Genomic DNA, 72089 nt, shown 5'->3' with positions numbered 1-72089 from the left:
ATCGCTGCTACAGCAATGCTTCTACGCGGTGTTCCTGAGCCCGTTGACCCTCAGGAGCGGGCAGTCTACCGGAACCTCCGGGTTTTAGTAGAAGCCACCGCCATCCAACAAGCGGAAAGCTCCACGTCGCGACCCCGACACGCGCCCTCACTCCCCACCAGGGGAACGGGGACACGCCAGACGGATCGCTCCATTCGCTCGCCGCTACGGCCGCTAGGACCGGCTCAGAGTGCGGTAGTCGCACCACGGTCCGACCGGGCGCCTGCTTCGCACCAACCACCGGTACACGAGCGGCCCGATCCGCACCCGGATGCTCGTAGCACCATTGGCGACCAGTATCGGCACCAACAAAATAACACTATCAACCATACGGTGACAAGCGCCGTGGATCCTGGTCAAACCATCGAGGGAAGCGGTGAAACGCGCCCCAGGCGCGGTCGCCGGCTAGACGACCGAAGCCCCAGCCCTAAGGGACCAGGGCCACAGGCCTTCAGTCGGTCTATCCGGAGAGCACCGTTCCCATAGCATTTTTGGTCGCCCACCAACATCACCAAATACACTGGGGAGACAAACCCAAGCATTTGGCTTGAAGACTTTCGGCTCGCCTGTCGGGTCGGAGGAGTGGATGATGACTATTTCATCATTCAGTATCTTCACATCTGCGTGGGGAAACATGTTCGGGCATGGCTCGAATTCCTTCCACACGACAGCGTCCGCAACAGGGCAAACCTCAAGAGGGTCTTCGTTGGGAATTTCCAAGGGACGTATGTCTGCCCTGGAAACTCCTGGGACCTCAAGAGCTGTCAGCAAGAGCCCAACGAGTCCCTGCGGGATTACATCTGTAGGTTCTCCCAACACTACAACTCCCTCCCTGATGTCGTCGACACAGACATCATTAGCACGTTCCTCTCTGGAATAAACTATGAGTCCCTGATCCACAAGCTTGGCTGCCTGAAACCTCATACCAACCACGACATGCTCGACGTCGCCACCAACCATGCCTCTAGCGAGGAGGCAGTCAGAGTGGTCTTCAGTGGAGGCCGGGACAAGGTCAAAGCCAAACTCATGGACCTAGATGAGGGCCCCTCCATGCAGAGGGGCAAGAAAAACAAAAAAGATCGACGCCGGTCGTACAGCGCCCCACTGGTCGCCGTGACTGATCGCACCGCCAAGCAGCCCAATCAGGGACTGCCTGACCACTTCAACAAACTCATGGATGGTCCATGCACCAACCATGCCTACCCTGTCAAACACCTCTACAAGGAGTGTGAGCTCCTCAAACATTTCCTCCAACAGGCCAGTGGGCCAAAGGAGGGAAACGGCAAAGAGGCAGCACCCAAGAAGGGAGGTACGATAGGCAAAGACAAGGACTACTTCCCCGACGCTGATGAATGTATCATGATCTTTGGTGGATCCAATGCTGTCTGGACCAAGCGCCAGCATAAGGTTCGCTATCGAGAGGCATGCGCCGCCGAGTCGGCCATCCCCTCCTTCCTCAGTTGGTCGAAGTCTACGATCACCTACGATCAGAGGGACCATCCCTCCCACGTCGTAAGACCAGGACGCTACCCGCTCATCGTCGACCCCATCGTCCACAAGAAGCGCCTCACCAAAGTGCTGATGGACGGGCGAAGCGGCCTCAACATCCTATATGTCGACACCCTAGAGGCCATGCGCATCCTCCGATCGAAACTCCGCCCAGCGGGCTCCCCCTTCCATGGGGTAATCCCAGGAGCGCAGGCATACCCACTCGGGCAGATCGATCTGCCTGTCATATTCGGCAGCCGAGCCAACTTTCGCTCGGAGGTCCTCACCTTCAAGGTGGTGGACTTTCCAGGGTCCTACCATGCCATCTTGGGGCGGCCATGCTACGCGAGATTCATGGCAATACCCAACTACACCTACCTCAAGCTGAAGATGTCGGGACCAAACGGTGTCATCACTGTGAGAAGCATGTTTTCGCACGCCTTCACGTGCGACCGTGAACACTACGAGCTCGCCACTGCGGTCGTCAACTCGTCCGAGCTCTCACGGCTCGGGGAGTCATCGGTCTTGGTAGCCCCAGACTGTAACCAACTAACTTACTCAACGGCCTTTTGCCCGCTCGAAGAAACCAAGACGGTGGGAATCGACCCCATCGACCCAACCAAGACAGTTCGGATCGGGACCCAGCTCCCGGCCAAATAGGAATGCGAGCTCGTCGACTTCCTACGCGACAATGGCGATGTCTTCGCATGGCAGCCCTCTGACATTCTGGGGATACCCTGGGAGGTCGCCGAGCACGCACTATGCCTTACCCCAGGCTCTAAGCCCACCAAACAACGCCTGCGTCGCTTTGACGATAAGAGGCATAGGGCCATAGGCGAGGAAATTGCCAAACTCCTGGCAGCCGGGTTCATCAGGGTGGTTTTCCACTCTGACTGGCTCGCCAATCCCGTCTTGGTCAAGAAGAAGACCAGGAAGTGGAGAATGTGTGTCGATTATACTAGACTCAACAAAGCGTGCCTAAAGGATCATTTCCCATTACCACGCATAGACCAGATAGTTGACTCCACCTCAGGTTGTGAAATCCTCACCTTTCTGGATGCCTACTCAGGCTATCACCAGATCGCGATGAAAGAGTCCGATCAGCTAGCAACCTTATTCATCACCCCATATGGTTCATACTGCTATGTGACCATGCCTTTCGGCCTGAAGAACGCTGGTGCCACCTACCAAAGGTGCATGCAGCAATGCTTCGCCGACCAAATCGACCCGCTCGACCAGCCCGATCAGGCCGAGCGGCCGAAACCAACAATCACCGTCTATGTTGATGACATAGTGGTCAAAATGGCTCAAGCTTGTGACCTGATCGCAAGCTTGGCCGCAACATTCACGAACCTCCAAAGGTTCAACATCAAGCTGAATCCCGAAAAGTGTGTTTTCGGGGTTCCAAAGGGGAAACTGCTTGGATACATCGTATCCGAGCGTGGCATCAAAGCCAACCTCGAAAAGATCATGGCCATCTCCAACATGGGCCCCACACGCAATGTTAAGGGCATACAAAGGCTCACAAGCTATCTGGCTGCCCTAAGCTGGTTCATCTCCTGGCTTGGCGAACGGGGGATGCCACTCTACAAACTCCTTAAAAAGACAGATGCCTTCGTCTAGACTAAGGAGGCCTAGTAGGCCCTCGAAAGCCTCAAAACGTCCCTAACGTCAGCCCCAATCCTTATCGCTCCCGAGCGAGGAGAACCCCTCCTCTTTTACGTCGTGGCAAGCAACCATGTGGTGAGCGCCGCCCTGATCGTCGAAAGGGGGGAGCCGGGACACCAACTCAAAATATAGCGACCCGTATACTTCATCGGGGAGGTACTTACCGACCCCAAGGTCCGGTACCCCCAGGTGTAGAAACTCCTATACGTCATGCTGATGGCTACCAGGAAGCTCCTACACTACTTCACCGATCACGAAGTTACGGTCGTCACTTTATACCCACTCGGAGCCATCATCCGCAATCGCAACACCGTGGGACGAATCTCCAAATGGGCACTCGAACTCATGGGCCACGACATTAGATATGCCCCCGCACCACTATTAAATCCCAAGCTCTCATGGATTTTGTCGCCGAATGGACGGAAGTCTAGCTCCCGACTCCGAACGTCACCCATGAGTACTGGACGATGTACTTCGACAGGTCCATAATGGCACCTAGATCAGGGGATGGGGTGGTTCTGATCTCCCTAGATGGGAGTAGGCTCCGCTACGCCATCCGCCTCCACTTTTCAGCTTCAAATAACGCCGCGGAATACGAGGCCCTTATCAATGGACTATGCATCGCCATTGAGCTCGGTGCTATGCGACTCTACGTACATGGTGACTCGGAGCTGGTCGTTGATTAGGTCATGAAGGAGTCCTCCTGCAAAAGCGCCCTCATGACAGCATACTGCCAAGAGGTGCGCAAGCTCGAGTGCAAATTCTAGGGGATCAAATTGCACCACGTCCCTCGAAGGGACAACGATGCTGTCGATTTCCTTGCAAAACTGGCTGCTAGGTGGGACCCCTCCCCAAGCGGAGTCTTTATCAACGATGTCTACGAGTCATCCGCTCGTATCCTGGAAAGTCTGATCCAGACACACCCCGACGCCCAGCCGGCGCTCGGGGACTCTGACCCTAGCGCACGGCCGACGCTCAGGGGCTCCGATCCTAGTGCCTCTATGATGACGTCGTCCACAAACATCGCCATACTAGCACTTGATCAAACTAACTGGCGAGTGTCGCTACTCGCCTACCTCCTCAAAGAGGTCCTCCCACTCAAAAGGACTAAAGCCCGACGAATCGCTCGACGTGCCAAGACCTTCGTCATGCTCGGTAATAACAAACTCTAAAACGGAGTCCGTTAGGGGTACTCATGAAGTGCATCCCCTCTAATCGAGGGAAGTAGCTCCTCCTCGAGGTCCACGCAGGGATCTATGAACACCACGCGGCCCCAAGGTCGTTGGTCGAAAAAGCCTTTCGCCAAGGTTTTTACTGGCCCACCGCGCTACGAGATGCTGAGGAGGTCGTCCGCAGGTGCGAAGGATGCTAGTTCTACGCTCGGCAGACCCATTTGCCAGCATAAGAGCTCCAAACCATCCGAATCACCTGGCCATTCATGGTCTAGGGCCTCGACATGGTAGGACCCCTCAAGAAGGGACCAGGCGGTTTCACTCACCTTCTCATAGCAGTCGATAAATTCACCAAATGGATAGAGGCCAAGCCTATCACCAACCTCCATTCGGAAGAGGCGGTCAAATTCTTCCTCGATATCATCTACTGGTTTGGCGTTCCCAACTGCATCATCACTGACCACGGGACTAACTTCACAGGAAAAAAGTTCCTAGACTTTAGTGATGGATACGGCATTAGGATCAACTGGGCCTCAGTCGGACACCCATGTACCAATGGTCAGGTTGAGCGCACCAATGGCATGGTCCTCCAAGGACTCAAGTCACGCATCTTCAACTGACTCAACAAGTACACCGGGCGATGGGTTGCAGAGGTCCCAGCGATCCTCTGGAGCCTAAGAATGACCTCAAAACGATCCATAGGGTTCACACCTTTCTTCTTGGCCTACGGGGCCAAGGCAGTACTTCCCTCTGACCTCAACCACGACGCACCAAGAGTAAAGGCCTTCGACTACGACCGAGCCATGGAGGCTCAACAAGATGTAGTCGACTTGCTCGAAGAGGCCCATGAAACAACCATCATCTGCTCCGCCCGCTACCAGCAAAATCTCCACAGGTACCACGAGAGAAAGATCAGAGGAAGGACACTCGAAGTCGGTGACCTCGTTCTCCGGAGGACCCAATCAACCAAGGAAAAACACAAGCTCTCTCCACCATGGGAAGGACCCTACATGGTAACAAAAGTAATCCGACCGGGCACATACCGACTGGAGGACAACAACGGCAACGTTCTCATCAACACTTGGAACATCGAACAGCTACGTCGTTTTTCCCCCTAAAAATAGTCTTACAGCTCTTTTTAGTTAAACACTTGCCCCGATAAGAGCACCCCGACCCAAAACACTTTTTTGGCCCGGGGTGCTCAGGGGCTCCACTAGGGGGCACTATTACCTTTTTGTTTTGTTGATAAATCATATGACAGAAATTCCTTCCTACCCAATCGAAGGGTAGTTCGCTCCTTTAACTTGCCTTACATAGTTTTGCTTCAATTCCAACCGATCACACCCTGCCTTTTCCTACGGTTACAAGCAACTGAGCCTCGCGGGCCATGCCCCGGGCTCCCAAGGTTGCGACCTACAAATGGGCAGGTGCGAGATAGAAAGAATAGAGAACAAAATTATGCTAAGGAAAAGCTAAGGAACAAAGGGGACAGCTTCCACGAACGGAGTGACTCCATCACATAAAACAAAACCAACAGTAGTCTTTAGATATACAAAACTGTTCACACAAGGGCTAACCCACGATTGACAAGCACAGGTCCTGATCGGACATTTCCGACTGAAGTTATCTGAACCCCATCTCTCAGGTCATCAAGGTGAGCATGTGTCCATTAATACAAAATTGTTCACATAAGGGCTAACCCACAATTGACAAGCGCAGGTCCCAATCGGACATCTCCAATTGGAGCTCTCCGAACCCTATCACTCCAGTCGTCAAGACCTAGAGAGACCCAACAGCGAGATCTTCGCTGAGAGAGATCAGCCAACCTCCTGAGTCGATTGATTCACTTAGGATAAGCACCGAGACACAGGTAGGAAGTGAAGGGATGCCCCATGTGGGCCACGCCGACTCCGTCATGAACGGCGAGCTCGGGTCCTGGTCGGACATTTACGACTGAAGCCCTCCGAGCCCTATCACTCCAAACTATCAAATGTAAACACTATAAAACCCCCTCTATTTCTTTATAATCATTTCATACATCCATACGCACATTTCATACCATACGCCTGAACCCCCCGGACGGTTAGGGCATGAACTACCCGGGGGCTCGAGAACTAAGCATTGCACATGCAGCGAAATGCATCAAAACATTCCGTGATTGTGTCATGAAGCGGCGGTTGCCTCATTCGATATGAGCAACCAAAATAGAGCTAGGGGAGAAAACCGTAGATGAGCCCCGTGCGGCCCTCGCTCGGTCTGGTAGACTGTGTCATCTCAACCTTCTCGTTCGATCCTGAACCTTTTGCCAGGCCTGCAGGATCTCCATCGAATGGGAGGCCATTAGGCCACCCGGGTCGGTCTCCAGAACGACCTTAGCATCTATTGGGTTGTAGGTAAGGGAGTAGTGGAATGTCACAAGAGGGCTATGCCGACCCTGTCACGAATGACGGACCCAGATTTCACTTTATCACACCCGTTAACAACTCACCGAGCTAGTCTTCGAGCTCGAGCAATCGGGACAAGCGATGAAACTCAGCCCCTCTGGTTGTACGGAACCAGGATGGGGTAAACGCACATAAACTCACATTGACCCCCACGAAGGTTCAATAGGGCTCAGGGGCTCAAGAAAAAACACCAAGGACGGTGACCTCGAACTCGCTAGATCCACGACTCTGACTCGCCCGGTCCCACGGCGTGCACTGACGCCAGGATCCGCGAGCATCGCCTCATCCGATCTTTAACCAAACTAACTACGCTACGGCTTCATATGGCTTCTGGGACCACGACTCCTAAACTCGCGTAATGGCTTCATACGGCTTCTGGGACCGCGACTCCTAAACTCGTGTAACGGCTTCATACGGCTTCTGGGACCGTGACTCCTAAACTCGCATAACGGCTTCATACGGCTTCTAGGACTACGACTCCTAAACTCACATAACGGCTTCTAGGACCGTGACTCCTAAACTCACGTAATGGCTTCATACGGCTTCTGGGACCGCGACTCCTAAACTCGCATAATGGCTTCAGACGGCTTCACTGCGCTCCAATAAAACCTAGGACCGCAACTCCTAAACTCGCATAACGGCTTCAGACGGCTTCACTACGCTCCAATAAAACCTGGGACCGTGACTCCTAAACTCGTGTAATGGCTTCACTTCCGACTGCACTCCCAGGATCCACGAGCTCCGGTTCGTATGATTCCTGAACTAACTAAACTAACTCTCGATCCACGGTGTGCACCGACGCCTAGGTCCATTCATGGCTCCGCCTCGCCCGATCCCATAGCGCGCATTGATGCCAAAGATCAGTGAGCTCTGTCGCATCCGAACTAACCATCTCGATCCACGGCACGCACCGACGCCTAGATCCCTTCGTGACTATGCCTCAACCGATCCTGCGGCGCGCATCGACGCCTGGCTCAATGAGTTCTTCCTCAAAAAACTCATTCCCCCGTACCTCACCGCCTCGGCTATGCAACGAAGCCTTGGTTAAAAAACATGCAAACACGCCCGCTGAGACAACACCCCCAGCCGGTTTGGCCTGAACCGCCTGGGGCTCGGGGGCTACACCCGCGGGTGCGCTCGCGCGCACCCACCGACAAAATAGAAAAACATCCCCCACTAATAAACTCAGAAACACCCCCCAGCCGGTTCGGCCTGAACCACCCGAGGGCTCGGGGGTACACCCGCGGGTGCGCTCGCGCACACCCGCCAGCAAGACAAAAATCCCCCGGACAATTCTGCTCGAATCGCCTAGGGGCTCGGGGGCTCCTGTCGGGTTCATAAACCCGGGGTCCCTCGGGGACCGGCTTCCACACCAGGGCTCGGCCCAGGAGGATGGCCTTTTTTTCTTCTGGACCGGCCTGAGAGTCTAAATTCAATAGACCGGAGCGCTCGCTTCAGGCCCTGGCCGCCTTTGGCCCATCTTTCCGACCGGAGCACTAGCTTAGGCTCAGGCCAACTCCGAACAGCCTCTCCGATCGGAGCGCTAGCATTAGGACCCAGCCGCTTCCGCATGGCCTGTGCTCGGAAAGCCTGACCCAAGGACCGCCTCCAACTCCGACCCCGTGTCTCCGACCGGGGTTCGTAGAAAACCCTACCCATCGCTATTCTCCAACTGACGCACCAAAACTGACTGGGGCCATCTGACTGGGGACGCCCGCTCGGAAAGAACCAAAAGGCGTACGAAGGAAGGCAAGACAGGGCTCACAAGTCAAACCATGGCACCAGGGACCATACCCTACGGAACAGTATTGTAGGCGCCAACATTTGCCTCTACGGTATTGTAGGCGCCAGTCAAAACACCCATACGATAAGACCCCCCATTTGCCTCTAGGCATCAATAGTGTTGTGGGCGCCAGAATTCACCGTACCAGGTGAACGTGGTAAAACCATGCCTCCAGTCGGCGAGACAGCATTTTGCAGGTACCAATGTCCTCTAGTCTTGAAGAACGCAGCTCAACCTCCCACATGCACCTAACATTTTACAGTGACATCAATAGTATTGTGGGCGCCCACCATTATCTCATCCCCATCGGCGTGGGCAACAAGGCTTAGAAACGTCCGTACTCTCTCCCTCTCACTTGTAAAGCCATCCCCTTCTTCTATAAAAGGGGATGCGCTCCCTCCAAACATAGACAGGTGAACCCAAGTCGACTTCTTCAAGTTCAGGTTCATTAGATTGATAGCTCGCAATCCCTCAAGCACATGCTTGAACATCTAGCTCGTAGCAAAGTTCCTATCGCGCTCGGCCCTTCCGGTCGGACCCGACCGGGCCTCTCATACACCCCATCTTCCACCTTCTTGTTTGTAACCCCACTATAGACTTTGAGTACCTGGGCTCAGGAATAAAGTCACCGACCGACCCACACTGGACGTAGGGTGCGTTGCCTGAACCAGCATAAATCCTATGTCATTGAGTGCTAGGCCACCTCCGATCACAATGTACAGCAAAACTACAAATATTTACTAGTTGGTCACTTTCTGTACCGACACGATGCTTAGCCATGCTTAGCTACTAGATGTCGGATGATGAGTTCATCATTCGAGCCAATACTCTTTCTCAGAAATAAATGAATAGAATATGAGACATGGTTAATATGAGACCGGGCGGGTTAGCTTGCATAGAGAGTGGAGTCTCAATGTAGTGCTCCACCTGTGTCGATTGAGGACCGTTCGTTGTAAAACTGTATGATCAAGATTGAAAGTACTTAACTGCATGCCATCGGTAAGCCTAAGTACCTTGGCTATTCCATTATGGGAAAGGACAACCACGCACTGGGAGTGGAGAGATGGCGGGAGTAGCGTGTACCCACCCTACAATACCGTCCGGGATGGCGTAGGGCGGTGGAGTACTGTGCTATCGGGTAGCATGAACCCATTCATGTTTTGGAGGATCCGAGAGAATGGTTGGTATATGTAGGTACAGGAACTGCATATGTCATGCTGGTTAAGGTTTACTCCTGCTAGATGTACATCGATTCGAATTGCCATCTCTCCCGGATAGTGAGAAACTTGATCACTGTTCTGCATCGTAGATAATCAATGGAACATGGTTATTTATGGTAATGATATTAGATGTTAAATGAAGTGATTGATTCAGATTTGGTACAAATTGGATACTATCAATGATTTAATGTCAATTTAAAATATTGAAAGTAAGGATCCATATCTAGTAAGCTTTTATGCAAAAGCAAATTTTGATTCTTGCTAAACCCTTTTTGTATCCCTTAAGCCTGCATACCTTTGGAGTCTTTTCTTTTTGTCGGGTAAGTCTTGTTGAGTACCCTCAAGTACTCAGGGTTGGTTAACCCTGTTGCAGGTGAACAGTAGCAGCCGATAGAATTTTATCCATGTTGTATGTTGGTTCAGGAGGATGATAGCCAGCAGTAGATGTGTTGTATTCTCATCCTTGGGCAGGATGATATCTTTATATTGAATAAGATTATGTTAGTCCTACTATCTTACTTAGTATGGAAAGGCAAAACTTATGGTTTGTAATAACTGAATAAATGGTTTGTAATACTTCCGCTATTTAACTCTGATGTAATATTTTTGTATCAACTGTTGTAATACTACAATGTCTTATGTAATGATCCTGATCGGATGAGAAAAGTGGATGATTTGGAGTTCCCCGAGGACACGTGATAGACTACCGAAATTATCTGGTTCCTGTGCATAACAGTCAAAGGTCTTTAAGACAATGACAGGTGTATGTGGGCCCGTGTAATTTGGTGGTCTATTACAGCCGGCCTATAAATAGGCCCGGCTGGTGACGCTCTGGTCGCACCACCACCATTACTAGCTCCGCCATAAGCTAGAACACACTGCCTCCCCCTCCATTCCTCCTCTCCACCTCTCGGTAGCACGCTAGGGTAATTCTCCCCAAATCAGGCACCGCCGTCGCCATTGGAGCCAACTTCCCCTTCCTCCTTCTCTACTGGGTCTTGGGTCGATTGGAGTGGCCGAAGACGGTGAGTACCAGGAAAGTGAAGATTTGGACTACGTAGAGGATCTGGAAGGAGACAACAATGACGGCAAGTCCTAACTCCCCTTCCACCACCATCACACCTTACTACTACCACCATAAATCCTCCGCCTTCCACTCCTCTGATTAATTAACTAAACTTATATTATTCTCTCATTATGAATTATGGATTACTATGAATTATGAGCTTGATTTTTGAGATATGAATAATGATGATATGATAAGACGTATTATGACGCCTTATGAGCCTGAGAATAATTGTGAATTATAACTTGGTAAACCTAAACTTGATATCGACAGGGGGGCGAGTGAGGGGTAATTCATGTGGTATGGATTACCTTGGCAGGATTGCCTAGTCAGGGTTCCTGTTGGAAGATACTCACCTCGGTCACATAAGGACCGGTTCATAGGCCATCTCGCCTAGCTAGATATTACGTATAGCCACATGTCTATATGGGTAGACTTGATCTCACACCCCGTTAGATAGAAGTATAATTTCTACTAGGAGGCCAGTGTTGGCAGCGGAATATCAGGAGAAGACCCAGTTGCTGAGTGATCTTCTGTGGTCCGGTTGGCGTGGTTGCTAAGTGATCCTCCACGTTAAGCCCCTTGAATTGGCCAAGTTCGAGCAACTTTTATTGATCGGATGATGTGGTATCATCCGGGTTCTTGAAATGGATGATGTGGTATCATCCGAATTAATGATATGGATGATGTGGTATCATCCAAAGTTTTCCAACCCCTGAGAAGCCGTGGTAGAATTATATGGACATCTAAGGTCGCATACTTTCGGGTACGGGGACTCATTAGGCCTATTCCGTCCACTGATCATGGAAGGGACCGCGCCTATCATGTGGGGAAATTTGTACACCTCTGCAGAGTGTATTGAATCTATTCGAATAGCTACATCCTTGGAATGGGCAATCGCTGGGATGAGGTCATTTATGATTAGATTTACTTTTATGTATAATGAAATGGAATTAATGAGATTTATGAATCTTTAACACTAACCCGGGAACTGGTGAGAATGGTAATACTCTACCAGGGCCCAAACCTTTAATTATGACTACATCACCTTACCACTTCCACCTCCACTATCACTCTCCACCTCCACCAAACAGCCTCCTTCATCCACCACCACCAAACAACCTCCATCATCCACCTCCACCAACAAGCCTACACCACCCACCATACCCTATGGTTAGGGCTTACTGAGTAGTATGTACTCACCCATTGTTAACTTTCAGATATTGACCTCGAGGAAGACTTCAACATCGACGAAGAGGCGAACCACAAGGATTAGGAACCATGCGAGGAGTTGCGAACCATTGGAAAGAGTCTTAGGATCTAGGGTTCCGACCATGCTCAAGCATGCCTGTGGAATAGTGTGTCACTATGCTAATAAATACCGCTTAGTAGTTACCACCCCGCTGTGATAAAATGCCGTCTCACGGCAATTAGAACTTGTTAGGCTTGTGAAAGACTAAGGCTATGCCCTTTGAGACACTTTTGTAAGACCTTATTTCTAGATATCAATAAAGTTTGGTATTTTATATCGATCTGTGTGCCATTTCTGTTATTGGGTGCGTACTTGTGCATGATCCTAGCGCAAGTACAGATGCACTTTTGGACTCTCAAATGAGGGGCCGATAGTCGTGCTCACGGTCATGAGCGGCCTGGACTCCTTATGGAATAATGATATATGATCGACGATGTTTTTAAATGCTATCTCATTCATTCTTGTAATTTTGTTGCTACTGATTAATTGGGACACTGCTATTTTGATGATACTAATGCTAAAATTTGACTCATTAAAATGCTTAACGCTGTAAAACTATGTCCCAGCCTCATAAAATAGGTATGGATACAAAATTTGATTCTATCTTTAATGCTATTGGATGGAATACCTTTTGGGATGTCTCTTATGATCTAGGTAGCAAAACCCTCACTTTAGAAGTTTTAAGCACTTTACAAGCTTCCAATGATGGAGTTTATTTCTGAATGTTTCATCATGATTACAACTTCACATGAGATAATTTTAGTGTTGCTTTAGGTTTTGCTCACACTTGTGATGTAGATATTGAAAATGCGACTTGTGACTTTAATAAACTTGAATTTTGGTATGATATAACCGAATATAATGAATGTGACAAACCACGAACTAACCATATTCATAACCCAACTTTATGTTTCATGCATCATTGGATAGGCATAACTCTTTTTCCTCGCAATGATGTTAGGATTGTTAGAAATGATGATTTAAGAATAATGTATGCCATGGTTCGTAAAATTCATGTTTCTCTTGTAAAAGCTATGGTTGCTCATTGGCTAAGTGTGTTGGAAAGAAAAGGATCAATTAAATTCACTTCTTTGATTTCTCGAATTGCTGATGTGATAGGTGTGTTGACAAATAATTCTGTACAATTTATTAAGCTTAATCACTATTGAATATTTTAAGGTCACATATTAATAAAGGGTTCCAATAATTCTGTGAAAATGATTTATCGTGGCCATACGACCGTAATCTTACTTTCATGTGAGGATCTTTGATTGTATAGGATCAACCAACTAACAATCAATTTGGACCAAGGAGAACTGCAAGGAAATTTTGCAGGTCCTAGCATAGGTAGACGAGTAACACGTAGCATGATGAACACCGCACAAGGTGGCTCATCCTGAGCTCTAGGATTTTATGTTGTTGATGAAGAGGAGATATCAAATTCCAGGCACAGCACAAGCTCAAGCGGTACACGTCCACCATGCCCTTCATGCACGAGACGTGCGTGTGCATCTTGCTCAAGCACACAAGAGGTGGATTATCCTGGTTTGAGGCGAGACATGAATCAACTCACCAAAAAATGGGTGAGATATGTGTTGATGTTGCCCAAACTCGTCAAATACTTTTGACCATGCAACAAGAACAAGCACAGCAATGGGCAGCATGGAGGGCATACCATGGGATTGATCCACCACAACCATGAAGTAAGAGACAAGTTTGGGGGAGATTTCCTTCTCCCGCTAAGATAAGTATTTATTTTTCTACATATTGCATTTTATTGTTTCCTTTATTGCATTACATTATAAATAACTGAATATGATAAAAATGCTAAAAAATATTTTCCTTTAATTATTTATCTTTCATGCATGTTTATCTTTCTTTTGAAAATGATGAATAGTTGCTCTGTTAATATTTCCCTAGTACCTAGTTTACAACTTAATATTTCTTTAAATATGGATTACTTGGCCTATATGAAACTATCATGAACCTAAAATTTTGTGGGTTGCAAATGTTGTAACTAAGTCTAAGTTGTTGTGAGATATGATACAGTGAGACAAGAGTTGCTATAATATTGTTCCAAACATGTATGATTATTGGAGTTTTATTTCTTGAAAATAATGAAAAACCTTAATTATTCCTCAATGGTAATAAATTCCTACCAAAACCATATATAGGATAGAAACTTTCTACATAGGCTGCTTGCTTTGTATTGAGTTTTGTCACGTCTTGTTGACCCTTATTGAGAGATTTATCATGCTCCCAAGATCAAAATCATGTACACACCACCAAAATATGCACTACTCTTACACTGAGAGTAGGCGCAAAAACATGCATTTCATTTAGATCCACCTAAAAATGCTTTACTCCTACACTAGGAGTAGGCAAAAACATAACTATTAGGATTTCATTCAAAATAAATGCTCCAAGTTCTTGATAAATATTTCTCTCAAAATTATGTCGTAAAATGAGACATGGGGCTATGCAAAAGTATGATAAAAAAGGAGACAAAGAGGTCTGAAGTATTAAAAAAAGAAAGAAAAGAAAAAAATATATGAATAAAAGATAGCCCATGTTCTCACAAAAATATTTCAAGTTCTAATAAAGAGAGATATATGTTTCAAGGAGTATAGTAGAATTAGGTGTGATAGAACTGCCCAATTTATACAAGATCAAGCATGACTGCCCCTGTTAAGAATGTTGGCATGCGCATACTATCACTTATATAAACCCGGTAGTTCGTCAAGTGTCACGAAGGACCTCAAAAAGCCACATCACAACCAATATCGTACTTGATTAAGAAAATACATATCACATACTCAAAGTTCGCAGCAGAAATGATATTACAATTTGGGTTCATAATTAAATAATACAAAGCCAAGTTTCAAATATGATAAGTTAAAACAACATAAGTTTGAAAGGATTACCAAACCATAAGTTCGAAACATATTGCTAGCTCAGTTGACACCCTCCAACAAAAGCATAGATGAGAACCATATACAAATCAGCCGAGCCCACCGGCACTTAATCATTACCTTTAGCATGCCGAGAACTTCACTTGTAATAGGGTGGGATAAAACCCAGAGTACTCAATTGTACTCAGCGAGACTTAGCCGATAGAGGAGAAAATAAAAGACTCTCAAGGATATGCAAGGCTCCTTTGGTGGGGCTGATTGGATAGCATAACTTTGCAAAAGAGCTTTACTAACATAAGTCCTTACTTTCAATATTTTTATCAATATTTTAGAATCAAGTTCAGTAAAGCTAATTAAAGCTAAGTTTACATCTATCCTATAACAATCATTTGATTAATAAGCATCACAGTAGTAACCATATTCAATTATCATAACCAACATAACCATCATGTTTCATCAGTTACTACGATGCTAGATAGTGACCAAGTTTCTCACTATTCGGGAGAGATGGTGATTTGAATCGATTTCATCCAGCTAGGTAAAGCCCGTATCACACACCCCCACGAGCGAACAATGCTCGCGTGAGTCACCGTTCACTCCATTCAGCGATGAGTCTGGACCGTTTCGCAAAACTCATGATCCTGCATCCTCACATGAATTGCCCATAGCCCATAGCAAACATGGTCTTGGACCAGTCCCCTTCCTTCAATACTCTCCTCCCAGCAATGCTAATGGTCCAATAACTCATCCCAAATGAGCTAATCGGTTTCACAGTCAGAACGAGTTATCCGGCCGTTATGTGAAGGTACGTTCAATCTCAACCAAGGTTTAGACAACGGTGTGGTCCTTAACCGACACAGGCATGATTAAACATGCACACAAGACCTCCATGTCATGTTGCCTCTCAAATCACCAGATCTCACCCGGTCTCGATTTATTAACATCAACATGATTCAGGATAGCATATATATATCCAGTAGGTATAAGTAGTCACCCTATATCTCGCGGATGATAGGAATCACTCGACTTCTACCGATATAAGCATGGCTAAGCATAAAATGACCTAATCATACTAGTAAGGGTACATGTATAAATATATTGTGGACAAGGTAGCTCATGCAACAACGGTTTCATCCAACTCCTACCAACCTAATGCACAATACAAGAATATATATACTCAAGTGTATTTTAAAAGAGAGGGTAGGAGGCTTAGAATGCTCTGGGGCTTGCCTGGGTTTGAAGCATAATGTTAATTAGTTAGCTTCATCTTCAGGACATGATCAACTATCATCTTTATCTGCTGGACTTGGTTACCATTACACCATCTTTTGGTTGGCTCCAATACCACGTCCTTCATTTCTTTGTGTCATTTATCTAACGTACCTAGATGATATGCAACAATGCAATGCATGCATATAAGAGCAAAACCAAAACATCATGCAATTGCAACCAGGACAAAAATAAGGTCACAACAGAATTGACCTAGGCACATGGATGGATAGTGTCAACTAGACATCACACAAACTTGTCATGCCAAGATAGTAGTAAGACTAACACCGTCACATTTATCCACCAAGAACAACTTAATCTTAGCATTATACAAGAAGCATTAGGGCTGATGTGGGTAACACCAAACCTAGCCAAAACAACCATAATCAAGGTTCTACTACTAAACATACAACATAGAAATGGCAAGATAGTAATCAACTTTTAATTCTTTTTACCGAGTAGGGGCATATCTCTTCTCCGATAGAGAAGGCAAAGATTTCAAATAACCTAAACATACTAGTTCCAGGCATGTTTAGCACATCACAAGATTCCATAAGACACCTTGGCATGATCAAACAACCATTCTCTACAAAAGGTTAAAAGCTAGACAAGCAACACATAGCAAGTATGAAAAATTGAGAAACTGCATCAAATGGAGTTTTTCATACTTACAAAAATTACCGCAACTAAGGTGCATCCTAAACATGATGGAATACATAAACATGATGCATAACAAGAGGCATATAAGTTCATAGATGAGCTCAGTCAAGATTAAAAACTTGAGTACAACTTTCCTTCGCGATAAGAACAAGGGTTTATATTACCAAAAAGCATTTCATTTATTAACCATAAGTTAATTACAAGTTCATTAACAAAGGATTTAAACTATCATGGAACAACAAGTATTTAACATTCCACGTATCACATTCATCTCATAGAAGTCACAAAAACTAAACAAACAATTATTTAAATCATCCTATTATTTATAAGCATATAAAAGGCATAAACATACTTAAATTAATTAAGCAAGTTAACTAATTCTAAACATTATCAAATTTTTATGAAGACATATACAGGCATAGATAACACTCACAACAAGTTTCATTATTTTAGGATTTATATTTTGAGCTACAGAAAATAAAAGCAGATATTAACCAAAGAACATTTATGCATTTTTCATCACATGAAAAGTACTGTTTCATGCCAACAAGTATTTTTATCACCTAGAGCACATCATAACAAAATAAACAAAACAAGTTTCACATTTTTAGCATTTTTCTACAATTAGTTATGCATTTTACAAGAATCAGCACTTAATAAACATTTTCTAAAAACATTAAACCGCTGAAAACCATTTTCCTCACCAACCCACAGCCAGCCATAGCGGCTGACAAGCGGGGCCCGGGGTCAACCCGACCCAGCTCGGCCTTGACCGAGCGGTAGCCGGTGGGTAAGCCGCCAATCTCGTCGCCAGCGACGCGGACAACACCTACAGACTCGTGAGAACCTCACGCATCGATATATGGTGACGGTTGAACGATTTAGGGTTTCGCTTGAGCCCGCCCGCGGCCATGGCGGCTCGGCGGCGCAGAGCACGGCGGCCCGGCGGCTATAGGTTCGGACCGGCGAAGCTAGGGCTCAGGGAAGGTCTAGGGTTCTCACCGAGACTTGGTCGCACTCGCGGTCGAAGTCGAGACGGCGCGGATGCGGCTGCCGGCATAGATGGCGAGGGCAGCGGAGTGAAACGGCGGCAAGGGCGGCGTTCCGGCGGCTCTGGTGCACGTCTGGCAAAACAGAGAGGCCGATGAGCATCACGGAGGCACAAGGAACACAGTACAAGGGAAAGGAGGGAGAGAGAGCAACCGGAGCAAGTTGGCCACGGTGAGGAGGTCACGGCGGCCATGTCGGACCGCGGCGGTGGCGAACCGGCGTGCGGCCGATTCTAATGGCGAGGGCCCAAAAAACCGGGCCAGGGAGGAGCACAAGGAGGAGGCGGAGCTGTCTGCAGAAGTAATTTGACAGCGGTAAACTGGTGGCGACGAATTGCTGCTGGCAAACCGAAGACGGCCAGCGGCGGGGCAGAGAGAAAAAAAGAGAGACGATGCCGGCGCGGCGTTTTTAAAAGTGCAGCGACGACGAAGCGAACTCCAGTTTCGCTAGCTGCAGCGTGAACTTGGCCACACACAGCTAGCAACGTGCCCGGCGCGAGAAGCAGCGAGAAGGGACGGTGGCCGCGGTGAAGCAAGCAGCAGAGCAGCTGGCCTGCGTTACTGTAGCAACTGACAGCGCCACTCCCTCTCTTATTTACTCTAGATTTTGCAAAACAACTAGATAAACTCCTTTAAGTAAACTTGTTCCTTGAACTGTGGTCTCCATCTTCTATTAAGGACCCAACATCAAAAACTCAAAATATTTGGAAGATTTAAACCCTCAAAGTTTGATTACTCAAACTGAACCCTAGATTCAGTTTAAAAAAAAAACTGAAATCAGTTTTGATTAGCATAATTTAGTTAATTAATTAAGGGTTAACTACTACTTAAACATCAGAAACAATGGTTCATTATCAAAGTACAAACATCATACCAATTCACAGAAGCAAAGTTGCACAAATTTTATTTATGAAAATTCATTTAATAAATCACCAAAAATTAAATTCCATAATTGGTATTCAGGGACAGTCAAAATGTCTAAGTTTGAAAATCAGAATTGAATTCAAGCTTTAAGGTCAAATTCAAACATGTTTAACCTGGAAACACAAACAAACTTTGATTCTATATGAAAGCACTCACTTTGTATAACAAAACTTACATTGGCATATTTTTAATTGTTTAAAGAAATTTCAAAGCATAAAATCACAAAGTTCCTTAATCAATGTTATTATCAACCTTTCATGTAACATATGAAACACATCACAAGCAACATATGAATACTATATTTGAAACATGAAATGCATCTATGCCATAATGCTTCATGATTAACAGCATTCATGCATACTTTGGAAATGTTAACATGTTAGTCAAAAGAGATTTGCCTCTGCCTTTCAAAAAGTTAAAGTTAGGTTTCTTTTGGAAGAGTTTGACTCCACCTCTGTCACCACTTGCCAAGTGTCAAATTAAAGTTCATAATCATCCTCTGACTTGCCTGGATTAGACTTAATCCACTGCTTAACTTAAAGCTGACACCTGGGGTGTCACATTAGGTTAGCCACCAAATATATCCACACACATGCACATCTTGATCTAAGAGTATGACATTTCTCTCCTATGGATCCAGGATTTGACTTTACAATATATGCAAGGTAAGTATGCCACATCTTTTATTCTACCCAAAACTCCACATATGCCATTAGAAGTAGGAAAACAAGGCAATTCAAATATGCCTTGGTGCGGAATTATACACCATTTGGGCGACATGAGAGTATCATATGAGAAACATTAAGTTTTCTTTTAAAAATATTGCAAAACCTCCGGTATGAAACTTATACAGAATGAGAAAAATAGTGCTCAAGTCAAAAGTTGTTCTGTCTTTCAACCACACAAGACAAAGGAAAAGGCCATAAGCCCCATGAAGGACTAAGGTAATATGGGTGAATTTTTAATATTGCTAATTTTTCCATCCAAGAGAGAAATATTCTGTTGTATGTTTGGTACTATTGAAATATGAAGCATAGTAGCAACTCCTGATCCCACTGTTTAAAATTTAAAATTTAAGTTTTGCTCAGGGACGAGCAAAGGTTAAGTTTAGGGAGCTTGTTGACGGTCAATAATGTCCATCATAAATCATCAATATAACTTGTATTCATCCTTAAAATCAATCACCAATATAGGTATAGTGATTTATACTAAGTACTTCCACGAGTTTTGATGATTTTATAAATGTAGGAGAATTTTTTTAGAAAACTAGACAATTGAGCCACATTATGACAACAAAACAAGATCCAATCGTCACGGAACCAACTCTACTGGGCCCTAAATATCATTACATGACGAAGGAACAAAACCCGACTAACAGGGGGCCCAGGTGGGGTCGGCCGACCCCACCTGTAGGTCGGCCGACCTGGCCTGGCCCCACCTACCAGCCCACGTCTGCTCCACCGACTTTGGGGATAAATCTCCGCCATTAATTCAAGCCGATTTGCACGAAAGGATGAGATTAAGGCGTGCCGCGGATCAATGACATGGCAATTGTTTGCCCCCTACTCAACCCCCCAATAAAAAGGCCCCCAAACCCCCTTCTGGAGGCGATCATCCTGAATCATTCAGAGACATTCAGAGATCCAATTCAAGAGAGAAGAGTAGAACTCCAGTTATCCATAGTTCTAGTATAGTTTAGCTACAGTGAGATTCAAGTAGACTTGTGCTATCATCCAAAGTTTTGGATTCATCTCTGGAAGACTTGGTATAACTTTTATATCATTTTATCATCTTGTTATGACTTTGTTCTTATTCCTTATTATGTTTCTCTTTATCATGTTCGTAGTTTACTATGTGTTTATGCATGATATAGTTATAGTTATCTTTAAGTTTATACATAAGATCACAGTGCGCTCAATTCATTACTCGAGTGGGTTGAGTAGCCGAACTCTGTGTAAGCATGGTGCTTATACATTGTTTTGCCTATGGATGCACCCTATATTCCGGGTGTGGTAGATCTATTTGGGTGACAGCCTTGTAGATCCTCTGTATTCCATACCCCATTTGTAGGACTAGCAGGACCTGTGTCACGATGGAGAGGTGTATCATTATATGCTTCTTCTTAGAGATGTCCCTTATGTATAGATGGAGAGTTAATTATTGCTATAGAGTATATATGTTTTAACTTGTGATTAGAACTAATTTAGAAATCTTACTTTCTTGATTATTACTTAGTTTAGCTATACTACATTTATGAGTATCTATCTCTTTCTCTGAATTGTTATGCACTTATCATATAAATATTCTTTGACTTACCCCTGTTTAGAGCAAGTGTTTAGTAATGTTATTATCATAAGTACAAGTTTATCAATATCTTCCTTGCCATCATTCCTCTCAGTGGTAAAATATAAATAACGATACATGAAATACTCCCGGTGAAGTGCTACAATGGTATATCTGTGCGCTTGCAGAATTCTTATTTTCTTATTTACACTATTAAATACCAACAAACATTTCTAGTGTCGTTGCTGGGAACTACAATTCTAGTAGCGATGCTATCAAATGTCAACACTATGGTGTGTGCATATGCATCTATGCTGACAGCTGCAGGTGTGTGATTGTGTGTATAGGTGTGACAATGCCGGCCGGCAACAATGATGAGCGCCATGTATATATACGATACTCACTCCATTCAAAATTATAAGACGTTTTGTTTTTTCTAGTTCTAAATATATAGATTTTGCTATACACTTATATATATACATTATGTTTAGATATACAATAAAAATAATATATCTAGAAAAATCAAAACATCTTATATAATTTAAAATGGAGAGATTACTGATGAGCAGATGATGACCTTCCATGCATAGCAGTACGTCATTCTTTCCTTGGTAAACAATTCCGAACAAATATTGTGCCTTTGCACATGCTTGCAAGGATCAGTGCTTTCGCTTTCATCCCTGTGGACTTTTGGCCCCCGGCCGGATGGGCAGGAGATGCGGCCCGGACCGGGCCCGAACTTGCATTGCATGCGGCTGCGAATCAGCACTGATCAGCCGGGGCATGTCGGGGGTACAATTACAACCACATGCACACACGTGCCTGCAGGCTAGCTTTAATTTTCTGCAAGTGCTGAGTTACGAATTGATCTCGGTCGCTCGGGCAGGAGTCTTTTTTTTTAGTAAAATACATTGGTGATCTATTCTTCGAATGCGGTATCATTTATGTCCTAAATTTCTATTTTTTTATTTCTGGCTATTTAAACTTATCGTAGGCTCCAGCACTAGTCCAAACGGGTTTTAACCCATTACATATACTGATGTGTCATGCTGACTCAGCGCTAGCATAGATCCGACATATTGGATCAAGTACCTAAACCTGCACAACAGTGCCATATGGATCTCAATATGCTTCTAAAATTGTATATCTAGGTTCCCAAACTTGCTAAACATGGCACAAGAGGTACCTAAACTTGCACGATGGTGCCATCGAGATCCATAACATCCAAAATCGCAGATCCAAGTCCCTAAGCATACTAATCAGGCCACACGAGGTCCAAATTACCATTGTTTGTGATAAACCGCCTACGTGACTGTTGCCTGTGCACCTGGTATATAGGACCACATGTCATCCGTCCCTCATCTCCTTCTCTAGGGGCGGGCCCAGGCCTAGGGCCACTAGGGCCATGGCCCTAGTCGTGGCCCAAGTAGAGCCTAGGATTAGCCCCTGTAACACTTGGCCCAACCGCCCAATAGCAGTAAGCATCTCCAAAGCATCCACTACCAGAATCCAGAGATTTCGTGAGAGTGCAAAACACGTCACGAAATATGGTTTTATTCTCACGAAAATAATACATGCGGGTACACCATCACGCATCAGCTCTCACAATAATAGACAAACAAAAATACCATTTTCACGAAGTTCACCGCCACGGATTCTTTTCGTGGCTAGAGTATGTGACGGCCACCATCATGAAAATAACGTTGCCACCAGGTTTGCATCGGTGTTCTCATGACGGTTTTTTGTGGTATTTCGTGAGTTCACCTTCATGAATGGATTTCGTGAGAGTTTGGTATTTCGTGAGGGTCACCGCCATGAAATGGATTTCGTGAGAGTTCACTATTTCGTGAGAGTCACCGTCATCAAATGGATTTCGTGAGTTTCAGAAACTCACAGGACATAGTATTTCATGAGAGACCACCACCATGAAAACGAGTTTGCACCATCACGAAAATATGTTTGCATATAAATATTAACTAGCAGGAACATCTCAATCCAAATTCCAAATGCATGCATATGGTCCAAATGTCAATCCAACACATCCATGAGTGATCCCCAACTGTTACATTATATTTCAATAAAGATAATGTCATGTGTACAAACCGACACCTTAAGTGGTGAAAAATGCCTTGGATAAACAGCCAAGTGCACAAAAAACTACACACACATTATTAACTATACTTGACATAACCAAAGTAGGCTCTGTATTCCTTTCTAGCAAAGACAGGAATCACCTTTCAATCATATTCCTTTCTAGCAAGGACCTCTGGAGCAAAGTAAGCCGGTGTCCTGACAGTTGATTTTCATTGAGAGTGCAACACAGAGGACTGAAAAAAAAACAGAATATGATTTTAGTGTTCATTTATCGGCAAGCTGCTTACTGAAGTTTATAATCTGCAATAACTAATCACACGTTAGTTGGAGAGAACTATATACCATTGAATGACAATAGCTAACTCCTGAAATCAGTTGTTGGAAGAAGAATCTTGCCTACAGAGGAGAACAAATAACTGTCATTAGAAGTACATATCTTAGGTAATATGAAAGACTCCCATGTAGTAAAGCTGATCTACCTAGACTATGGGACTGAAGTTCCATCTAGTGATAATTCTCATTCACTCTACCTAGTTGATATCTCTTTTTTGGACAATAAATTAGGTAGCATAAACAAAAGTGCCATGTACTCCATGCGAACAAGAATACATAACAGCAGAACAAGAGGATAAAGCAGACTGCTAAGGAGCTGTCGCTTTGAGTGATTACATTATAACCTGGTAAACTGATCATCCTACGTTGTCAAATTACATGAGCATATTCATTTGTTTGGGTTAAACAGAGATATATATTAACTTCGTGCATAGCAAAACTACTGTCTCCATGGGTTAAACAATCAATAAATCATTTGCAGATCAAGATCACAAGCTAGCTACTATCATGTAACTACAAATCTATCAAATCTATTAATTTTAACTGTTGCCGCACTAAGACGTCACCTTCTGATTGGATATGGAGTAAATGGAATCAGAGCTTAACATACTTTTCTGTAATAAAGTCTGGATCCACCATCAGTCGCTGTCGTCACAAGCTCCCGAGATGAGCGCCGCCACCGGAAGACTGGCCGCTGAAGTCGCCGTCGGCGGATCTAGCCATCAGTGCCGGCCCTAAGGGTAGGTCACGAGGTGCGACAGCCGAGGGCCTAAGCAAAGGAGGGGCCCAAGCCCAGGTATACAAACCCTCAGGTCCTATAGTCCATTAAGTATTAGCAAACTAATAAGAAGAGAGACATATAACTGGCTAGGCGGTCCAAAAAGACAACATTGATATTTCTTTCCTAGTTTCCTTTCCCCACGACCCTCAGGTAGAGAGGATGCGAGGAGTCACGCTGCACACAACACACTCTGATCGTGAGTTCGGGACGTGCGCCTTACACGCACAGAGCTGGCGAGCCGCGCCGCCGCGAAGAACTAGACTACCGGAGACACGGACACGGCGCACGAGGACGGCGACCAGACATGGCTCCACGACGACGACCAGACATGGCTCCACGACGACGACATCTTGATTCTTTGTTTCTTATGAATTGCGAGCACCGATTAGTTGTTTAGGCCCAATGTATTTTTTCCTTTTTATTTTTAATCCAAATTAATTATTTGTATAGTATTCTAGACTTCGGTACTTTGTACCCGTATAGTCATATTTTTCTTCTAATTTACATGTTAGAATTTTATAATGTTACCTAAGAAACATTTGTCATGGGTGAGAAAAGAAAACGAATATATTATTTTTTTAATCTACATTATTCCTCGATAATTATCATACATCTACAAATATATTCCTTAATCTATATTGTTCCTCGATAATTATCAGACATGTTAAATTAAGATTATGTTATTGAATTTGCTTTTGTTTTGTAAGTAAAATTAGCGCATATATATTATAAGATTTTATACATGGTCAAGAGGGGCCGTTACGACAAGATCGCCGGAGGGCCCTTAAAATCATAGGACCGCCACTGCTAGCCATGCCGCTGCCAGAGGGGCCGGGCCCCGAGTCGATCTGGGCTCCAGGCCCCGTGGCGCCGCCAGAGGTGCCGCGCCCCGCGTCCATCCGGGATCTAGGCCCCATGCCACCGACGGAGGTGCCGCACCCTCGTGCCATCTCACGCCCTCGCCTCTGCCGCTGGCTGCCCAGCTTGCTGCACACAGCACAGATGCGCGTAGTGCGTGTGGGGAAGACGACACGGAGGCGGGCAGGTGGTGCCGAAGCAAGGGAGTGTGCGGGTGGCGGCGGCGAGAACGAAAAGCAAGAGGACTGCGCGACGAAGAGAAGCGAGAGAGAAACTGGGTGGCGGCGGTGGGAATGAGAGAGACTGGGAAATGTTGTAAGACTATCTCCAACAATGAGTACCTAAACACAACACCTATTCTCTTGTTTGGGTTCTGCATAGTAAAAAGCATCTGCACCTAAAATTTCACTCCTCCAGCAGACAACCCAAATCACTATACACCGATAAAAATATCTCCTCTCCTCTCTCTCTCCCCTCGTCACTTCTCTTCCCCTCCCTCCCTCTTCCTCCCGATCTCCCCTTGCCCTCTCTCTCTCTCTTCCTCGCTCCCCAAGCTCGCGCGTCAGACGCTAGATGGCAAACCGCACAGCGCAGGGAGCACGCCACCTGCCCACCCACCTCCTCCCCCTCCCCCAGTTTCGCCAACTCGCCCCAACGACGCCTCCATGGCGGGCGCCGACACCGAGCTCGCAGCGGCCGCCGGCGACATCAAGGAGGCCGCGCCCCAGATCCCTGGCCCTGGCGCCTCGGCGACGGGGGTGGCTCGCGACGTGCACCTGCTGAGCTCCGCCTTCCTCTTCGTCTTCCTCGCCTACCATGCCGCGTAGAACCTCCAGAGCACCGTCAACACGGTACGCCCAACCCAACCAGCCGCTTCTGCTCGTGGCCGGCCGGCCAGCGCCACTAGCGCTGCTTTGCCAGAGACACGTTTGCATCGTCTCTCTTCGAAGACCTAGAAATGCCTTTCGACTCGGCGACTACACAGAATGGGTACCTGGTTTTGGTCTTCCGTTGGAGGAGGATTTGGGTACCCAAAACACTGTACATGACGTATTTTTAGGGATGGGTCACGTTACTGGAGACAGTCTAAGGGTAGGGCGGGTTAGGGTGTGAAGTGCTTTTTGTTTGCACCGTCGAATTTTGATCAAATGGTCAAGATCGAGGCGTCCTTCTGTTCGGGCTGAGTGGTTGTGGGCTGAATACGTGGAATGGGCTAAATTTAAAGTTCTTTTTGTCTTTTTTCATTTTATTTTTCTTTTTCTTTTTTTATAGAGAATAACTACAACTTTTATGGGATACTAAACGAATCAAATGAAAAAATCATCAAAACCAAAGTTGTAAAACTTATTGAGATCTATATCTTTTGTTTTGGTCAATTTTTCGTCTGACTTTGTTTAAACAATACAAAATTTGAATTTCAAAATATGAAAACTTCAAACAGAATTTTGAGATAGTAAATGATTTCAAATAGAAATGTCGTCAACACAAAAGTTCTAAAACTCATCGAGATATACAACTTTGGTTTTGACCATTTTTCCATCCGACTTTGTTTGAGCAATTCGAAATTTGAATTTCAAAATATAAGAACTTCGAACAGATTTTTGAGATAGTAAATGATTTCAAACGAAGAAATTATCAACAACAAAGTTGTAGAGATCATCGAGATCTACAACTTTTATTTTTGTTTATAATTGGGTAAATCTTTTATATTGTTCACATAACTATGTGAGAGGTGTATCAATTTGTAAACAATATATATTGTCATATTATTAAAAACATTTGAGAATTTCATATAAAGATCATATAACAAAAACATGTTACCATGCAAATTTGTAGATTTTTCTGACAAAATTTAGAATTAATATAATTATTTTATGGTAATTTAGGAATAGAAGGATGAATTATTCCTAGCAAACAAATGTTTTTCCCCAATAACTCAAGGATATGGGATAGATTGAAATGTATGAGCATAAATATAATTTTTATAAATTTCTATGAATCCTATGGAAAGTACGCACAGTTCAATTTGGAAGTAGTTTCGGTAAGCACGTAGAAATTCATTTAAACGATAGAAAATATCAAACAAGTTCCAAATTTTTTGAAACTCCTCCACAACAACGCATATGTAGGCTATTGCTTGTTAAAAAAGTTTTAAAGTATGAAAGATATTTTTCCTATGATAGCATCACAAATCATTCTCTATTTGATTGAGAAATAAAATGACCAATAAATAGCAATAAAAAAGTAGTAAGAATGCTATGAATTGATAGAGCATGATTTTATAAACTTTTAGGAAAAAAGAATCATCACATTTGGAGTTAGCATGCACTACACCACAGCCCCAGAATGGCGATGCACCATTGGTCGCTATAGGTGGATACAGCGACGCACTATCGGTCGGTATAGATCTATGCCGACACTTAACTGCTGCCGCTGAAAGTGGCGTCGGGATAGGGTTATAGCGACCGACATACTTTTAGCGACCGATAGTCTGACGAAATGCTGAAGCAATACCGACCAACAGGCTGATGACATATAGTAGTTTTACCGTCCAACAGTTCAAGGCTAAAGGGATTTATACCAACCAACAATCCAACGCATAGATCACATGACGCAAAAATACATTATTAATCTCACATTGACCAAATTACAGTATTCTTTTAGACATGAAACATACAAGGTCACATTCAACATGAGACACAAAATCGAGTCACAATGACATAGCTTAGATTTCATTCATGCCAATTGGTACATGTAATAGTCATACTGGGTTGCACACCTCACAGTAACATGAGACACCAAATTACAGTATTCTTCACAACACACAAGTCTGGCTTGCACACCTCACAGCTAACATGCCCAAGGAGTTCTTTACAAAATGTTACATCATCCAAAGCAACTAGCATCCATCCCCAAGCAGTTCTTTACAAAATGCTATATCATCCAAAGCAACTAACATCCATCGATGTTTCATCTCCATCTCACAAAATGTTTGATCTGCTTGCTGACACAAAATAATCACGTTACATCTAGCGCCTTCCACCTGAAAAATCAAAACATATTTTCAGCTCCAGCTACTAGTGGGTGCTGCCTTATTTTCAGCTCATGTATTATCTGAAATGCAACACAAAGCTGGCCATGCACCACATATACTTATATGTACATATGCAATTGAACAAGCAACTTAACATCTCAAAGATGTGTACACTAACGCCAGTTCCAGCCGCTTCAATGAGTTTTGGGTGCACGCCTCTCCTCCCCTGCTGCAAGACCAGCATAGCACAGGTCAGAAGAGTGTAAGTTTGTGACCATAACCAGTATAAAAAAAGACAAGTCCAGTAACTGAGAACACAAATATATTCTAGATTAAATTTATAGTTTCCTTTCAGTACATCATCAAGATAATATTTTCCTAACTATCCATTTTCTGTTATGAACAGCATATTTGCAGAGATTTCCTAATCTATCTACTGCTATTATGAATTAGGCAACATCCATCATCTAACTCCTACCCCCAAGTAAGCAGCAGCTGCAACAGCAAATCCCACCCCCACCCGCAGTGGATCAGATCAGGTAAAGAAGGTTTTGTACCTAGATTTCATCTCGTTTGATCTTAACAAGATATATAGTGACAAGCTAGAGTAACAGAAAAAATCAAGATCAGGCTACTGCCAATACCAAACCATCGCTGCCCGCAAAATTATATCATCGTTTACGACATGTGAACTATCAGTCTGTGCAAACAAATATAGATATAAAAAAAATTTACAATTACATTTAATTCGATCTACTAATACCAAAATTGTTGTTAAAGCTACTTGAAAATAGCTCGCGGTAACCGACTACAATACCGAGTACGTCAGAAGTATATACATAACAGTTAAAAAAGCATATGCACCTGTTGCAACCTTGGCATCTGTCTCTCTGATCTTCTGGAGAATGATATCACCAAGTGTATGCTCGGCAGCTTTGTCCTTTGCCATGAAGGCAGCAAGGACCATCTCGTCTTGTTGGTCTCCAGTGACCAAAGGCAGCAAATTCACATCTTAGACACAAGCTCATCCACCGTTCAATAATTCAACAACTCAATAGTCGATGAAAAATACACACCTCGCAGGAAATATAGAAGGGCTACAGAAATATCTGTAAAAAAGCTTTTCCTTTCCAAACTTTGTAAGAATTTGCTTCCTAAAATAAGAATTGTGTTTGTCGGATCTACAAACACCAAAAACATGGAAGAAGTTGTCATAGCAGGATCTAAGTGAACACTCTGAACTAAAACAGAATTGCAATAGATAGTCGACACTGATGTTCTATGTCAGTATCTGAAGCAATCCAGAAGCTGTCACAAGAGCAGTGGACACTCAAAAGAAGGCATAATTGACTTGTAATCTAAGCAGTCATAAGTGACACTAACGTCAAACTAAACAGTAAGTAGCAGTAAGCCAGTATTTATACCTTCAAAAGTTTTCTGTTTTCAAACAATAGAGTATTTATGCCTTCAAAAGTATTTTGTTTTCAACTAATGTGATCTACTCACAATAATATGCCCAAATTATCTCTGTCCAAATTTGTTTAGATACTTCCTTGTTGAGTGTACCGACATCAATTTCATTGGCTGCTGTCCCCTCCCATTCTTAGTGGCCAACCACACAAAGCACTTGATTTCAGCTAACAACTTGAGCAGTCTAGAAATCTGACATAACTAAATTCAAGAGATGTCTACATATAGCTAAATATCACCCATAAGACCATATATAATCTGTAAAAAAGTGAATATAACCACAATATAAAAAGTCATACCTGGCAGAGGAAAAACAAAGGCAAGCATAACAGAATCCTCGTCAATATGATTTTTTGACTACTGATCATAGAAAACACAAATGTGCTGTTAATTATTAATTATTCTAGTTACCATACATTAGTAGCAACAAAGCTAGGAGCTATCATATTAACAAATCAAGGCAAGTGAAATTTGCTAAATCTGTACTTGAATGGTTAATTTGTTAATAACCAGCCATGCCATGCTACCATCAGTTCAACTGCTCACCTCAAACTGACGAGGTCCCGCACTCCTGCAGCCCCAGTTGAAGTTCATACAGATAGATGCGACAATGAGTTAGTTACCTGCTCCTTCATGCTCCCAAAATCAAGCAGCCAGAAGAACGGGGGAAATCCAGATCAGAACTCAGATCTGATGTAAGAAAGAAACACGAGATGCACCTTGTCGCGGTCGCGTTCCTCCGTGGGGCCAGCCTCGGCCAGAGGCCCGCTCCTCCGTGAGCTGCCGTTGACCAGAGGCGCGGTCCTATCCGCGGCACCACATCCTAGAGGCCTCCCGTCGACCTCCGCCTAGGCGACATCGAAGGCTACCGCCCCAGCTGTGGATCGGGGGTTGCCAGCCAGCGGCGCTGGGAGTTGCACGGCGGCATGGGGCTTGGTGGGCCGTGAGGAGCAGGCAGCCGGAGGCATCGCGCACTCACGCTCTTCGGTGGCGGAGGAAGACGAAGAGCTGGATTGCGTCGCTCGTTTCGCGAGGCAGGGGACGCCGGCAAAAGTTTTCTTTTTTTCTTTTTTTGGGAAAATCGATTGGAGGATGTGGGAATCGAACCTAGGATTGCTCGTTAGGCACGGGAGTAGGGCGGAGGCGGCGCCGGGAGCAGGGCAGACACACGACGGAGCAGAACGCGAATGATTCACGTACCTCCAAAGCAGCAGGAGCAGATGGCAAGTCGCGGTTCTGGACGCCCACCCTAGATCCGTCGGTTCATCCTTGAATCCCGCCCGGCTATAGGATCCAGCAGCCGTCGCCTTCGGAAGGGAGGAGTGGTAGACGGCACCAGCAAGATCTCAAGGTCTATGCGGTAGCACTGGATCGATCTTGATCCTTCGTGGTGGCGCCGAGCGAATCTCGATCTACAGGCGGCGGCGGTGGCGGCGGCGGCGGCGGCGGTGTTGTGGCGAGAGAAGAGACGGAGAGGAGAAGTGTAGGGCGGCGGCTTTGGAAGATTGGGAGAGAGAGGGGGGAGTTTGGACGTGGGGGTTAGGGTTGAGGGAGTTGGGTGTTGAGTTGGGCCGCTGGCGTGAAGGCCCATCTTTATCTTCCCACGAACGGGCCTTTTTTTTCTTTTTCAGAGAGCGCACCACTCTATACCGACCGAAGGTTCGTCCTTTTTGTTTATCTATTACGACCGACGGTTCAACTATACAGCCAAATATTTATACCGACAGATAGTTCAACGTAAAAGGTACATTTACCGACACTTGATCTGTGGGCCAGCTATACCGACCAACAATTCAACGGTATTAGTGAACTTATAACGACACACGTATGACGCTATATTAGTGTTGTGGTGTAGTGATGAGGGAGAAAGACTAGTTACAAAATTTCACTGCAGATTAAAAAGAGAAAAACTTTTGTTCATGTTCATGTTCAATTCACAACAATGAGCAACTCATATTTCGTGGTGGTGCAAGTTGGCTCTCACGAAAACTATCACTCTCATGAAAATAGATAATTTCGTGGCCGGATATTCATTTTCATGAGGGGGTGTTAAATACTCTCATGAAAATAGTTGTTTTGATGGCGGTGTGTGGAGCACTCTCATGAAAATAAGTTTTCGTGACGGGATTTACATCACCCTCAAGACAGATTATTTTCATGAGAGTGCGTTTTCAACTATCACGAAAAACTGTTCCCCTCACAAAATCTCCATTTTCTGGTAGAGATCACTCGCGAGAACCCGAGTCGCGCTGCTGCCCGTCTTCTTGCTCGCGCCACCGATTGCAGGTGCCGCCTGCCACGCCATCGCACTGCCCACACTCCGGCCTCCGCCATCTGGTGCTCCTTGCGTGGCTACACCGAGCGCAGGGTGCCGGCCGCCGTCGTCTGTGCCTCCGCGGTCCGCTGGCCGCCAACGGCCCGCCCCAGCTGGCCAACCCTGCTCTGCTGCGGCCTGCGGCCTACGCTGCGCCGTCACCAGCCACCGAGCCGGCCGCCGCCCGCACCTGGCCATCTGTTCTGTTGTCTGCAGCCTTCTCTGCTGGTCGCTGCGCCCAGCTCTGAAAGGTATTTCTCTCTCTGCTAATTTTGATTCCATGTTTAATATTTCAACCCTTTTTTAGAGTTTTTGACGTCAGTACTGAGTTAAGCGAGTCTAAATCCGTTTGGACTATAGTGCTAAAGCCCATGACAAGTTTAGAAGTTTGAGATCTAAATGCATGATACCGTCTCCAAATTTTAAGAACCGCCAGTGTATTTCACTTCTTTTTTCCCTCAGCTTCATTTCCTACTCATGCGATGTGACTAAACACATTCTTCTTCAGTTTTTCTTAGGCACCAGCAACTTCTTTGAAATTAGAATGAAAAAACTAATTTGGCGGGCAGCAGTATGGGTTGGAACAGGATGGCCGGTCTCCGTAGGAGCAGGATGGCGATTGTTCGGCATGACTGAAAAATAAGTCAAAATATTGTTCCGGCTAATTATCATGAGAAAAAAATATCATTCTATCTGAAAATACTGTGCAGATGAACAGTGTTTTCCTGAGTGGGCTGGCCAGCCCAGCAACAGCTGACCCGCCAGCCGAACCCTCGCCCATCTTCTTCTTCATGTTCCTTTTTCTTTGTCAGAAGAACTGTGTAGTAGCGTCCAACACGTACGTTTATGTACTGTCTACTCTCATATATAGTACTCCTGAGAGATGCAGCACAGTCTACTCTCATAGACCTGAGATCGCAGATAACACAGCGCGGCAGCGGTGTGTCAGTTCCATGCCTGCCACTGTCGTGACTGATTTTTTTTATTTTAACCATTTTGGAAACTAATTTTAAATCTAACACTGCTTTTTCTTCTTCAAAACTAACACTTTTAGCCGCGCCTATTGCCATGGCGCGGCGAAATGCCTGTGCCGCGCCATGCATGGTGGCGCGGCGGGTAGCTAACGTGGCGACGACCGGAAATGCTGACCAGTGACGTGGCAGGGCTTGCCGCGTCACCGATCTTGGCGCGGCAGAGCCGCGCCCTGATTGGTGGCGCGGCAGAGCCGAATAAAAGGCCCGCCTGCCTCCCCCTAACCCCCCTCCAATGACGGCTAAGGAGAAGCACTTAGCCGCATTTAGACGACTCGAGGAACCTCATCTGTGCGATTACGGAGATCGAGTTGTGATAAACCCTAAGAATACGTTGGAGTTTGTGTGTCCAAACAAATACGAAGTAAGTGTAAAATGTATGTGTTGAAATGTTGAGCTATATGTGTTCATGCACTAATGTCAATTTATTTAAGTGTTTTCAATGGCGAAGTATCGTTTTAAGAAGTGGTTGTATGGTCCTAAGAACCAATGGCCGGAAGAACCTTCAAAGGCAAAGCAAAAGAAGAAAGAAATGTTAATTTACAAAGCACATCCAGTCAAGTGCGAATGTGGTGTTAAATCCAACTACGGTTTAGTCCCTTCGGAGCTTGGAATATGCCATTATTGTGGCCATATGGTTGACTATGATGAATTTGGTTATTTTTGTGGTAACGATGAAATCATATTTTGTTTCTTTTGCTAAGACATATAAGATATAATTTTTCGTTTGAACAAAGCACTTGAAAATGTAGGTGAGAATGATATGATGGTCAAGCTAAGTTCTTGGATGAACTGAAGGGGAAGCAAGTAATTGCACAGAAGAGGGGATACGGACCTGACTACGTCAACCTATTCGTTAAACATCAGAAAAACAAGATGCGTGAGTTTGCTAGACATCGCGGTATTTGTAACCCGATCGATGTTGGGCTCATCATCATTCATTGTAAAGGAATCATAATTTTGTTTAGCTAGACAATGTTTTTGCTCACGGACATTACTTGTGCCATCATGGAGCTCTTGGAGTTTTAACCAAATTTCATGTGCCGTATTTAAAGTGAACACTTAGTTAAACACATCCATGTTAAATGATTCAAATAAGCAATTTTTAGCTCTAGCATTGAAATGCATCTCTTTTTCATCACTCTTTGTGGGTTTTTCAGGATTCTTAATGGGTTTTATCCCGTCACGAGTGACTCTCCAAACACCCAAATCAACCGCGTGGCAAGCCATTCTAGCCTTATAATAAGGAAAGTTAGTGCCATCAAAGTGTGGAGGCCTAGAGGTATCCATCCCAACCAATCTAAATAGCGTCGGCTCAACGACAGTTAAGCCAAAGGTCCAAATTGAGCCAACCTTCTTTGATACTAATTGAAAGGACCGTGACGCCTAAGAGGAGGGGGTGAATTAGGCAACTTAAAAATTCAACTTCTAAACTATGGCCTCTTTTTCTAACCTTAGCAAAACCTATGCAAAAGATAAACTATCTAAATGTGCAACTACGGTTTTGCTAATGTATTACTATCTTTACCGCAAGGGCATGAGGACATAGTGTGCCCTAGTCTTCGCAGTATTAAACCTCCCATTCAGTATGAAATCTCCGCCAAACTTTGCATTCAAATGGGCACAAAGGCCATTGAAGCTAGGAGGTTCATCAAACCATTTCAATTCTTCTTTCATATCCTCAAACATACCATCTTCTCTTCAAACACTCCCTCCGTATAAAACTCTAACACAACAATCCATCTGCAAAAGCATTTCAAGAAACTCCATGAAGTAGTCGAAATCGTCGTATGTAATATCCATAGTAATATTAATACCTATTCTAACTATAACTATACTAACTAATCTAATATTAATATCTATACAAGGCTAACTACAACAACTAATTAGACTAAATCCAATGTATAACTAGACTCACTAACTATACTAACTAAACTATCTAACTTTACTATCTATACTAACTTACTATATTACCTATACCAACTAAACTAACTAACTTTACTAACTATACTTTACTAATTATACTAACTTTATTTATTTTACTAACTTACTATACTAATAATGTCGATTCAATCAACAAATACAATAGGGGAGTACCTCGCGGCAGCGGTGCTCGTCCTCGGCGGCGGTGGTGCGCTAGACCGGGCCGGGAGACGCGGGCGCTGGCCTCGGCGGGCGCGGCGGCCAGCCGCCGTGCGTGGCCTGAGGGGGTGGCGCGCCGGCGTGCGGGCGTAGCGGGCGGCCGGCAGCCGTGGTGTGCCGGCGTTCGTCGCACGGCGGCAGACGTGCTCGGTGGCGGGTAGACCCTGCCGGCGACCGGCAACCGGCGTGGGCGGGCGCGGGCAGGCGGGCTTGCTGGCGTGATGGCGGGCGCGGCGGCCAGGCGGGCTTGCTGCTCGGGCAACAGGACTGGCCGCGGGCCTTTTATTCGGCTCTGCCGTGCCACCGATCATGGCGCGGCAGAGCTACGCCAAGATCAGTGGCGCGGCAATCCCTACCACGTCATCGGTCAGCATTTCCGGTCGTCGCCACGTCAGCCACCTGCCGTGCCACCATGCATGGCGCGGCACAGGCATTTCGCCGCGCCATGGCAATAGGCGCGGCCAAAAGTGTTAGTTTTAAAAAAAAAATAGTGTTAGATTTAAAATTAGTTTACAAAAAGTGTTAAAATGAAAAAAAAATTCTCATGACTCATGGCTACTTCGATCATGGCCATAGAAAGTTAAGGAAATCATTTAAATAAAATAAAAGTTGAACGAAAATAAAGTTAAGGAAATCATTTATAAAAATAAAAGTTGAACAAAAAACGTTAAGGAAATCATTCAAAAAAAATAAAAGTTGAACACGAAAATAAAGTTAAGGAAATCATTTTGAAAAATAAAACTTGAACAAAAGAAGTTAAGAAAATAATTCAAAACAATAAAAGTAGAATATAATAGTGGCCCATGCAGGTCTCAAACCTGCGAGGCGTTATTAGCACGACGCTCTAACCAACTGAGCTAATAGGCCATTTGTGTTTGAATAAAAAAAAATAGGTCATTTGTGTGCTTGGCAATATTAGTTATTTATTGTTAGTCTTCTGTTCAATTGAAGCATGTCCTCTATTATGCATGTTTGTTTCTGCTTAAAATCTGAAACTAGATACTCCCTCCATGCCAAATTATAAGATGTTTGACTTTTTTGACCCCAAGTTTGACCACTCATCTTATTCAAAAAATTTGTGCAAACATAGTCAAATTTAAGTCATTCTTGAAGAACTTTTATTAATAAACCAAGTCACGACAAAGAAGTGATATTTTGCATAAATTTTTGAATAAGACGAGTGGTCAAACTTAGTGTCAAAAAAGTCAAACGTTTTATAATTTGTGATGGATTGAGTAGAAAATAATCGAGAATCTCACTCCAAACTTCTTGATTATTTTGGCTACCAGTGGTAGGAATAATAGCCCTGCTTCCCCTCACATGCGTTCTTTGTACCGCAAGCAGCTCCACCTCGTGGGTTTTCATCCACCGCACGCAAGAGATTTTCCTTTCGTTGCCCCTCCCCTGGCTCGCCCTCTCTCGGGTGTGTTTGGCTGCCAGATGAAGGTTGTATTGTATATCCTACATGAGCGGAGATGGAACCATATCTCAGAAAAGATGTTTGTATGAGTGGTTAAAAAAACTAAAATACTATTTAGTTGTTTGCATGAGCGGATACAATCTATCTAATATGAGAGTCTAACATGTGGACCCGCGACTCTCATCGTGCATCCATTGAACTGGCCATGGCTCGGTGGATACGCTCGATTTGGCCGCATGCCCCCAGCATGTATCCCACCATATATCTGCTTCCACCCAAGCAAGCTACTGTAGTCTGTAGCGTGAACCAAGCAACCAATTGCGCTTCTCCTCTATCTTATCCTATACGCATGTGCTGGTGCATGCATCCTGGGATGCAAGGAACCAAACACACCGCATCGAGTAGAGGCGGTTCTACCAAACTAGCCTTGAGTAGAGGCGGTTCAAAAACCCACATCTAGAAATCAATTCCGACTGTGTCTACGAATGCACTATGTAGTTGTGCAAATTGGTTGGGTCTCAATTGGTGAGCCTCATAACATTAGATAGAGGTTGATCGATCTCCTTCTCTACTTTTCTTAGTCATTTTCAGTATATTAGTTTTTTCGAGGAAAGCTAAAGCTCACTTGTGTGATTTGAGTCTTCCTCTCACCCAAATTTTTTTTGTCCAATCCAAAGGACGCCATGTCTCCTTCTTTCCTAACTCTGGTCAGGTTAGAATGTAAAATTGGTGTGATCGATGTGGCTGTATCACATAATTTTGTATTAAGAAATCTAAGTGATTTGGTCCTCTAAATCACCCTAGATCTATATAGACAGACAAATTGTAGTTATTGTCAATTTATACTAGGTTTACACTGTACTTATATTAAAGTTACAGTGATTATTTGGTGTAATTTCTATACATAATTGTTGTAACTATAGACCGAAAATCCTTTGTTCTATTGTTTCAAGCATTTGTTTTATGTTTTTATAAAATTTTCCTTTTAATTTGTTATATATCTCTTTAAAATATGCTTGTCTTTTAAAATTCATGTGATGGATACGGTTGTATCACATGAATTTGTGGCATTAAGAAATATGAGTGATTTGGCTCTCCAAATCACTTGGGTGATCAATTAACTCACAGATCACCCAATTTGTGACATTAAGAAATCTGAATGATTTGGCCCTCTAAATAACTCGGGTGATCAAAACTATTTTTTAATAAAATTTAGTATATTATCAGTGAGTTTATTAGCATCACAGTTGTTGACATCATCTTACACATTTTAGTCAGTATCATTCCAACGATATCTGTGATCAAGTAATAAACGCGTGCACTGATAATCCATTTTTCTACAAGATAATATAAATCTATTGTTTGGGAGCTGTGATGAGTGATCTTCATGCGTATGATTTTCTTTCCATGCATGTGGCGGGTACCGGACCAACGTCTTCGCCTTCACCGGCGGGAAGGAACCGCTCCGGCCGGAACTCGCCGGGATCCGTCCACAGATTCTTGTCCTTCCCGATGTCCCCTAGCATGAACTGCACCCGCATGCCGCCAGCCGGTACGGTTGCTGTGCCAACCACCGCGCCCTCGGAACGGACGTCGCGCATGGCCAGCGGGAACGGCGGGTGCAACCGGAGGCCTTCGAACACGACAGCGTGCAGGTACGTCGATCTGCCGGCTGGGTACTTGTCGGAGACGGAGCCATCGTCAGCATCATCACCGCCATGGTTCCCGGTGATGACCTCACGGCGTAGCTTTGCCTGGACCTCCGGCTGGTTGACGAGATGGGCGAGCGTCCACTCGAGAGCGGTCATGACCCCCTTCGCGACACCGAAGAACTCCACGACGAGGCTCACCATCTCGTCCTCCGTGAGCTCACGCTTGGCCCGGGGGTCGTCTTCGTCGGGGATGCTGCGGTGATCGATGAGCGAGTCGACGTACGGTCGTCGGACGCCGGTGCCATGCTGCCCAGTCCTTTGACGACGGCGCCTCGCCGCCTCGATGAGGGGGGGACGAACAGCGCGGCCTGCTAGCAGCGGAAGCCGAGGAACCGTCGCTACTTCCTCCAGTGCCAAAGTCTCGCCATGGTTGAGCGGGCGAAGACCTTGGCTTCTGCGATGGCTGCAGTAAACTCCAGCATCATGCGTTCCATGGAACGGACGTGGAGCGCGTCGACGTCGTCGCCGAAGCACACGCGCGCGAGCATGGCGAACACCACGGGTAGAGAGTCTGTCGCGGATGACCACGTCGCCGGCGCCGCCGAGGCCGGCGACGAGGGCGTCCATGGCATCCTGCTGGAGCGGAGCCAGGAGGCCTTGCCGGAGCATCGCGGCGTTGAGGCTGGACCGGAGCGCGCGCCAGTGGGGGCCGTAGGGCACGGTGGTGAGCGCGTGGCTCTGGCTGCAGCGGCGCCGGCCTGTGATCAGCGGCACGGGGAAGGGCGTGGCAGGGCGGTTCGAGAACACGTCGGCCTGCTCAATGAGCGCCTGGCGAGCGATGGCGGCGTCTCGGATTTTAATGGTCGGCTGCCGGAGGGAGCGTGCGGTGCTCCGCCGCCGCCGGTAATGAGCAAGGGAAATGATAATAATGGCCAGGATGAAGGTGAGCAGCCGAAGAGATTCCATGGCTTCTAGACTCAACTCAACTGTGCATGCAATGCAAGGCTAAATTTATATAGAAAACTAGAAGATACCTACATGTTGACATATTTTTTTATACTAAATCTGTCAGATTTCGTAGAATATCACTTGCATACCATGTGAATATCACAAAATGCATCACAGAGCATCACATGTATACTATATGATCATCATATATACTATTTGGTACTTGGGCATTACAGGAGGAGCCAATACCCGAATTCAGTAACCATCATAGAACATCACTTCTATACCATGTGAACATCACAAAATACATCATAGAACATAACATGTATACTATATAAACATCACATGTATATTACGTGCTATTTATTTGTTGACAGATTTTTTGGTACTAAATCTATCAGATTTTATAGGACATCACTTGTATACCATATAAATATTACAAAATACATCATAGAACATCACATGTATACTATATGAACATCACATGTGTATTATAAAATCTGACAGATTTGACCACATAAAATCTGTCGACAGATAACTAGACACTCCCTAAAATTAAATGGAGATAACGTGGATAGCTTGCATTAAGAATTGAAAGTTAGTGAGATGACATGTCTATAAGTGGGAGATGATGTGGATATTCAGTGGAAGATGATGTGGATGACATTAAGGAGATTGGAAGTTATTGGGAATGTGAATGACATGTCTATAAGTAGGAGATGATGTGTATAGCTAGTGGAAGATGATGTGGATGGCAATAAGAGATTGAAAGTTAGTGGGATGACATGTCTATAAGTGGGAGATGATAGTTAATGGAAGATGATGTGGATGGCATTAATGGAAGATGTCTATAAGTCGGCTGCTGCGCCCCAACGGTCGGCTGTCATTCTTGGCCCCACCTGTTGGCACCTCCGGTGGTGCACTTAGGGAGCTACGCTCAGTGCTGGGGCGTCGGACAGGGCCGACGGTCCTCATCGGACGGTACGCTGGCCCACATTTTGAAGTCGCCCATTCGCTAACTACTGGCGGTCTAATTGCCGCAGCTGGTGGTCCCACCGTTAGTGGGTATGAGACCCACGAGCCTCAACCGCTTGGTTCGACGCCACTGCTTGGTTCGATCCGACACTCACGGTCCAGCCACCCACGGGTCCGGTCCAAGCGTGAGATAGGCAGAGAGCCTATCTCCTCCTTTCTTCGCGCTATGTTCTCTGTTGATCGTTCGGGCTTCTTCTTTGCGTCTTGGATCCTTGTCTTCATTTGTGAGTCATCAAGACATCTTCTTGAGTCTTCCTTTAGGTGTTGATTAACTTCTTAATGTTCTAACTCGGTCCAAGTACGCCTTGCATCCTATTGAACTACATCAAAGACACTTGCAAACATATTAGTCCAACTTGGTCTAGTTGATCATCAAACACCAAAATCCAAACTAAATGGCCCATTGTTGACGGTCATTAACTCTCATTTTTACCCGTCAATATAGCATGCAAAACTGAATAAATATGATCATCAACATAGGTCTAGGAGTTTAAACTAACAAATTCCACAAGTGTTGGTGAATTTATGTCTGCAGGAGGATTTAATTAGGAAATAGGCAAAGTGGACCTATTCATCAGAGCAAATCACGATCATCCGTGACGAAACCGACTTAGAGGACCTCTAATCCACCGTCCAAGGTAAACCACCGAGATTCGACCCGAACCGACACAGGGAGGGCCGGTCGGCCCCACCTGTAGGGCGACCGGCCTATGGGGGCCACCTGTCGGCCCCCGCTTTGAAGGTCGGTTCCCCACCGCCTTTGAGAGTCCATCTTCACCGTAGATCAAGGTCGGTACGAATCAAGGGATGAGATGATGAGTTGCCACGGATTCATGGGCCCACATGATGCCTGGTGCCCCCTATAAAAGGAGCCCCCTACCTCCTTCAGAAGGCATTTCAAATCATTCATTCGGCATCCCAGAGATCATTCAACCTCAAAGCTCCCTACACCAATATTCATAGGCATAGCTAGCTAAGTTAGATCTAGAGAGTCAAGCTTCCCGCTTGGATTCCCGATCCTGTCAGAGTTCGGCTTGGTATAGCCATGTATTCTTTATTATTCATACATTTGTTATGACATTATTCTTCATATTTACTATGTTCTTAGTTATCATGTTCTTAGTTTACTTTGATTATATACTTGGTGTAGTTAGAGTTATCATTATGTTTATGCATAGGATCGCAAAGCGCTCATTCTTGTTGATGAACGGGGTGAGTGGTCGACATTGTGTAAGCGTGGTGCTTATACGTTGTTTATCTGTGGATGCACCCTATATTCCGGATCGTGTGGTAGATCGCGAGGGTGACAGCCTCGTTGAGTCCTTTGTAGTCCACCTCCCGTCTGTAGGCCAAGTAGGACCCGGTTGCGACGGAAGTAGTCAAGCTCTGTTCTTGCTCTTCTTTAGTAATGTCCCTTATGCATAGATATGGAGTTAATCTTTTGGCTATTGCTAAGTATATATGCACATCATTGTATGCTTTGACTTGTGACTAGAATAACTTAGGAATTAATCTTTCTTGTATCTACTTAGACTTGCTATTGCTATCTTATGGAGTACTCTGAGTGTTACATTTATCATTCATATGTTATTATATCTCTTAGTTTACCCCTGTCTAGAGTAAGTGTTTGGCTCATTGATCCATCATAAGAAAGTAATCAATATTCTTTGCTAGTCCTTCCCTATGGTAAAAATATAAATAACGATACCTGGAATAATCTCGGTGAAGTGCTACAATGGTATATCTGTGCGCTTGCAGAATTTCATATCTTTCTAAGTCACATAAATACCACAAGCGACCCCAGCAGAGCCGAGCTCGGCGTCGCCGAGACTAAATGGGGTCCTTCAACACCCACGTGCTTCTGTCTGTTTTCATGTCTACCTACCACTACAACAGGGGCGATGGCCAAGAGCTGAGGAAGGAGACCATGCCGCCTCACAGCTTAGACGGGCAAAGGAGCATGATAAATGGGAAGGCCAGAGGTTGGCACGCCATATATGTCACAGCAGTGGCATCAGATGGCATCTAGGATTGACAAACGCCCCGTGTCATCTCTAACAAGCAGGCCTAAATGTCACAGTAGCTCAACCATCTCAGGGTTCATGTAGACTTTTTTTCTATTTAAAAATGCATGGTATTTTGATTATGTGGGAACAACAAATGAATATACTGGTTATTGATAACGTTTGGAGTCAAATTCGTTTAAACATGACGAAAACCTTAAGTTTTAAGGATTTTCTATTCTAAATCCTTCACTAAATTCTTGCAACCACGTGTTTTCTAAGGTGCCTGATTTAGTAGTGGTTTAGATGAAAAACATGTAAGTAGTGGTTCTTTTAAGGGGCTGATCCAAAGAAGACATCACGGTTTGACCAAACAAAGCATCTCTCCACACCACAATGCAGACAGACGTGGGATCAGACCACATACGGTTGGAAACTGGGATTGGGACGCCAAGAAACGCAGCCGTGGGCCCATTGCTCGCCAGAGCTCTGCTGATTCTCCGAGCAGAGCAAGGTGTGCAGTCCTACTGCAGTGCAGGGGCAGCGGTGCAGGTGCAGGTGCAGGTGCAGCACAACATTAATCGGAGGAGGGAGGACGAAGCTACTGGACTGGACTAGACTATGGTGTCCTGTCTCTGTCTCTGCCTCTGCCTCTGCCTCTGTCTCTATCCCTGGACCCCCGGCACCTAACAACGAAAGCTTTTTGCCTTTTTCCCTGTCTCGGATCCTTGCCGAGATCTGGCCATCCATCCATCCCCCAACCTCTTCTCTTCCCCAGACGCACACTGCCTCTGATCCACCGACCCCGCGCGGTCCGGCATTGCCGTGCCCCAGCCGGCGACCCGAGACCAGCTCGCCGCGGCCGAGAGCCGAGACTAAATGGGGTCCTTCAACGGCCACGTGCTGCCGGGGACGCTGTTCCTGGCGGTGGGCCTGTGGCGGGTGTGGTCCGCCGTGGCGCGCTTCGCCGCCGACCCGCCGGCGTTCCGCGTCCGCGCGTGGTGCCCCCTCGAGCTCCCCAGGGCGCCCCGCCTCGTGGAGCTCTACGTGGTGGCCGGTGGCGCGTTCCTCGACATGTGCCTGGAGCTCGGCGGCGGCGTCCTCGCCGGCCGCGGCGGTGGGGTCGCCCCGGAGTCCAGCCTCGTCTACCTCGAGCACGCCGGCATGCTCCTCATGTTCTTCCTCTTCGGCGCGCTCGCTCTCCTCTCCCAGAAGTGCACCAGGTGTGTTGCTGTCGTTCTCGGTACTCCGTGGATCTGTCAACTCTGTTCTTGAGTTGGTGTAAATTGTAATGCCATTCTTCAAATAGATCAAATTTGGTAGATTTTTTGGGGTGAAAAAACCGTAGCACCGAAAGTCGAACTGAGACATAAATTTGGTAATGGCCGATCTCGTTGCATAATAGTCTTGTGTTAAAGGTCACATTTTGCCTTAAGTTAACACCCGGTTTAAGCTGAGCTCTCTTCAATTGCGATCATCATCTCAGGCACATTTTATCAGTTGTCAATTTCAAAATATTATCAGTCAGTTTTGATGATCATCTCAGATAGATTTTATAAGCTCACTGCAACGGTGATCACCGCAGGTACCTGCCTCTGACCGACGGCAAGCTCTGCCTGGTGGCAGCGACGGCGTTCACGTCGGAGTTCCTGCTCTTCTCCTACCACTCGGCCACCCACACAGGGCTAGAGGGGTACTACCACCACCTCCTCGTGATCCTCATCGGTCTCTGCATCCTCACCACCATCCTCGGCGCGCTCCTGCCGGCGAGCTTCCCCGTCGACGTCGCCGCCGGCATGCTCATTGCGCTGCAGGGGCTGTGGTTCTACCAGACGGCGCTGACGCTGTACGGGCCCATGCTCCCCGACGGGTGCGAACGGGATGCCGACGGCCACCAGGTCGACTGCCGCAGCCGTGCTGCGGAGGAGCGCGCCGAGCAGCTGGCCAACTTCCAGCTGTTCGGGGCCGTGTTCCTCGCCTTCGTCTACGTGCTTGGGTGCTATGCGGTCGCCGCGGCGAGGTATGGGAACCCGGACCTGGCGACGATGCATGAAGAGCAAGTCTCCGCCTTGGAGTTGGAGTCCCGTGGCAACGGCGGCGCCTCCGCCGAGGAGTGTGTGGTCTAGTGGCGTCTGATGAGTACATATCTGCAGCTCTGTTCTTGCGTCAGTATACTCAGTAGCAAGTGCAAAACATGGTGTGATAGGCAGTATACTCAGCTCTGTTCTGCAATGTGTTTCTGGTGTGATATGTTGTTCTTAGTGTTGTGTCAATTGTGAGCGACGTTTGATTTCAAATGGAAAATACTAACTGGATCAAAAGTTTTGCCGCCTTTGCTGATGCTTCATGACTTCATCCTACCACAAGGCAGTGCCTCCCTCCCTTCTGAAGAGTGAAGAGAAGTAGGAAACAGACACAAAACGGCTGAAATTTAGATAGATCAGAAATGTTTTGATCATTCACAATCAGATGTTTCATCCATACATGCTAACCTCTCCAATCGTATCTGCAGATATGTACTCATGACGCGGCAGTATGACGGGTAAAACAGACGGTTTTGGAAAGTTCAGGGGGTAAATCAGACCGTTTTATAGTTGAGGGGGTTATGTAGACCACCCCCATAGTTGGGTGTGGGGGGGGGGGGGGGGGGGGGGGGGAGGAGTAGACTTTTTCCAACACAAATTAGTGATTGACAGTTCATGCAGCGCATTATTAGTGTCATACAAATTTTTGCTTCTCAACAAGATAAACCATATATGTGAATGCCTACAAGCTTTTGCTGGAACTAATTTGTATTATTTCTTATGCAACCGTTTTTTTTTGTTAGTATATACAATCTTTAGGCTCATTTTGCCCCTCTGGTTCTTCTAAAAACAGAGCAAGAACAAGATAAGTGATAACAGTGACCAATAATTTTAAGGAGTCTCACAAATCTGACAGCATGAAATATTTGTTGTTGCCACAAAGATGACTCACGGATTAGCAGTAACCAAAGAAGAATTTGCAGTATAAACCAAGACGGATTATTCAAAGCTATCAATGTGATGAGCAAATGATTATTAAATGGTCTCTCATATAAATTGCCATCAAGTTTTCATAAACCAGTCTGTTGTTTTGCAACTAGTAGTATGCATCTGTACAGATGTGATTAATACATTTTGAATATTGAATCTATATTACATCAGCATAGTTTACTAGAGTAACAATAGCAAAACAACATTTCCTTGGCCAAACCACAAAATAAACATGAACATCACTATTGAGAAGATGTACCGGTATGATAACTAAGTTAAGATCCTTGATAAATAGCAAGTATTACCTATGCAATCCAAGATTCACCTACTTGAAGGGCCCGAGTTATTGGTACTGTCCACAGGTGAGCATTTTAATTTCTGCGATTGGCAATCTGTGAGCAAGGGGTTGCCTCACTCGGATAGGAAGAACAGAACAGAAAAATACGGAAAAGGGTACTTTATCATACGGAGGAATGCTTGGAAATAAAGGAATTTAGACAGTTTACATCCATGTCATCCTCTCTCTCTCAGTGCTCTGGTATATGTATCCATCTCCCTACAGATTCCACTCTGGGCCGGCTACTTTGACATTGGGCCGACGCAGTCGGACGGGCCGGGCCTGCACTTCTGTCGACGGAGTCGAGTCGCTCTTGTCAGCATCGCCTTCTTCAGAGTGTGGCTTCAGAATAGTAGACGAAGGAGTGCTGACAATCCCCCGGTCTTGAAAGCCGGCATGACCCCAGGCCGGCGCTTTCGGAAAACGCAGCTGTAGAGGCACCAGTAACTCCCAGGTGGCCAGGGATGGCGGCATCTATGACCATTGATCAAATACTTCCTCCGCTGGAGAAGCACCAGTGGTCCAGCGGCGATCCAGAATAGCGAGGGGCACCTGAAACTGTGTGAGTTCATCTGGAAGAGTATCAGTGACCGGCAGCTTACCATGTGAGGCCTTCAGTTGAGACACATGAAAAACCGGGTGGATCGAAGAGGAAGATGGCAGAGCCAATTTGTATGCGGCAGCACCGACACGAGCCAGAATCTTGTATGGTCCAAAGAAGCGGAACGCAAGTTTCTGATTAGCACGCCTCACCAAGGACGATTGCAAATATGGCTGGAGCTTTAAGAAGACCCAATCTCCCACAGAAAACTGGCGCTCAGAACAGTGTTTATCTGCTTGGCGCTTGATGCGAGTCTGAGCTCGGCCCAGATTGTGAGACCCCGGTAAATGGGCTGGTCTGATGGGCCGGACCAAAGGACCGAGCACCACAGCGCTGGTCGCTGGGTACTGTAGCAGCGGGGTACTGTAGCTGCATAGTCCATGAGCCTGAGCTCTGGGAGAGAATTAACTCCGGTTCGAACCTTTTGCGCGAAGCGAGAACGAAAGCGCAAGAGAGTTAATTAGTAGGTGTGGTCCATTCAACGTGTAGAGTGGATCTTAGCCGTCTTCCTGGACTGGGGTGTTACACAGATGCTGCTGAGTCATGACAGCACGCTTATCCGGCCACGAATTGAGGTCAGAAACAGGTGTTGCAGCAGTTGAATTGAAACCAAAGTGTCGTGGTTGAAAGCCATATAGAACTTCAAATGGAGATCGACCCAATGAAGAGTGGTAGGAAGAGTTGTACCAAAACTCTGGCAAGAGAAACCCACTGGATCCATTTGGAGGGGCAGGCATGAGCAAAGCATCGCAGGTAAGTCTCCAGCCACTGGTTAACCCGCTCGGTTTGCCCATCCGTTTATAGGTGGTAGGCTATGCTCATGCGCAGAGATGTACCCGAGAGAGTGAAGAGGGTCTTCCAGAAGATCACGGTCGGATATGATGGCAAAAATATACGATCACGGTCGGATATGATGGCAAGAGGCATACTGCGGAGGAGGCAGATATGATCCATGAACAGTCGTGCTACAGTAGCTGCAGTGAATGGATGGCGCAGAGGAATGAAGTGCGCACTTGGACAGCTTACCAACAACCACTAGCAGTGCGTTGGCTGAGCCAGAACAGGCCTTCAACAAAATCCATAATGATAACTTCCCAAGTAGAAGTGGGTATTGGAAGAGGCTGTAGAAGGCCGGGAGAGCGGGCCCGATCTGGTTTAGCGCGCTGGCACACATCACAGGCACGAACGAAGTCAGTAGTGGCGGCGCGCATACCGGGCCAGAAGAAAAATTGTCGAAGCTTCTGGTAGGTAGCAGGCACGCCAGAATGGCCGCCCAAGGGGCTGGAATGCAGGGCCTCCAGGACTTGCGACTGCAATTTGGAATTGTGAGCCAGCCAAATACGTTGCTTGTAACGGATGACGCCGTTGAGGAGGGAAAAGTGTAGCAGTGCATCTGGGTTGAGAGCCAATTGAGCCAGTGGACTGTCAGCATATGAAGTAACCACTTCAGATAACCACTGCGGAGAAGGAGATGATACCGCCATGAGAGTGTCTTCAGTATTGCGGCGAGACAGTGCGTCCGCCACAGTGTTGTCTGCCCCTTTCTTGTAGACGATCTTATAATTCAGTCCCAGCAACTTTGTGAAGACCTTTTGCTGCCATACAGTGTTGAGCCGCTGCTCATTCAAATGGGTCAAGCTCTGGTGATAAGTATGTATATAGAATTCCCCTTGGAGAAGATAGTGACACCAATGTTCGACAGCGAGCAGAATTGCGAGATACCCCTTTTCACAAGCAGAGAGACCTCGGTTGCGGGGACACAGAGGCTTGCTGATAAAGGCAATACGGTGGCCATCTTGATGAAGAACGGCGCCAATACCAACACCACTTGCGTCTGTGTCAATGTGGAAAGGCCTCTGGAAGTTGGGAAGGGCCAGTACTGGGGCCGAACTCAAAGCAGTCTGCAGGGTTGTGAAGGCTGTCTGCTGTGATGGTGTCCAGAGAAATGGCTCATCCTTCTTCAGTAATGTTGTGAGCGGCTGTGCAATAATGCCGAAGTGGCGCACAAATTTGCAGTAATATCCCGCGAGCCCAAGAAAGCCGCGAAGGGCACGTGCAGTTGTGGGAACTGGCCAATCAAGAATTGCCTGCACCTTAGCTGGGTCGGTAGCGACAACATCAGCAGTAAGAACATGGCCAAGATAGGCGATAGAGCGCTGAGCGAATGAGCACTTGGACATCTTAAGCTTCTAATGGTCTTGACGAAGCCACAGCAGTACTTGGCGGAGGCGATCATTATGCGCTTCCAATGAGTGACTGTAGACGAGACGATGACAAACTTACGGAGGCTGGGGGCTAAGGTGCAGTTCATTGCGCCCTGGAATGTCCCGGGAGCGCCAGTCAGTCCAAAGGCCATAACACGGAATTCGTATTGTCCCAGATGCGTCTGAAAGGCCATTTTGTGCTCATCGCCGGGCTGCAACAGTATCTGATGGAAGCCGGCTCGAAGGTCCAGTTTAGAAAACTAACTGGCTGAGTGTAATTCATCCAAAAGCTGATCAATAACCGGTACTGGGTATTTGGATTTGACTGTCAGAGCATTCAGTTTGCGGAAATCAACACAGAACCGGTGTGAGAGATTCTTCTTTTTCACCAGAAGTTTCGTTTATGCCATTTGTCGACATCTTATGCAAGTATAGGCACTTGCACTACGGGATACAGTAGATTTGCCGAGCGCCAGGGGCACTCGGCAAAGGCCCCAAAACACTCGGCAAACGCTTTGCCGAGTGTAACACTCGGCATTCAGCACATGACATTGATTTGTCGGCAAACAGTAGTTTGCCGAGTGTTTTTTATTGTGCACTCGGCAAACAGTTTGCCGAGTATCAATAAACACTCAGCAAAAATAAACTCTCGGCAAAAAAAATTTTGACGGGATGGCACGGTGACGTCGATTTTGCCGAGTGCACGACGGAAAAACACTCGACAAAGTTTCTCAAGCTTGCCGAGTGTCAAGACCAAAACACTCGGCAAAGTTTGTAAACTTTGCCGAGTGCCAGGGCCATAACACTCGGCAAAGTTTAGACACTTTACCGAGTGCCACGCTTAAAACACTGGCAAACAAGCGAGCAACAATCAGATTTTATGGTCACTTTGCCGAGTGTCCATTAGAATACACTCGGCAAAGCCAAAACACTCGGCAAAGAAGGTTCCCAGAATGATAGAAAATTGTCTCTTCGACGAGTGTTTTGCCTTGACACTCGGCAACTCCTCTGTTACACTCGGCAAAGCGACCAAGACCCCCCGTTTTTACTAATCTGTCACGTATAACGAACCCCTCTCAATTTACAATAAACCATCACAATTCACAATAAAACATCATCACAGGCATAATTATATGTCACAGGCATAATAAACCATCATCATAATTCACAATAAACCATCATCACAAGTCACAATAAACCATCATCACAATTCACAATAAACTATCATCACAAGTCACAACTAAGTCACAATAAGCCACAAATGCAAATGCAATCACTGCGGAGGCCCTTGGAACCGCTGCGACAAATCCGGGTCTTGAGACTGATTATTTGATGCCGCCGATTGATTCTGCACAAAAGAGAAGTATTCGAAACAGTATTAGCTTTCTTTTTAAGTTGCAGGAAAAATGATATATAGGTTAGTACTAACAACTCTAGCAAGGACAAAAACAAACTTGTACTGCATAACTAGCCTGATCAGAGACAATCGATTATACAGCTCTGTTATTTTTTACTCAACGAAGGAAAATAAATCATACAGCCAAGTGCTGGTTCCAGAGATGTGTGACTCTACGTTCAACATAAGGAAAAACAAAGAAACACTGCTGCTGCTAGAAGACGAGTAACATCAATAACAATAGCATGCCATTTCAGTACTGCTTCACTTCACAAGTGGTCTAGCCGTAGTCCGTAGAGCAACCCACAGCAGCAGCAGGATTCTATTCAGAGCAAACAACAGAAGAAGCAATATGCCAACACGTGGACTGACTGCTGAACTGGCATCTGTTCTATTCTACTACCGCCTACCGGTGCAAATGCATCCATGCAAACCGTGCTGGCTGCTGAACTGCTGCTGCCAGTTGCAACATGGTGTTAAGCACAGCTTGTTAATTTCGAGCAATTTATATAAAAAAAACAAATCTACTTGCATCCACCAGCGCAGCTAGCTAAAAATAGAATCAGTGAATCAGACACATCACACACTGTAACCTTGCAAAAAATAGAATGTTCTAACCAGTGGGGAAAAAGCTGATGGCTATAGTAAGAAACAAATACTAATGAGCTATATCAGCAGTAAAATACTAATGGCTATAGTATGAAAAGCTAGCATTGACTCTTACATCATGACTCATGAGCTATATCAGCATAGCTAGCTAGCTGGTCCAGCTTCTAGCAAAGCTAGCATGCATTCCATTTGGATCATGCTTTTGTGTGATGATGAGCAAGCATGCAGCACCCCAATTCTCTAAGTCCGGGTCTTGAGGCTAACATCTAAAGTTCTCTAAGTCAAAGTATTCAATCTGCAGTATAAGCTGTCAAGTGACTCACAGGAGTAGTTGTGGGTGGCTGAGGTGAAGGGAATAACATCGGTGGCGGTGGCAAAGGTTGACCCATACTCGATGCAAAATTCTGCATGTATTGGAACATTTGGTCCATCCTCAACCGATTTTCTTCCTCCATCCTCTGCCACTCGACCACCATCCTCGCCTCCATCTCCTCCCATTGCTTCATTTCTGCTTCCACCCGGGCCTATAACATTTCATTCCAATGTTACAATGCAAAGCTAAAGTATGTAACAATCAACGAACGATGAATAAAACAGAAATAACCTGTAGAGCCTCCATCTGGAACTGTGTAGCGGTTGGCCGTGGGCGTATCGCCGGGCTCGAGCTCGTGCTCCTTACTCGGATCTGGGAGAGAGTGGGAGTAGAGGCCGTGTCGAGTGTACTGTCGCCAATCCAGTACCGGCCATGCTTCTTGCCTCCTCCCACCCTCATCACGATTTCTCCATCAAGATCCTCGGTGCTCGGATCGAACTGTGGCCCATGAACTAGCCTTGCCATCGCCGTGTACTCACCGACGCGGCTGTGGATGCTGGGATCGCTGTACGCCTCGGGCGGGTCCTCCGGGTTGAAGTCGATGTTTGCCGTCGCCTTGCCCTTTTTGGACAGAACCCATGCCTTGGACTGGGAGCAAGGCTGGCCATCATGCGACGACGACTGCGACAAAAATGCAAAATGATTAGAAATTATGCAGAATTGAGCGTTAGAATAAAGAAATGAATTCGCGTACCCATTTTTCCCTGTATTCGTCGAGTCTTAGGCTGCCTTGATGGTGTGATGCACGTGGCATCAGCAAACACCGGTCCCGGCAAGCGTTGTGCGTCTCCACCCACCCGGGCTCCACCCACTTGTCCACCATGTATTCCTAGCACTGGGTATACTGGGCGCACCAGTACGGAGGCACCTACGTGATCAAGTGTATGACATATGAAAAAAATAAAATTAAGCGTAATTAATCTCATAAAAAGTAAGTATTAATATTCTATATTTACCTGCAAGAATTGTTTCCGGGTCAGGTTCATTGTTCTTGCCTATTCTTTTTTAACCTTCATCCCTCTGTGTTGAGCATAATAGTCGATGATGGCCTGAACGCGTGCCTCGTAGTGCATGTCCTTCACGAGCTTCTTGGCGGCTTCTTCAGAGATGGAGGCCGCCTTGGCCTCGTACCCCTCCTGGCATCTGTAGAAGTCCTGCATATAGACGCGATGTATGCAGACATTACTTCAAGAATATCCAGTGAATGTGATGTATTGAGCAATGTAGTGCGAGGAATACTTACCCACGGCTCGCCCTTCACCCGCTCCGCCTTGTTGGGGAATACCCTGCTGTCACGATCAGCGGCGTCGAGGGCGGTGACGTAGTGGTCCCATGTGTAGGCCGGCTGCAGCTCTTTGCGGAACTGCACTAAGTCAGGGAAGTGTAGCTTGCACAAAAGGCCAAGGATGCCGTTGGGCTTGCGGTTGTGATCACCCCCACTAACCTTAATCCAAACCCTGCCCAAGTGATTATTAGTTTCCATTGTAATTTTCAACATATCAAACGAAAATTTATTAAGAACATCTAAAGTTACTTACTTTTTCCCAGAGGGTCGAATCATCGGACGTCTCTCAAGAGGTATCGGTCGCCTCGGGAGGGTCGAGGGACCTCACAACTAGACCTGGGAACCCATTGCCTCCTCCTCCACCTGCTCCTGCTCCTCCTGTACCTCCTCCTCGTCACCAGAGGCGTGCGCGGAAGGTAGGTCCTCCTTGTCACCAGAGGCGTGTGCGGAAGGTACCTCCTCCTCAGACGACGACGAGGGAGCTACAGGCTACGGGGGCCTCGCCCCTTTACCCTTCCCTTTACCCTTCCCTCCACCCCTGCCTCGACCCCTCCCTTGACCTTTCCCTGAAGCTGACCTTGAAGCTAACCCTGAAGCTCCGCTCTTTCCGTAAAGCGCCGTGAGCTTCCTCGTACCGCCCACCATTGTTTAATCACCTGCAATTAAAAAGAGTAAACCAATTAGCACAGATAAACAAAACATACTTAGAAAGATATGACAAATAATAAATAAATTAGTACGGCTCATACATGTATTAGAAATAATCATCATGAACGGGATTAGCTGGATCATAAGTCTCATCATCACTATCACGCGTGTTGATATAATCATCATGATCGGGAATGCCGTCATCACTGTCATTGCCTAAATGTAATCGCTGAAGTAATTCTAAGTCCTTCACATTCTGAATCTCGTCTCCAGCGTCATCGTCAGCAACCCTTTCATTGTCTACTTCCATTCCGATCGCTTTGGTTAAGTCTATCTCAAAACTCCCTTCGAGCCCATCTTCTTGGAAGAACTCTCCGTCATATGTGTTGGGGTCTATATTGTAATCTTCATTGTTTGGTACAGGTAGTTTACCGTGTGGCGATACCTTGTACATAACATCCCAACCCTTAAGACGGGCGTCGGTTTGGCACAGGTATGAGAGATAATAAACTTGCGTGGCCTGTTGAGCCACAATATAGACATCGTCTCCTGGTAAGACGGATGATTATCGAATTTCGACTAGCCCAAGATTAGGGGTCCGTCTCACTACTGATGGATCAAACCAATGGTATTTGAATATGACTGGATTAAGAGGTTTGCAACCATGAAACATGAGTTCGTATATTTCTTCAAGTCTTCCGTAGTACTCGACCCCATCAATGCCTAGCGTAAAAACTCTGGTATTTGTGGTTCTTCAATTGGGCCAACTCTGCTCGTGGCTTGTTGTGTGAAAGCGATATCCATTCACGTCATAACTGGTAAACGACTTGACCCTATAGGCACAGCCATCGGCAACCTATCTCAACTCGGCACTCATAGACGCATCAGTTTGGCCCTGCAAGTTCAAGCAGGGTGGTTCGTTATATTATTTGCATGTACGAGCAACTTGTAATGTCAAACTAAGTATGAGCTAAATTGGACTGTACCTTCTGTTTGAACTAAGAAATGAAATCGGGCATTCCATTTCCCGCACCCTCTTTGAGAAGGGTCTCAGCTTCCTGTGGGGTAGGTTCCCTTGATTCACGCCAGAATCGATGATGAAATTCCCTGTACCAACAAGAAGCATGGGAGTTGGATACAAAATAGTGACTACTTGAGAACAAGTTTGTTGAGAACTTACAGCATGTACGGCTCCACTTTGGATAGGTTGATCAACACATAGCATGATAGCGCGCCACTCTTCATGTTTCAAGATCTTGTGGGTCACACCATTTGCACTTCCGAGTTGCCCTTGGAAAATGCTAAGGCTCGATTCATCTTCGCCGGCATTGTAACGAGGGGGTGGATTATGCACGCTAGGAAGGTTGTCAGCATAGTATTTTGTTGTGAAGTTTGACACCTCCTCCAGAATGTATGCCTCTGTAATGGATGCTTCAATTTTGCATTTATTTTTACATTTAGTTCGAAGAACCTTTTGACATCTCTCAATTGAATAGCACCAATGACCCTGCACAGACCCCCTATTCGTGCTTCATATGGGAGGTGCATAATCATATGCTGCATCGGATTGAAGAAGCCAGGTGAAAAAATCTTCTCCAACTTACAGAGCAACACATATGCCATTCTTTCCATTTCTGCAACCACGGTACGAGATAACTCCTTGGCACAAAGCTGGCGGAAGAAATTGCTCAACTCCGTTAGCACCTACCAGACATGCTCAGGGACATAGCCTCGAACCATCACCGGAAGTAGGCGCTCAAGCCATATGTGGTAATCATGACTCTTGAGCCTGTTGATTCGCATAGTAGCTAAGTTCACTCCCCTCTTCAGATTCGCTACATACCCATCAGGGAACATTAACGTTTGGAGCCATTCTAGTACCTCCCTCCTTTGGGCCCTCGTCAGGACGAAATCAGCCTTAGGCTTTCTCCACGACTTGCCGGCTCTGGGAGGCGCCATGTTCAGCTTTGGTCTATCTCATAACCTCACTTGATCCACTCTAGCCTTAACGTTATCCTTTGTCTTATCAGGAATGTCCATGATTGTACCAAAAATTGCCTCGGCGATATTCTTTTCAGTGTGCATTACATCAATGTTATGTGGAAGAAGAAGATATCAAAATAGGGGAGGTTCCACAAGCACGACTTCTGAGTCCAGGCATGTTGCTTGCCATATCCCACAAAACCACCTTCTTGTTTATTGACCTCGAGAGCATCTAACTGAGCATGAACCGTGGCTCCTGTCATCATCTGCGGTGCAGGGTCTTTAACTATGACATCTTTCGTAAAGTTCTTGATGTCTAGTCTGAATGGATGGTCAGAAGGGAGGAATTGTCGATGTTTGTCGAATGAAGAATACTTGCCACCCTTCGTCAACCAAATGAACATCAGAGAAGCCTTGCATACCGGGCATGGGAACCTCCCGTGAACACACCAGCAGCAAAAAATCCCATATGCCGGCAAGTCATGCATGGAGTACTGGTACCAAACATGCATTTTGAAGTTTGTCTTTGTAGCTCGGTCATATGTCCATACCCCTTCCTCCCAAGCATGGACCAAATCATCAATCAGAGGCTCCATGTACACACTCATATTATTCCTCGGGTGTTCTGGAATTATCAACGACAAGAATATGTTCTGTCATTGAAAGAGGACGCCAGGGGGGAGATTGAGGGGGATAACGAACATGGGCCAACAGGTGTACGGGGCAGCCACCATTCCATAAGGATTGAACCCATCTGTTGCCAGTGCAACACGTACATTACGAGCCTCTAGAGCTTTCTCACAATGAATCTCATCAAACCTTGTCTAGGCTTCACCATCGAATGGGTGTACCATCTTCTCAGGATTGTATCGACGTCCGTTTTTGTGCCATGTCATCTATTTCATGGATTCCTCAGTCATGTAAAGCCGTTGGATCCTCGGTATGAAAGGAAGGTACCGTAGGATCTTCACGGGAATTACAAGCTTCCTATTCTGACCATCACCAGAGGCTACCTCTAGGAACCTAGACGATTCGCACTTCACACAGTACTTTTCTTCCGCATACTCTTTCCTAAATAAGATGCACCCCTTCGGACAAGCATGCATCTGCTCGTATGGCATCTTAAGTGCACGAAGGAGTTTCTGTGCCTCATACATGCTCTTTGGCAAGATGTGACCATCTGGGAGCAGGCTGCCAATAATTATGAGCATAACATCAAAGGCGTCTTGACTCATGCTGCCATTAGGCGTGCAATGGCATCCAATTGAGAAACCTTGGAATGCCTGTGAAGGGGTTGCTGTGCCGCAGACAACATGTCGTAATACGCCTTTGCGGTAGCCTCTGGCTCCTCCTCCCTACATCCTTCATCGAAGCATGCTTCATGATAGTCATTTAACATGTCTCCTACCCCGGCATCCCCATCATATTCCTCGATGCGTTGTCTCACGACCTCGTCTCTCCCACGATCGGCTTCACCATGGTAGATCCACCTGGTATAGTCTGCCGTAAATCCATTCTTGCAAAGATGTTTACCCATGACCAGCTTGTTTTGCCGACGCGTGTTTGCACATTTGCTGCAGGGACACCAAGTGACACTAGTTCCTTTAACCCTTGCAAATGCTCGTTCCAAGAAAGCATCGGTCTTGTCAATCCATTCTTTGGTCCACGAAGACTGACTAAAGCGGCCCGTGTACATCCACTCACGGTCATCCATCCTCTAGCATATCAGCGAGTAATATAAAAAATCACGTTGCATCTACACGATCCTATACTATCTAATAGGTGAAGATAGGTCCTAATCCCACCCGAAGATGTATAGATGGGGTTAGTTTCAATGCTCTACTCCTATCCAAGACAGAATTTCGGCAGCACCTCCCCGCTGTTCTCCAAATACACGTCCTGGAAGGGAGATTGTGTATCCGGAGAACAACAGGGAGATGCTGCCAAAACTCCATCACGGATCGGAGTAGAGCATGGAAACTAACCGCATCTACATATCCTCGGGCTATCCAAAAAACGTGGACAATTCGAAACAGATACGGTTATAGATATGCAAAGATCTGCATATTTCCAACCGTATCTCTTTCGAACAGGAGATGCCTAGCTAGGTTACATGATATACGAACATGATATGGAAAGAAGGGTCTTTTATGCCTCACCTTGCTGTCCTGCAAAGTGACGAGTCGAGGACGTTGCAATAGCCTCTCCTGCAATAAAAGGAACGTAGTAGTGTCAAATCTAAATTTCGGCAGCACCTCCTCTACACGGGGAGGCTTCCAAAACCTGCAACAAATAAAACGGCACAATGGCCGACAACCACATCCACACCAAACAAACAGCATGATGGCCGACAACCACATGCACATCTTATACCTTGCAAAAACACGGCAACTCGAAGTTGTGGGGCGGCTGGAGGGCAAGGTGGAACCAGGCGGTAGGGAGGGGCAGGGAGCGGCGGCAAAAACCTGCAAGTTGAGACACGCATATAGTCAGTGCATGTTTAGATTGCTAACATTTGCATGTGCACTATCTGTTACAGCTACAAGGTATGCCATGATCATTAGTGGACTTATATGTATCATACAATCCTCTATTTGTCTTAGTAATTCTAGCTAGAAGAAGTGGCTAGACAGTAAGCCTCCCGGCAGGCACCGGTCATGTTGCCATGAGATTTCATTCTCTCAAAAACGGATTAATTTACTTATTTCAAACTTGCCTTGAGATTTTATTCACTGAAAATGGATTAATTTACTTATTTCTTGTTTGCCATAAACTATGAAGCCTCACAGCAGGCGTTGGTCCCTAGTGGTACTGTTCATGTAGCCAGGACATTTCATTCTATCAAAATGTATCAGTTTACTTAAGTTACACTCTTATAATTGTCTTACTAATTGTAACTAGGAGTTAAATATGTTCTATTGTCTTCCACCCTCGTCATTTTCTTATGTACTGTACTAATATCTTGTGTAGCTGGTAGCTTTGTGCGGTGTTTTGTTTTAAACTACAAATCACCTGGTACTAATAGCTTTTGCACTGCTCATATTGTTTTCTTTTTCAAAGCTATGGATAACAATAAAGCAGTAGCTTCTTTTTTGCCTAACTGGAATGAAACAGTATGGTCCACATAGTAGTTTTCTTTTTCAAAGCTATGGATAACAATTTGAATGCCTTTTGTTTTAAACTACAAATCACCCTGTCTGCTCCGGCGATTTGCTGCAAGAGCGAGGACGCGGCAGAGATGATACGACTATGTACTAAATTTGTTTGCTTAATGCTCTATGACACTAAATATTCAGATCGCAAGATGTTTCTGAAAATAATGATGTGCTTACGATGAAAATCTTACCGGGGCAGAGGGATACTGCAGGGAGCCGGAGGCCGGGGGCGGGCCGCGCCGGGGGCGGGACGGGGTGCCCGGGGCGGGATGCACCGGGGCGGGCGGCGCCGGGGGCGGGGCAGCGATGCCGCGCCGGTGGCGGGGCGCGGTGGGGCGGGGAGGCGGCGCGGGGTGGCGGCGTGCGGTGTGGTGTGTGTGTGAAGGGCCGGGCGCGGCGGGGCGCAGTGGGGCGGGGGGGGGGGGGGGGGGGGTGGCGGCGTGCGGTGCGGTGCGGTGCGGCGTGTTGTGTGCGCGAGGGTGAGGGCCGGGGGTGCTAACCGCTGGGGGCATATGAAGGAGTATGCCGAGTGCCAAGATCTGGGGCACTCGGCATTATTTTTTTATTTTCATTACGGCCCGATACTGTGCAGTGGGGCCGGTCGACGAATTTGCCGAGTGTCCCCTATATGACACTCGGCAAATATTCTTTTCGCCAAGTGTCAGGTAGAAAACACTCGGCAAAATAAATCGATATTTCATGCTCCACCGTCCTCCTTCTTCACAGCTTGTTCTACTAAATTTGTTTCAATGTACTTTAAAAATACCTTGTCAAATTCACTCAACAATGCATATTTGATTTTTCTATGAATATTAATCCATTATTTCATGCAGTTATAGCTCAAATTCAATATATATCAATTAAAATTCTATAATTGAGGTTAATAAATTAAAATTATCAAACGGATCTGAAAAATTACTAAAATTTGACGTGAACCAATCTATGTTGTCTATTGCCTATACAAAAAGTTTTGAAGTCAAACCCCAATTCGACCGTCACTTTGACTCCAAATCTTACCGGATCATTCTCAACGCTACGATTCTTCTTCGGAGATGCTTTGGTTTGTAAAGGTCGTACGTGACAAATTGTGCGAAACCTTCTCAATTTTTTCCACAGTCTCCACGTATGATATCAGGAGATCTTGACAAATCTCGTCATTTTCAGACTTCGTTTGCTTTTTTTAGAATTTAAAAACCATCCGGCCACACGTTCATGGTGGTCGTGTTTCCTGAACAAAATGTTCGAAAATTCTTTTCATTTCCCGAGTAAGGCCCCAAAATGGACTCAATAACATGAATATGATTTCTCCACTCAATTTATTCCATTATTTGTATCACTTGCAGTTCAAATTTGACTTAAACAAAAAAATTCCTCTAAATGCAATAAATTACTTCAATATAGCAAACAGATCGAGAAATATACCAAATTTTAACATGTAGTACCACATGTTGTATGTGGAGAGTAGAAAAAGTTTGGAGGGCAGGAGAGGAAAAAAATTTATTATTTTACCGAGTGCCATTAAAAAACACTCGGCAACAACAATACTTTGCCGAGTGCAAACAAAAAACACTCGGCCAAAATATCAGTTTGCCGAGTGTCAACCAAAAACACACGGCATACCTTGTCTTTGCCGAGTGTCTCTAACGGACACTCGGCAAAGTTCTAACGGCAGGGCGGCGCACCCAACGGCCGTCAGATGGCCGCTGCACGCCCAGCGCACGTGACTCCACGTTGCCGAGTGTCCGTGTTTGCCGAGAGTTTTGTTGTAGTTTGCCGAGTGTTTTTTATTAGGCACTCGGCAAAGTTGGATTTTGCCGAGTGCTATATGTTTGCCGAGTGTTTCATTAAATACACTCAGTAAATGGGATGTTTGCCGAGTGCCCGATGAAATACACTCGGCAAACCCTCAGGCACTCGGCAATTCTACTGTTTCTGGTAGTGTTGAAGCTCTCCCTTTCTGCATTTCCTCGCAAGCTCATGCTGTACAACTTTCCATCGCACTTTTGGTGGTATTCCTTTCTGTAGTAGTCGTCCTGTAATGCTCGCAACCATGAACTATAGGAGTAGGTCAGAAGCTAAATCTTACTCCAGCTTCCGTGATCGTGTTCCCTTTTTCCAGAGGTTGATGAGAAGGATGTGAACCTGGATGCTGCGTTCAGTGTGCATGCTGGGATTGCCCACACCAGGTGGGCCACGCACGGTGTGCCTGCTCCAAGGAACAGCCACCCCCAATCGTCTGGTGCCGGTGATGAGTTCTTGGTCGTCCACAATGGCATTATCACCAACTATGAGGTCTGCTTACTCTGTCGTTATGATGTTGTATATAATATAATACAGTTCTTGCATGTTCTTCATTCCATATGGCGACATACTTGTTACTGTGACATTGTTTGATGGAATCTTGCGGCATTGTATTGTTTGTTTTGTTCTATATAGTCTTTACAGTTGTGTGTGCACATGGATCATTGAAATCGCATGCCTGTACCAACACTTGCTTTGAGCTCCCTTCACATGGGATGTCTCCTTATCCTCCCTCCAATTTTTTAAGCAGAGAATCTGCCCTTTAGTTTCGAATATCATATGTAATACTTATGAATGGTTACTGCAGTACATTATTTACTGTGTAACAAATGGAATTTCAAGAACTGTCTTTTCAGTTCTGCAGGTTATCCACCGCAATCCTGAATTTCCTTTTCTAGTTATGTAAATTTCCCGCAATACTCAATGTTAGATTTCAAAAGTTGATCTTGTGTTTATGGACATTTATGACACTCAAGTTTGAACCATCATAAACTTCAATGTATGTGATCATGTGCATCCTCCAGATTCCGTTGTAAACTAACGTGGCAGCATATGATAACTAGGTAAATTACAGGTCTAACTTGATTTTTCTCTCATATCTGTTCAGGTCCTGAAAGAGACACTAACTAGGCACGGGTTCACCTTTGAGTCTGCTATGTTAGATAATCTACTGTTTCCTTGTGTGAACACACAGTAAGGGAAGACGGCGCCGAAAAGGCTTCCTGCTGTGGTATTGTAGCCGCTGCAGAGGCACGCGCTAAACGGCTCACCTGTCGCACTGTAGCCACATGTAGGGACAGACGCAGAAGTCAGTCCTGCTGTGTTATCTAGTAACTGTAGCAGCATGGCAGCTGTACTAGGACTAGATATGATAGAGTTATATAAATAGTTTGCCACTGCAATTCAGTAAAGAGAGTTCAGATTTGCCATCTCCTATACAGGGCTCAGGCCAACGCTAATGTCTTTGGCTGTGTGTGTATGCTCTGTTCTCCCTCTTCTTCAACCTCTAGCCATAGTGTGTATGGTCGGACAACACTTGTTCGTGGTTGGCTTAGCTAGTGGGTGCTCGGCAACACTAGCGGGTGCTCGGCAAGACTGGTGAGTGGTTAACTCACCTGAGCCGGTGATACTATGGGCTAACAAGTGGTATCGAAGCCGTACAAGCGCCGTCGCCGGACTAACCGCTGGCGATGATGAATGGTTCGGAGATGGGCGACAGCAGTGGCACTGCTGTGGCTGCCTAGCCATGACCGGAGGTCGTTGTTCGTACGGTGCGGGAGGTCAGCGGCACTAGTTGGCCAACGCTGACTCACACCAACTATGGAGAGTGGTCGGTGACCATGAAAGTCAAGCTTAGAGCCTGACGGCTCTGGAATGCTGTTGAGAAGGGCACCGACAATGAGGAAGATGACATGTCAGTGTTGGAGGTTATCCTCGTTGCTGTACCGGCCGAGTACAGGGAGCCGTTGGGAGCGAAGAGCTCTGCTAAGGAGGCGTGGGAGGCTATTGTGGCGATGCGCATCGGTTCCGATCGCGCAAAGAAGACGACAGCTCAGCTTCTGAAGTAGGAGTACGCCAACCTCAAGTTTAAGGATGGTAAAATGGTGGACTTCTCCCTCCGCCTGCAGACGCTCATCAGCAAGCTGAAGAGCCACGGCGTCACCATCGGCGAAGAGGAGGCAGTCTCCAAGTACCTCCACTCCGTGCTGGCAAAGTACATCCAGATCGCTCTCTCCATAGAGACGATGCTGGACTTGTCCACCCTCACCATTGAGGATGTGACAGGCCATCTGCGGGCGGTGGACGAGCGCCTGGAGCAGGCGACAGCAACGAAGGACAGCGGCAAACTGCTGCTTATAGAAGAGGAGTGGGCTGCTTGGAGGAACTCCGGGAAGGCAGCCTTCTCTAGCCGTGGTGGCGATGTCAAGCGCCGTGGCAAGGCTTCTTCGGAGAAGAAGAAGCAGGTCGACCCCAACGCCTGCTGGCACTACGGGAAGACGGGCCATTGGGCACGGGAGTGCCCAAATCGCAAGCAGGAGAAGAAGGCTGAGGCTCATCTGGCGCAAGCTGATGATGTCGATGAGGCCACTATCCTAATGGCGATGTTCTGTGCACTGCACGACGTCGAGACCAAGGAGAGGGAAGAGGCGACGATGGTGGAAGGACCTGGGAAGGCCCTGAAGACTGTCAACCTCGACGAACCACGCGCCCAAGTTCACCTCGGATGTGTGGGCGCCGACCAGGCGCCGACCAGGGCGCCGACCAGGACAAGTACCTGGACTCTGGCGCCAGCAACCACATGATGGGCTCCACGGCATCCTTCTCCGAGCTCGACGATGATGTTACCAGTACGGTGAAGTTTGGTGACGGCTCAAGGGTGGCAATCCAAGGGCGCGATACCATCATCTTCAGGTGCCAGAACAGGGAGCACCGCGCGCTAACAGATGTATATTACATCCCGCAGCTGCATTCCAGCATCATCAGCATTGGTCAGCTGGATGAGCGTGGTAGCGAGGTACTGATCAAGGACGGAGTCCTTAGGATCAGGGACCGGGAGCAGCGACTTCTCACCATGGTGAAGAGGTCCCTAAACCGGTTGTACCTGCTCGACCTGAAGGTAGAGCATCCGGTGTGCCTGGCGGCAAGGCACACCGAGGAGCCTTGGCTGTGGCATGCCTGGTTTGGACATCTCACTTTGACGCGTTTGGTCGGCTAGAAAAGATGGTCCGAGGGCTATCCCACATCAAGCACGGAGGCGAGCTGTGTGACAGCTGCCTGGCCAGGAAGCAGAGGTGGCTACCATTCCCAAAGGCAGCCAAGTATCGCGCGAAGGACGCTCTCGAGCTCATCCACGGTGACCTCTGTGGGCCGATCACGCCAGCTACAAACGGTGGTCGGCGGTATTTCCTCCTACTCGTGGATGATTGTAGTTGCTACATGTGGCTGCAACTCTTGACGAGCAAGGATGAAGCACGGCGGCGATCAAGAAGTTCAAGATGCGCGTGGAGGCCGAGAGCGGCAAGAAGCTCCACGTGCTGAGGACTGATCGCGGCGGCGAATTCACTTTGGTGGAGTTCGTTGCATACTGCGCGGATCAGGGTGTGGTGTGACACCACACCGCGCCATACTCGCCACAACAGAATGGCGTGGTGGAGAGGCGAAACTAGATGGTGGTCGGCATGGCTCGATCCATGATGAAGGCCAAAGGCATGCCAGCAAGGTTCTAGGGTGAGGCGGTGACCACGGCGGTGTTCATCCTCAACTATGCTCCGACCAAGGCCCTGATGGGAAAGACGCCATTCGAAGCTTGGTATGGGCGCAAGCCGAGCGTGTCCTTCCTCCGGACATTCGGCTGCATCAGCCACGTTAGGAAGACAAAGCCGATCCTCACCAGTACTCCATGCTAAGGCTCGATTCATCTTCGCCGGCATTGTAACGAGGGGGTGGATTATGCACGCTAGGAAGGTTGTCAGCATAGTATTTTGTTGTGAAGTTTGACACCTCCTCCAGAATGTATGCCTCTGTAATGGATGCTTCAATTTTGCATTTATTTTTACATTTAGTTCGAAGAACCTTTTGACATCTCTCAATTGAATAGCACCAATGACCCTGCACAGACCCCCTATTCGTGCTTCATATGGGAGGTGCATAATCATATGCTGCATCGGATTGAAGAAGCCAGGTGGAAAAATCTTCTCCAACTTATAGAGCAACACATATGCCATTCTTTCCATTTCTGCAACCACGGTACGAGATAACTCCTTGGCACAAAGCTGGCGGAAGAAATTGCTCAACTCCGTTAGCACCTACCAGACATGCTCAGGGACATAGCCTCGAACCATCACCGGAAGTAGGCGCTCAAGCCATATGTGGTAATCATGACTCTTGAGCCTGTTGATTCGCATAGTAGCTAAGTTCACTCCCCTCTTCAGATTCGCTACATACCCATCAGGGAACATTAACGTTTGGAGCCATTCTAGTACCTCCCTCCTTTGGGCCCTCATCAGGACGAAATCGGCCTTAGGCTTTCTCCACGACTTGCCGGCTCTGGGAGGCGCCATGTTCAGCTTTGGTCTGTCTCATAACCTCACTTGATCCACTCTAGCCTTAACGTTATCCTTTGTCTTATCAGGAATGTCCATGATTGTACCAAAAATTGCCTCGGCGATATTCTTTTCAGTGTGCATTACATCAATGTTATGTGGAAGAAGAAGATATCAAAATAGGGGAGGTTCCACAAGCACGACTTCTGAGTCCAGGCATGTTGCTCGCCATATCCCACAAAACCACCTTCTTGTTTATTGACCTCGAGAGCATCTAACTGAGCATGAACCGTGGCTCTTGTCATCATCTGCGGTGCAGGGTCTTTAACTATGACATCTTTCGTAAAGTTCTTGATGTCTAGTCTGAATGGATGGTCAGAAGGGAGGAATTGTCGATGTTTGTCGAACGAAGAATACTTGCCACCCTTTGTCAACCAAATGAACATAAGAGAAGCCTTGCATACCGGCATGGGAACCTCCCGTGAACACACCAGCAGCAAAAAATCCCATATGCCGGCAAGTCATGCATGGAGTACTGGTACCAAACATGCATTTTGAAGTTTGTCTTTGTAGCTCGGTCATATGTCCATACCCCTTCCTCCCAAGCATGGACCAAATCATCAATCAGAGGCTCCATGTACACACTCATATTATTCCTCGGGTGTTCTGGAATTATCAACGACAAGAATATGTTCTGTCATTGAAAGAGGATGCCAGGGGGGAGATTGAGGGGGATAACGAACATGGGCCAACAGGTGTACGGGGCAGCCACCATTCCATAAGGATTGAACCCATCTGTTGCCAGTGCAACACGTACATTACGAGCCTCTAGAGCTTTCTCACAATGAATCTCATCAAACCTTGTCTAGGCTTCACCATCGAATGGGTGTACCATCTTCTCAGGATTGTATCGACGTTCGTTTTTGTGCCATGTCATCTATTTCACGGATTCCTCAGTCATGTAAAGCCGTTGGATCCTCGGTATGAAAGGAAGGTACCGTAGGATCTTCACGGGAATTACAAGCTTCCTCTTCTGACCATCACCAGAGGCTACCTCTAGGAACCTAGACGATTCGCACTTCACACAGTACTTTTCTTCCGCATACTCTTTCCTAAATAAGATGCACCCCTTCGGACAAGCATGCATCTGCTCGTATGGCATCTTAAGTGCACGAAGGAGTTTCTGTGCCTCATACATGCTCTTTGGCAAGATGTGACCATCTGGGAGCAGGCTGCCAATAATTATGAGCATAACATCGAAGGCGTCTTGACTCATGCTGCCATTAGGCGTGCTATGGCATCCAATTGAGAAACCTTGGAATGCCTGTGAAGGGGTTGCTGTGCCGCAGACAACATGTCGTAATACGCCTTTGCGGTAGCCTCTGGCTCCTCCTCCCTACATCCTTCATCGAAGCATGCTTCATGATAGTCATTTAACATGTCTCCTACCCCGGCATCCCCATCATATTCCTCGATGCGTTGTCTCACGACCTCGTCTCTCCCACGATCGGCTTCACCATGGTAGATCCACCTGGTATAGTCTGCCGTAAATCCATTCTTGCAAAGATGTTTACCCATGACCAGCTTGTTTTGCCGACGCGTGTTTGCACATTTGCTGCAGGGACACCAAGTGACACTAGCTCCTTTAACCCTTGCAAATGCTCGTTCCAAGAAAGCATCGGTCTTGTCAATCCATTCTTCGGTCCACGAAGACTGACTAAAGCGGCCCGTGTACATCCACTCACGGTCATCCATCCTCTAGCATATCAGCGAGTAATATAAAAAATCACGTTGCATCTACACGATCCTATACTATCTAATAGGTGAAGATAGGTCCTAATCCCACCCGAAGATGTATAGATGGGGTTAGTTTCAATGCTCTACTCCTATCCAAGACAGAATTTCGGCAGCACCTCCCCGCTGTTCTCCAAATACACGTCCTGGAAGGGAGATTGTGTATCCGGAGAACAACAGGGAGATGCTGCCAAAACTCCATCACGGATCGGAGTAGAGCATGGAAACTAACCGCATCTACATATCCTCGGGCTATCCAAAAAACGTGGACAATTTGAAACAGATACGGTTATAGATATGCAAAGATCTGCATATTTCCAACCGTATCTCTTTCGAACAGGAGATGCCTAGCTAGGTTACGTGATATACGAACATGATATGGAAAGAAGGGTCTTTTATGCCTCACCTTGCTGTCCTGCAAAGTGACGAGTCGAGGATGTTGCAATAGCCTCTCCTGCAATAAAAGGAACGTAGTAGTGTCAAATCTAAATTTCGGCAGCACCTCCCCTGCACGGGGAGGCTTCCAAAACCTGCAACAAATAAAACGGCACAATGGCCGACAACCACATCCACACCAAACAAACAGCATGATGGCCGACAACCACATGCACATCTTATACCTTGCAAAAACACGGCAACTCGAAGTTATGGGGCGGCTGGAGGGCAAGGTGGAACCAGGCGGTAGGGAGGGGCAGGGAGCGGCGGCAAAAACCTGCAAGTTGAGACACGCATATAGTCAGTGCATGTTTAGATTGCTAACATTTGCATGTGCACTATCTGTTACAGCTACAAGGTATGCCATGATCATTAGTGGACTTATATGTATCATACAATCCTCTATTTGTCTTAGTAATTCTAGCTAGAAGAAGTGGCTAGACAGTAAGCCTCCCGGCAGGCACCGGTCATGTTGCCATGAGATTTCATTCTCTCAAAAACGGATTAATTTACTTATTTCAAACTTGCCTTGAGATTTTATTCACTGAAAATGGATTAATTTACTTATTTCTTGTTTGCCATAAACTATGAAGCCTCACAGCAGGCGTTGGTCCCTAGTGGTACTGTTCATGTAGCCAGGACATTTCATTCTATCAAAATGTATCAGTTTACTTAAGTTACACTCTTATAATTGTCTTACTAATTGTAACTAGGAGTTAAATATGTTCTATTGTCTTCCACCCTCGTCATTTTCTTATGTACTGTACTAATATCTTGTGTAGCTGGTAGCTTTGTGCGGTGTTTTGTTTTAAACTACAAATCACCTGGTACTAATAGCTTTTGCACTGCTCATATTGTTTTCTTTTTCAAAGCTATGGATAACAATAAAGCAGTAGCTTCTTTTTTGCCTAACTGGAATGAAACAGTATGGTCCACATAGTAGTTTTCTTTTTCAAAGCTATGGATAACAATTTGAATGCCTTTTGTTTTAAACTACAAATCACCCTGTCTGCTCCGGCGATTTGCTGCAAGAGCGAGGACGCGGCAGAGATGATACGACTATGTACTAAATTTGTTTGCTTAATGCTCTATGACACTAAATATTCAGATCGCAAGATGTTTCTGAAAATAATGATGTGCTTACGATGAAAATCTTACCGGGGCAGAGGGATACTGCAGGGAGCCGGAGGCCGGGGGCGGGCCGCGCCGGGGGCGGGACGGGGTGCCCGGGGCGGGATGCACCGGGGCGGGCGGCGCCGGGGGCGGGGGCAGCGATGCCGCGCCGGTGGCGGGGCGCGGTGGGGCGGGGAGGCGGCGCGGGGTGGCGGCGTGCGGTGTGGTGTGTGTGTGAAGGGCCGGGCGCGGCGGGGCGCAGTGGGGCGGGGGGGGGGGGGGGGTGGCGGCGTGCGGTGCGGTGCGGTGCGGCGTGTTGTGTGCGCGAGGGTGAGGGCCGGGGGTGCTAACCGCTGGGGGCATATGAAGGAGTATGCCGAGTGCCAAGATCTGGGGCACTCGGCATTATTTTTTTATTTTCATTACGGCCCGATACTGTGCAGTGGGGCCGGTCGACGAATTTGCCGAGTGTCCCCTATATGACACTCGGCAAATATTCTTTTCGCCAAGTGTCAGGTAGAAAACACTCGGCAAAATAAATCGATATTTCATGCTCCACCGTCCTCCTTCTTCACAGCTTGTTCTACTAAATTTGTTTCAATGTACTTTAAAAATACCTTGTCAAATTCACTCAACAATGCATATTTGATTTTTCTATGAATATTAATCCATTATTTCATGCAGTTATAGCTCAAATTCAATATATATCAATTAAAATTCTATAATTGAGGTTAATAAATTAAAATTATCAAACGGATCTGAAAAATTACTAAAATTTGACGTGAACCAATCTATGTTGTCTATTGCCTATACAAAAAGTTTTGAAGTCAAACCCCAATTCGACCGTCACTTTGACTCCAAATCTTACCGGATCATTCTCAACGCTACGATTCTTCTTCGGAGATGCTTTGGTTTGTAAAGGTCGTACGTGACAAATTGTGCGAAACCTTCTCAATTTTTTCCACAGTCTCCACGTATGATATCAGGAGATCTTGACAAATCTCGTCATTTTCAGACTTCGTTTGCTTTTTTTAGAATTTAAAAACCATCCGGCCACACGTTCATGGTGGTCGTGTTTCCTGAACAAAATGTTCGAAAATTCTTTTCATTTCCCGAGTAAGGCCCCAAAATGGACTCAATAACATGAATATGATTTCTCCACTCAATTTATTCCATTATTTGTATCACTTGCAGTTCAAATTTGACTTAAACAAAAAAATTCCTCTAAATGCAATAAATTACTTCAATATAGCAAACAGATCGAGAAATATACCAAATTTTAACATGTAGTACCACATGTTGTATGTGGAGAGTAGAAAAAGTTTGGAGGGCAGGAGAGGAAAAAAATTTATTATTTTACCGAGTGCCATTAAAAAACACTCGGCAACAACAATACTTTGCCGAGTGCAAACAAAAAACACTCGGCCAAAATATCAGTTTGCCGAGTGTCAACCAAAAACACACGGCATACCTTGTCTTTGCCGAGTGTCTCTAACGGACACTCGGCAAAGTTCTAACGGCAGGGCGGCGCACCCAACGGCCGTCAGATGGCCGCTGCACGCCCAGCGCACGTGACTCCACGTTGCCGAGTGTCCGTGTTTGCCGAGAGTTTTGTTGTAGTTTGCCGAGTGTTTTTTATTAGGCACTCGGCAAAGTTGGATTTTGCCGAGTGCTATATGTTTGCCGAGTGTTTCATTAAATACACTCAGTAAATGGGATGTTTGCCGAGTGCCCGATGAAATACACTCGGCAAACCCTCAGGCACTCGGCAATTCTACTGTTTCTGGTAGTGTTGAAGCTCTCCCTTTCTGCATTTCCTCGCAAGCTCATGCTGTACAACTTTCCATCGCACTTTTGGTGGTATTCCTTTCTGTAGTAGTCGTCCTGTAATGCTCGCAACCATGAACTATAGGAGTAGGTCAGAAGCTAAATCTTACTCCAGCTTCCGTGATCGTGTTCCCTTTTTCCAGAGGTTGATGAGAAGGATGTGAACCTGGATGCTGCGTTCAGTGTGCATGCTGGGATTGCCCACACCAGGTGGGCCACGCACGGTGTGCCTGCTCCAAGGAACAGCCACCCCCAATCGTCTGGTGCCGGTGATGAGTTCTTGGTCGTCCACAATGGCATTATCACCAACTATGAGGTCTGCTTACTCTGTCGTTATGATGTTGTATATAATATAATACAGTTCTTGCATGTTCTTCATTCCATATGGCGACATACTTGTTACTGTGACATTGTTTGATGGAATCTTGCGGCATTGTATTGTTTGTTTTGTTCTATATAGTCTTTACAGTTGTGTGTGCACATGGATCATTGAAATCGCATGCCTGTACCAACACTTGCTTTGAGCTCCCTTCACATGGGATGTCTCCTTATCCTCCCTCCAATTTTTAAGCAGAGAATCTGCCCTTTAGTTTCGAATATCATATGTAATACTTATGAATGGTTACTGCAGTACATTATTTACTGTGTAACAAATGGAATTTCAAGAACTGTCTTTTCAGTTCTGCAGGTTATCCACCGCAATCCTGAATTTCCTTTTCTAGTTATGTAAATTTCCCGCAATACTCAATGTTAGATTTCAAAAGTTGATCTTGTGTTTATGGACATTTATGACACTCAAGTTTGAACCATCATAAACTTCAATGTATGTGATCATGTGCATCCTCCAGATTCCGTTGTAAACTAACGTGGCAGCATATGATAACTAGGTAAATTACAGGTCTAACTTGATTTTTCTCTCATATCTGTTCAGGTCCTGAAAGAGACACTAACTAGGCACGGGTTCACCTTTGAGTCTGCTATGTTAGATAATCTACTGTTTCCTTGTGTGAACACACAGTAAGGGAAGACGGCGCCGAAAAGGCTTCCTGCTGTGGTATTGTAGCCGCTGCAGAGGCACGCGCTAAACGGCTCACCTGTCGCACTGTAGCCACATGTAGGGACAGACGCAGAAGTCAGTCCTGCTGTGTTATCTAGTAACTGTAGCAGCATGGCAGCTGTACTAGGACTAGATATGATAGAGTTATATAAATAGTTTGCCACTGCAATTCAGTAAAGAGAGTTCAGATTTGCCATCTCCTATACAGGGCTCAGGCCAACGCTAATGTCTTTGGCTGTGTGTGTATGCTCTGTTCTCCCTCTTCTTCAACCTCTAGCCATAGTGTGTATGGTCGGACAACACTTGTTCGTGGTTGGCTTAGCTAGTGGGTGCTCGGCAACACTAGCGGGTGCTCGGCAAGACTGGTGAGTGGTTAACTCACCTGAGCCGGTGATACTATGGGCTAACAAGTGGTATCGAAGCCGTACAAGCGCCGTCGCCGGACTAACCGCTGGCGATGATGAATGGTTCGGAGATGGGCGACAGCAGTGGCACTGCTGTGGCTGCCTAGCCATGACCGGAGGTCGTTGTTCGTACGGTGCGGGAGGTCAGCGGCACTAGTTGGCCAACGCTGACTCACACCAACTATGGAGAGTGGTCGGTGACCATGAAAGTCAAGCTTAGAGCCTGACGGCTCTGGAATGCTGTTGAGAAGGGCACCGACAATGAGGAAGATGACATGTCAGTGTTGGAGGTTATCCTCGTTGCTGTACCGGCCGAGTACAGGGAGCCGTTGGGAGCGAAGAGCTCTGCTAAGGAGGCGTGGGAGGCTATTGTGGCGATGCGCATCGGTTCCGATCGCGCAAAGAAGACGACAGCTCAGCTTCTGAAGTAGGAGTACGCCAACCTCAAGTTTAAGGATGGTAAAATGGTGGACTTCTCCCTCCGCCTGCAGACGCTCATCAGCAAGCTGAAGAGCCACGGCGTCACCATCGGCGAAGAGGAGGCAGTCTCCAAGTACCTCCACTCCGTGCTGGCAAAGTACATCCAGATCGCTCTCTCCATAGAGACGATGCTGGACTTGTCCACCCTCACCATTGAGGATGTGACAGGCCATCTGCGGGCGGTGGACGAGCGCCTGGAGCAGGCGACAGCAACGAAGGACAGCGGCAAACTGCTGCTTATAGAAGAGGAGTGGGCTGCTTGGAGGAACTCCGGGAAGGCAGCCTTCTCTAGCCGTGGTGGCGATGTCAAGCGCCGTGGCAAGGCTTCTTCGGAGAAGAAGAAGCAGGTCGACCCCAACGCCTGCTGGCACTACGGGAAGACGGGCCATTGGGCACGGGAGTGCCCAAATCGCAAGCAGGAGAAGAAGGCTGAGGCTCATCTGGCGCAAGCTGATGATGTCGATGAGGCCACTATCCTAATGGCGATGTTCTGTGCACTGCACGACGTCGAGACCAAGGAGAGGGAAGAGGCGACGATGGTGGAAGGACCTGGGAAGGCCCTGAAGACTGTCAACCTCGACGAACCACGCGCCCAAGTTCACCTCGGATGTGTGGGCGCCGACCAGGCGCCGACCAGGGCGCCGACCAGGACAAGTACCTGGACTCTGGCGCCAGCAACCACATGA

At 46.3% G+C, this 72089-nt stretch overlaps 2 protein-coding genes and 1 pseudogene across 2 annotated transcripts; 2 read left to right on the top strand and 1 right to left on the bottom strand.

Moving 5' to 3' along the window:
• Positions 1-38091: 38091 nt before the first annotated feature.
• On the bottom strand, positions 38092-39324 carry LOC136470420 (cytochrome P450 89A9-like). Its single transcript, XM_066468273.1, has one exon. The coding sequence runs from the start codon at positions 39322-39324 to the stop codon at positions 38092-38094; it is 1233 nt and encodes a 410-aa protein (XP_066324370.1).
• Positions 39325-43069: 3745 nt separating this feature from the next.
• Positions 43070-44685, top strand: LOC136474396 (uncharacterized). The gene is made up of 2 exons (XM_066471981.1): positions 43070-43567; positions 43930-44685. The coding sequence occupies exons 1-2, from the start codon at positions 43224-43226 to the stop codon at positions 44468-44470; spliced, it is 885 nt and encodes a 294-aa protein (XP_066328078.1). The 5' UTR covers positions 43070-43223; the 3' UTR covers positions 44471-44685.
• Positions 44686-71387: 26702 nt separating this feature from the next.
• The window catches only part of LOC136470419 (glutamine--fructose-6-phosphate aminotransferase [isomerizing] 1-like), a 17527-nt pseudogene continuing 16825 nt past the window's right edge, over positions 71388-72089 (top strand).

The sequence above is a fragment of the Miscanthus floridulus genome, chromosome 8 (genome assembly GCF_019320115.1).
Source record: "Miscanthus floridulus cultivar M001 chromosome 8, ASM1932011v1, whole genome shotgun sequence".
Classification (NCBI taxonomy): Eukaryota; Viridiplantae; Streptophyta; class Magnoliopsida; order Poales; family Poaceae; genus Miscanthus; species Miscanthus floridulus.
The sequence above is the reverse complement of the archived record's forward strand: the minus strand, read 5'-3'. Positions and strand labels throughout refer to the sequence as shown.

Excerpts from the sequence above, each read along its gene's own strand:
- LOC136470420 (XM_066468273.1), bottom strand. The coding sequence starts at position 39,324 with ATGGAATCTCTTCGGCTGCTCACCTTCATCCTGGCCATTATTATCATT.
- LOC136474396 (XM_066471981.1), top strand. The coding sequence starts at position 43,224 with ATGGGGTCCTTCAACGGCCACGTGCTGCCGGGGACGCTGTTCCTGGCG. Across the intron at positions 43,568-43,929 it reads CTCTCCCAGAAGTGCACCAG|GTACCTGCCTCTGACCGACG; the intron begins GTGTGTTGCTGT and ends TGATCACCGCAG.